Below are 72,089 nucleotides of genomic sequence, written 5' to 3'. Positions count from 1 at the left end.
TTATATATAATTTATGTATTTACTTCTTTATTTCCTATTAATCTACAATTTCATGAGTAAAATTATGTTCACCTGATTCCCTGCACCATCAAGTTTCACCCCAGATACCCCATTACAGTCAGTGTCTATCAGGGTAGAAAGATACTGCGGATTCACTACTTGTCTTCTCAGTTTTGTGCAGCCCTCCACATGCCATCCCTCCCACATTATACATACTATTCCTAATGTGCCCTTTCTTCTCCCCACCTGGTATCCCTACATTCCCACCCAAACACTTCATTCCCTTTCCCTTTAGTAACTGTTGGTTCATTGGTCAGTGCTGTGTGTCTGCTGCTGTTTTATTCCTTCAGTTTTTTCTTTGTTCTTATACTCCCTAGATGAGTGAAATTATTTCATACTTGTCTTTCACTGCCTTATTTCACTGAGCTTAACATGTTGTAGCTCCATCCATATTGCTGCAAATGTTAGGATTTGATTTCCACTTTTGGCTGAATCATGTTGCACTGTGTATATGCAACACATCTCCTTCATCCATTTATCTACTGATGGACACTTACCTTGGCTATTCTGATTAGTGCTGTGGTAAACATAGGGGTGTATATGTATATGTCTTTTTACAATGGAGTTTCTGCATTTTTTAACTTATTTATTTATTTTATTTTGATATCGTTAATCTATAATTAGATGAGTAACATTATGTTTACTAGACTCCCCCATCGTAAAGTTACCTGATATAGCCCATTGCAGTCATGTCCATCAGCGCAGAAAGATGCTGTAGAATCACTACTTGTCTTCTCTGTGTGTACAGAACACCCTTTGCCGACCCCACATTATATTTGCTAATCATAATACCCCCTTTATGTAGCCCACCTTTTCCCTCCATTCCCACCTGTCCATGCAAGACCCTTCCCCTTTGATAACTGTTAGTCCATTTTGGGTTCTGTGAGTCTGCTGCTGTTTTGCTTCTTCACTTTATTCATTGTTCTTCTTCTCCGCAGCTGAGTGAAGTCATTTGATACTTGTCTTTCTTTGACTGGCTTATTTCACTGTATATAATACCCACTATCTCCATCCATGTTGTTGCAAATTGTAGGTTTGTTTTCTTCTTATGGCTGAATAACATTTCATTGTGTATATGTACTGTACCACATCTGTATCCATTCGTCTCCTGATGGACACTTTGCTTGGCTATTGTGAATGGTGCTGTGATAAACATAGGGGTGCATATGTTTTATTTAAACTAGGCTGCAGCATTCTATGTGTATATATATTTATTTATATTTCCTTATTTTTTATTTATTTATCATTATCCACAATTACATATGTTACATTATGTTTACTAGACTCCACCCATCACGAAGTTCCCAACAAATAACCCATTGCATTCACTTTCCATCAGCGTAGTAACATACTGTGTAATCACTACTTGTCCTCTGTGTCTTACAGACCTCCTGGTGTCCCTCCTCCCACATTATACATGCTAATTGTAATGCACCCTTTCTTTTCCCCAATCCCTTATCCCTCCATTCCCACCCATCCACCCCACTCCCTTTCCCTGTCCATTCTTGCGTCCTGTGAATCTGCTGCTGATTGCTTGTTAAGATTTTTCATTGTTTTTTTACTTCATTATCATTAATCTACAATTACATGCTGAACATTAAGTTTTCTAGACTACTCCCATCAAAAAGTTCTCCCCACATATCCCATTGCAGTCACTTTACATCACCATGGTAAGATGCAGTGGAAATACTCCTTGTCTTCTCAGTTTTGTACAGCCTTACATGTGCCTCACGAAACATTATACATGCTAATCATAATGCCCTCTTTCTTTCCCGTGCTCCTTATCCCTCCAGTTCCAGGCATCCACCCCATTCTTTTTCCCTTTGGTAACTGTTAGTCCATTCTTGGGGTCTGTGAGTCTGCTACTGTTTTGCTCCTTCAGGTTTTCTTTGTTCTTATACTCCACTGATGATTGAAATCATTTACTATATATATATATATATATATATATATATATATATATATATATATATATATATATAGACCAGAACCAGTAATGTTTGCTAAGATGATGCAGCTACCGATGGCTGGGCCTTGACCGCAGACTGGGGGTGGACTTTGCAAGAGCAGCACTCTTGCCTACAGATTCCATGATGTCACAGTGGTGCTTCTTTCCTAGAGACACAATGTGTATGCTGGAGGAGCAGCTTGTCTCTTCAGACCCTGGTGTCCTAGATGGAGGTATGATTTCGATGAGGGGGTCACTGACCACCTTGATAGCATAGGGAAAATGGAAACCTGATCCAAGGTACTGTGTGTTTCTTTTTATTTTTATGTCCATACTAAACAGTCATATAAGCAACATTATGTTTTCTAGACTCCCCCATTATTAAGTACCCACCACCTACCACACAGGAGTCACCATCCATCAGCACAGTAATATTCTGTAGAAGCCATCCTGAACTTTGCTCTATTGTACAGCACTCCCCTTATCCCCCTTCCACATTATACATGCTCAGCATAATGCACCCTTTCTCCCCCGCCCTTAAACCTCCATTCCCACCCATCCTCCCCAGTCCCTTTCCCTTAGGTAAGTGTTAGACCATTATTGATTTCTCTAAATGTGCTAATGCTTTGCTCCTTCAGTTTTTTTCTTTGTTTTTACACTCTTTAGAAGACTGAAATCATTTCATACTTGTCTTTCTTTACCTGGCTTATTTCACTGTGTATAGTACCTTATAGCTCCATCCATTTTGCAAATGGTAGGATTTATTTTCCTGTTATGGCTGAATAATATTTCATTTTATACATGTACCACATTTTCTTCATCCATTCATCTACTGATGGACACTTAGCTTCGCTGTTGTGAATAGTGTATTGATAAACGTACGTGTGCACATCTTTTTTAAACTAGGCTGCTGCCTTCTATTTAGTTCGTTATATTTATTAATTTATTATTTATTTATCATTAATATGCTATTACATGAGTAAAATTATTTTTACTAGACTTATCCCATCACCAAGCTCCCCCTAACACCCCATTACAGTCACTTTCCATCAGTGTAGTAAGATACTGTCAAATCACTGCTTGTCTTCTCTGTATTGTCCAGTCCTCCCCGTGCACTCCGTCTGACATTATACATGCTAATTGTAATGTGCCCTTTCTTCCCACACAGCCTTTGTCCCTCCATTCCCACCCATCCACCCCAGGCTCTTTCACTTTGGTAACTCAGTCCATTCTCAGATTCTGTAAGTCTGCTGCTGTTTTACTCGTTCAATTTTTTCTTTGTTCTTATTTGACAATGATGAGTGAAATCATTTTATGTTTATATGTAGGCAAGAACTACTTATATTCCCTGAAATGATGCAGAACCTCATGGCTGGGCAGTGACCACCATGTTGGGGTGGAGTTTGAAAGAGCAGCACTGTTGCCTGGAGATTCCGTGACGTCACAGAGGTGCCTCTTTACCGGAGACACAATGCATATGCTGAGAGGTGCAGGTTCCCACTTCAAATCCCGATGCCCTAGATGGGGATGTGTTTTCGTTTAGGTGGGCAGTGCCCACCTTGACAGCATCATGGAAAATGGAAATCAGATCCAAGGTACTGTGTGTTTCTTTTTATTTTGGTGTCAGTACTAAACAGTTACATGAGCAACATTATGCTTACTAGAATACCCCCATTATCCAGTACCCTCCACATACCCCATAAGAGTCAGTGTCCATGAGCCCAATAATATGCTGTAGAAGTGCTACGCATGGTCGCTGTACTTTACTGCCTTCCCCGTGCCCGCCCCTGGCCACATTATGTATGCTACTCATAATGCCCCATTTTCCCTCACTTCCCTCCCTTCCAGCCCATCCTCCTCAGTCACTTTCCCTTTGGTAACCGTTAGTCAATTCTTGGATTCAGTGGGGATACTACTGTCTTATTCCTTCACTTTTTTTCTTTTTTCTAATAGTCCACAGGTGAATGAAATATTTGAGACATTTCTTTCTCTGCCTGGCTTATTTCACTTAGTATAATACCCTCTAGCTCCATCCATGTTGTTGTAAATAGTAGGATTTGCTTTCTTCATATGGCTAAATAATATTCCTCTTTGTATATATAACCACAACTTAATCCATTCATATCATGATGGACACTTAGCTTGGCTGTTGTGTATTATGCTGTGATAAACATAGGGGTGCAGATGTCTTTTTAAATCTAGGCTGCTGCACTCTATTATTTATTTATTATATATATTTATTTTTATTAATTCATTTATTTTTTATTTGTCATTAATCTAAAATTACATGTATAACATTACACTTACTAGACTCCCCCCATCACCAAGATGTCCCCAGATTCCCCATAGCAGTCAATGTCCATGAGCATAGTAAGATACTGTAGAATCACTTCTTGTCTCCTTTGTGATGTTAAGCCCTTCCCATAACCCCCTCACACATTATACACACTAATTGTAATGCATGCTTTCTTTCTCCCCCCTCCTTATCCCTCCATTGCTACTTATAGACCCCAGTCCCTTTCCCTTTGTTAACTGTTAGTCCATTCTTGGGTTCTATGAAACTGCTTCTGTTTTGCTCCTTCGGTTCTTTCTTGGTTCTCCTTCTCCACATGAGGGTGAAATTGTTTGATAGTTGTCTTTCTCCCCCTGGCTTATTTCACTGTGCACAATTGCCTCTAGCTTGAACCATGTTGTTGCAAATGGTAGTATTTGTACTCTTCTTATGGCTGAATAGTATTCCATTGTGTATATGTACCATGTCTGCTTTATCCATTCATCTACTGATGGACACTTAGCTTTCCTACTGTGAATATTGCTATGATAAACATAGGGGTGCACATGTAATTTTTACACTGGGCTGATACATCATTTCATCTATCTATTTATCTATCTATCTATCTATCTATCTATCTATCTATCTATCTATCTATCTATCTATCTATCTATCTATCTATCATTAATCTACAATTACATGCCTACCATTATGTTTACTAGACTCCACCAATGACCAAGTTTCCCCCAGATACCCACTGCAGACCCTTTCCATCAGCATAGTATGGTAAAGTAGAACCACTACTTCTCTTCTCTGTGTTGTTGAGCCCTCCCCATGCCCCCCCTTCCACATTATACATGCTAAACTTAATCCACATATTCTACTGCCCCCCTTGTCCCTCCTTTCCCAAACATCCACCCCAGTCCCTTATTAACTTTTAGTCCATTCTTCAGTCTGTGAGTTTGGTGCTGTTTTGCTACTACAGTTTTTTCTTTGTTCTTGTACTCCAATGATGAGTGAAATCATTTTATATATATATGTATGCCAGATCCACTGATGTTTGCTAAGATGATGCCACTCCCCACAGCTTCAGTCTGCTCCCTCTGGGCGTCCTGGACTGGGGCACGGATGTGATGCACTGGCCAAGGTCTGCGACTACTTCCCGGTGTAATTCTATCCTGTGGAGAATCGTGTTCCTTCATTTGCTAAACTTGACAGCCTGCAACTGCGTTTCCTATATGCGTTTCCACTAGGCAGGCGCAAGGCGGGTAGAGACAAGAATGGAATAACAATTCCATCCCGCCATCTTGGGGTGGAGTTTGCAAGAGCATCACGGTTGCCTGGAGATTCCATGATATCTGAGAGATGCAGCTAACCACTTTAGAGCTTGGTGCCCAAGACAGGGGTGTGATTTCAGTGAGGTGGGTGCTGACCACCTTGACAGCATCAGGGAAAATGGAAATAGATCCAAGGTACTGTGTGTTTCTTTTTATTTTGGTGTCAGTACTAAACAGTTACATAAGCAACCTTATGGTTACTGTAATACCCCCATTATCAAATCCCCACCACATAGCCCATAAGAGTCATAGTCCATCAGCGTAGTATGGTAAATGTATGTGCCCAGTAATATGGCCTAGAAGCACTACTGAACTTTGCTGTGTTTTACTGCCTTCATGCCCTCTCCTGGCCCACATTATGCATGCTACTCGTAATGCCCCATTTTCCCTCTCTTCCCTCCCTTCCAACCCATGCTCCTCAGTCACTTTCCCTTTGGTAACCGTTACTCCATTCTTGGATTTGGCGTGGGTGCTACTGTTTTGCTGCTTCATTTTTCTTCATTTTTCTAATACTCCACATGTGAAGGAAGTCATTTGACACTTTTCTCTCTCTGCGTGGTTTATTTCACTGAGCGTAATACCCTCTGGCTCCATCCATGTTGTTGCAAATGGTATGATTTGATTTCCTCATAAGGCTAAATAATATTCCACTGTATATATGTACCACATGTTCTTCATGCATTCATCTACTGATGGACATTTAGCTTGGCTATTGTGAATAGTTGTGTGATAAACATAGGGGCACACATATCTTTTTTAAACATGGCTGTGGCATTCTATTCATTTTTGAACTATTTATTTATTTGTTTCTTTATTGTTTATCATTAATCTACAATTACATGAGTCACTTTATTCACCAAGTTCCCCCTGAATACCCCATTGCAGTCAGTTTACATCAGCATAGTAAGGTAGTGTAAAATCACTACTTGACTTCTCTGTGCTGTTCAACCCTCCCCATGCCCCTATCCCACATTGTACATTTTAATCATAAATTCCATTTCTCCCCCACCCATTATACCTCTGTTCCATCCCATCCTCCCTAGTGCTTTTCCCTTTGTTAATTGTTATTCCATTCTTATCTTCTGTGAGTCTGCTCCTGTTTAGTTCCTGTTTTTTCTTTGTTCTTATACTCCAATGATGTGTGAAATCATTTTATATATATATAAGTAGGCAAGAACCACTGATGTTTGCTAAGATGATGCATATCCCCATGGCTGGGCTGACCCAGCCATCTGGGGGTGGAATTTGCAAGAGCAACACTGTTGCCTAGAAGTTCCATGACATCACAGTGGTGCCTCTTTCCTGGAGACACAATGTGTATGCTGAGAGCAGCAAGTTCCCACTTCAGAGCCTGGTGCCCTAAATGGGGGTGTGATATCACTGAGGTGGTTGCTGACCACCTTGACAGCATCAGGGATAATGGAAACCAGATCCATGGTACTATGTGTTTCTTTTTATATGGTTTCAGAATGAAACAGTTATGTGAGCAACATTATGGTAACTAGACACCCCCCATTATGAAGTTCCACTTACGTACCATGTAAGACTCAGTGACCATCAGTCCACTAATATTTGGTAGAAGCCCTACTGATTTTTGCTGTGTGACACTGCCTTCCCCGTGCCCACCCTGTGACATTATGTGTGCTACTCTTAATGCCCTATTGTCCCTCTCTTGCCTCCTTTCCAACCCATTCTCCTCAGTCACTTTCCCTTTGCTAACCATTGGTCCATTCTTGGGTTGGGCAAGGCTGCTACTGCCGTGTTCCTTCACTTGGTTTCTTTTTTCTAATACTCCACATGTGAGTGAAATAATTTGAGACTTTTCTCTCTCTGCCTGGCTTATTTCACTGATTATAATACCCTCTAGCTCCATCCATGTTGTTGTAAATGGTAGGATTTGATTTCTTCATATGGATGAAAAGTATCCCACTATTTATATGTACCACATGTTCTTCATCCATTCATCTACTGATGAACACTTAAATAATAGTGCTGCGATAATCATCGGGGAGCACATCTTTTTTAAACTCAGCTGCTGCATTCTATGTATTTCTTTATACATTTATGTATTTATGTTTATTTATCGTTTATAATTAATTTGCAGTTACAGGAGTAACATAATGTTTGCTAGACTTCCCCCATCACCAAGTTCCCCCCAAATACCCCATTATAGTCACTTTCCAACACTTCTCTGTGTTGTAGAGCCATCCCTGTGCCCCCATCCCACATTATACATGCTAATCATAATTCACAGTTTCCTTCCCCACCCCCTTTTCTGTCCATTCCCATCCATCCACCCCAGTCTGTTTCCCTTTAGGAACTGTTAGCCCATTCTTGGGTTAGGCGAGGCTGCTACTGTCTTGTTCCTTCACTTTTTTCTTTTTACAAATACTCCACAGGTGACTGAAATCATTTGGCACTTTTCTTTCTCTCCCAGCTTATTTCACTGAGCATAATATCCTCCAGCCCCATCCATGTTCTAGTAAATGGAAGGATTTATTTTCTTCTTATGGCTGAGTAATATTCCATTGTGTGCATGAACCACATCTTCTTTATCCATTTATCTACAGAAGGACATGTAGGTTGCTTCCATTTCTTTTGTATCCTGTATAGTGCTGTGTTAAATACAGCCATGTGTATGTCTTTTTTAAACTGTGCTGCAGCATTCTTTTTATTTATATGTTATCACTTATTTGTTTGTTTTTTTAGTTTTCATTTTTCATTAATCAACAATTGCATGAGTAACTTTATGTTTCCTAAACGGCCCCCATCACCAAGTACCCCATAAACCCCATTGCAGTCACAGTCGATATGTGTAGTAAGATACAGCAGAATCACTGCTTGTCTTCTCTTTGTTTTATAGCCATCCTCGTTCCCAACTCTCACATTATAAATGCTAACTACAATGCGTTCTTTCTTTCCCTTCACCCCTTTGTCACTGCATTCACACCCATCCTCCCCAGTCCCTTTCCTTTTAGTAACTGTTAGTCCATTCTTGGGTTGTGTGGATCTGCTGCTGTACTGCTCCTTCTGTTTTTTATTTCTTCTTATACTCCAATGATGAGCGAAATCATTTTATATATACATATAATAAGGGCTGAACCGCTGATGTTTGCTAAGATGATGCAGCTCCCCATGACTGGGCAGTGTCCGCCAACTGGGGGTGGAGTTTGTAGGGAGCACTGCTGCCTGCAGATTCCATGACATCACAGTGGTGCTTCTTTCATAGAGACAATTTGTATATGCTGAGAGGTGCAGGTTCCCACTTCTGAGGCTGGTGCCCTAGATGGGGATGTGACTTTGGTGAGTTGGATGCTGACCACTTTGACAGCATCAGGGAAAATGGAAACCAGGTCCAAAGTACTGTCTGTTTCTTTTTATTTTGGTGTCCATACTAAAGAGTTACATGAGCTACATTATGGTTACTAAACTATCCCTACTATCAAGTCTCAACACATACCCCATAAGAGTCACTGTCCACCAGCACAGTAATATTCTGTAGAAGCGCTACTGATCTTCACTGTGTTACACTCCCTTCCCCGTACTTGCCCCTGGCCACATTATGCACGCTACTCATAATGCCCCATTTTCCTACTCTTCCATCCCTTGCCACCCATCATCCTCAGTCACTTTCCTTTTGGTAACCATTATTCCATTCTTGGGTTCGGCGAGGCTGCTACTCTCTTGTTCCTTCACTTTGTTTCTTTTTTCTAATACTCCACAGATGAGTGAAATAATTTCAGACTTTTCATTCTCTGCCTGTCTTATTTCACTGAGCATAATACCCTCTAGCTCTATCCATGTTGTTGTAAATGGTAGGGTTTGTTTTCTTCATATGGCTGAATAATATTCCATTGTATATGTAACAGATCTTCTTCATCCATTCATCTACTGATGGACACTTAGCTTGGCAGTTGTGAATAGTGCTGTGATAAACTTAGGGCTGCACATGTCCTTTTAAAACTTGGCTGCTGCATTCCGTTTATTTATTTATTTATGTCTCTTTATTTTTTATTTATTATTAATCTACAATGTCATGAGTAACGTTATGTTTACTAGACTTTACCCATCACCGATATGCCCCAGATACCTCACTGCACTCACTCTCCATGAACCTCTAAAGATACTGAAGAATCACTACTTGTCTTTCCAGTGTTGCACAGCCCTCCCCTTGACCCTCCTCTGACATTATACATGCTAATCATAATGCACATTTTCATTCTCCACCAGCCCATTATCTGTCCTTTCAGACTTACTACCCAGTCCCTTTCCCTTTGGTAACTGTTAGTCCATTGTTAGGTTCTGTGAGTCTACTCTTGTTTGGTTCCTTCAGTTTTTTCTTGGCTCCCCTTCTCCACAGGTGAGTGAAATCATTTGATACCTGTCCTTTTCCACCTGGCTTATTTCACTGAGTATAATGCCCTTTGGCTTCATCCACGTTGTTGCAAGTGATAGGATTTGTATTCTTTTATGGCTGAATAAAATTCCGCTGTGTATATATACCACATCTTCTTTATCCATTCATCTACTGATGGACACGTATCTTGGCTGCTGTGAAAAACAGGGATGCATATGACTTTTTTACACTGGCTGCTCCATTCTATTTAGTTATTTATCTATTTGTCTATTTATTTATTTATTTATTCTTTATCATTAATCTACAATTACATGGGAGCATTATGTTTACTAGACTGTCTACATCATCAAGTTCCCCCCAAATACCACATTGCAGTCACTTTCCATCAGCATAGTAAGGTACTGTAGAAACACTATTTCTCTATGTTGTAGAGGCCCCCTCTTGCCCCCCATCCCACAGTACACATGCTCATCATAATGTGCAATTTCATTCCCCTCACCTTTGCCCCTCCATACCTACCCATCCACATCAGTCTGTTTCCATTTAGTAACTGTAGGTCCATTCTTTGTTTCTGTGAATCTGCTGCTGTGTTGCTGCTTCAGTTTTCTCTTTGTTCTTATACTCCAATGATGAGTCAAATCATTTTATGTATATATGTAGGCCAGAAACACTGATGTTTGCTAAAATGATGCAACTCCCCTCGGCTGGGAAGTGCCCACCATCTGGGGGTATAGTTTGCAAGAGCAGCACTGATGCCTGGATATTCCATGACGTCACAGTGGTGCTCCTTCCTTGAAACAGTATGTGTATGCTGAGAGGACCAGGTTTCTGTCCCCTACATGAGGGTGTGATCTTGGTGAGGTGAGAACTAACCACCTTGACACCATCAGGGAAAAAGGAAACCAGATCCAAGGTACTGTGTGTTTCTTTTTATTTTGGTGTCAGTACTAAAAAGTTTCATGAGCAACATTATGGTTACTAGAGTACCCCCATTATCAAGTCCCCAACACATACCCAATAAGAGTCATGCTCCATCACCCAGTAATATACTGCAGAAGCGCTACTGATCTTCGCTGCGTTACACTGTCTTCCCCGTGCCCACCCCCACCTGCATTATGTGTACTAGTCATAATGCCCCATTTTCCATCTCTTCCCTCCCTTACAATCCATCCTCCTCAGTCACTTTCCTTTTGGTAACCGTTAGTCAATTCTTGGGTTTAGCGAGGCTGCTACTGTCTTGTTCCTCCACTTTTTTCTTTTCTCTAATACTCCACAAGTGACTGAAATCATTTGACACTTCTGTTTCTGTGCATGGCTTATTTCACTGAGCATAATACTCTCTAGCTCCATCCATGTTGTTGACAATGATATGATTTGTTTTCTTCACATGGCTAATTAATATTCCACTGTGTATATATATATCACGTCTTCTTCATCCATTCATCTACTGATGGACACTTATGTTGGTTATTGTGAATAGTGGTGTGATAAACATAAGGGTTTACATGTCTTTTTTAACCTGGGCTGCTTCATTCCACTTATTTATTCATTTACCTTTTTATTAAGTCATTTATTCATTGTTTATCATTAATCTCCAATTACATGAGTAGCATTATGTTTACTGGACTCCACTCATAACCAAGTTCCCCCCAAATATCCCATTGCAGACACTTTCCATCAGTGGAGTATTGTATTGTAGAATCGCTACTTGTCTTCTCGATGTTGTACAGCCCTCCCTGTATCCCCCTCATTATACGTGTGAATCAAAAAGCCTCCTTTCTTCCCCCAGCACTTTTCCCTCCATTGCATCCTATCCTCTCCAGTGGCTTTCCCTTTGTTAACTGTTACTCCATGCTTAGCATCTGTGCATCTGCTTCTGCTCTGCTCCTTCAGTGTTTTCTTTGTTCTTACACTCCACAGACGGAAATCTTTTGATACTTGTCTTTCTCAGCCTCGATTTTTCCACTTAGCACAATACCTTCTACCTATATCCATGTTGCCGAAAGTGGTAGGATTTGTTTTCTTCTTATGGCTCAATAATATTCCATTGTCTATATGTACAACATTTTCTTTATCTGTTCATCTCCTGATGGACACTTAGCTTGGCTATCATGAATAGTGTTGTGATATAGAAATGGGTGCATATATCTTTTGAAACTGGGCTACTGTAGTGAAATATTTATTTATTTATTTTGGTCTCATTAATCTACAATTACATGAGGAACATTATGTTTACTAGACTGGCCACATCACCAAGTTCCCCACACACACCCCATTGCAGTCACTGTCCTTCAGTGTAGTAAGATTCTGTAGAATCACTTCTTGTCTTCTCTGTGTTGTACACCCCTCCTCATGGCCCCCACATTATAATACATGCTTATCATAATGCCCCCTTTTTTCCCCACCCTTATTCCTCCATTCCAACCCATCCACGCAGTCCCTATCCCTTTGGTAACTGTTAATCCTTTCTTGGTTAATGTGATTCTGCTGATGTTTGTTCCTTCAGTTTTATCTTTGTTCTTATACTCTAGGAATGAGTGAAATCATTTGATACTTGTCTTTCTCACCCTGGCTTATTTCACTGAGCATAATACCCTCTAGGTGATTGATACTGTTTGCAAAAGGTACGTTTTGTTTACTTCTTATGGATATACACCACCTCTTCTTTATCCATTCATCTACTGATGGACACTTATGTTGCTTCCATATCTTGGCTATTGTAAATAGTGCTGTGATAAACATAGGGGTGCATCTGTCTTTTTCAAACTGGGCTGCTGCATTCTTAGGGTAAATTACTAGAAGTGGAATTCCTGGGTCAAATGGTATTTCTATTTTTAGTTTTTTGAAGAACCTCCATACTGTTTTCCACAATGGTTGAACGAATTTACATTCCCACCAGCAGTGTAGGGGGACCCTCTTTCTCCACAACCTCACCAACATTTGTTGTTGTTCGTCTTTTGGAAGGTGGCCATCCTTACTGGTGTGAGATGATACCTCATTGTGGTTTTAATTTGCATTTCTCTGATGACTACTGATGTGGAGCATCTTTTCACTGTTTGCCATCTGAATTTCTTCTTTAGAGAACTGTCTAGTCACCTCCTCTGCCCATTTTTTAATTGGATTATTTGCTTTTTGTTTGTTGCGGTGCATGTGCTCTTTATATATTTTCAATGTCAACTCTTTATTGGATCTGTCATTTATCAATATATTCTCCAATACTGTAGGTACCTTTTTGTTCTATTGATGGTGGACTTTGCTCTACAGAAGCTTTTCAGCTTGATATAGTCCCACTTGTGCATTTTTTATTTTGTTTCCCTTGCCTGGGGAGATATGTTCATGAACTAGATGCCCATGTTTATGTCTAAGAGATTTTTGCCTATGTTTTTTCTAAGAGTTTTATGGTTTCATCACTTACATTCAGGTCTTTGATCCATTTTGAATTTACTTTTGTGTATGGGGTTAGACAATGATCCAGTTTCATTCTCTTACATGTAGCTGTCCAGTTTTGCCAGCACCATCTGCTGAAGAGACTGTCATTTCCCCATTGTATGTCCATGGCTACTTTATCATATATTAATTGAACATATATGTTCGGGTTAGTGTTTGGAGTCTCTGTTTTGTTCCACTGGTCTGTGGCTCTGTTCTTGTGCTAGTACGAAATTGTCTTGATTACTGTAGCTTTGTAATAGAACTTGAAGTTTTGGAGCAAGACCCCCCCCAACTTTATTCTACCTTCTCAGGATTGATTTGGCTATTTGGGGTCTTTGGTGGACCCATATGAATTTTTGAAATATTTGTTCCAGTTTGTTGAAGAATGCTGGTAGTAATTTGATAAGGATTGCATTGAATCTGTATATTGCTTTGGGATGGATGGCCATTTTGACGTTAATTTTTCCTATCCAGAAGCATTGGATGAGTTTTCATTTGTTGCTGTCCTTTTTAATTTCTCTTAAGAGTGTCTTACAGTTTTCATGCTATAGGACTTTCACTTCCTTAGTTAGGTTTATTCCTATGTATTTTATTCTTTCTGATGCAATTGTGAATGGAATTTTCCTAGTTTCTCTTTCTATTAGTTCATTTTTAGTGTATTGGAAAGCCACAGATTTCTGTGTGTTAATTTTATATCCTGCAACTTTGCTCTATTCCGATATTAGTTCTAGTAGTTTCGGAGTGGAGTCTTTGAGGATTTTTATCTACAACATCATGTCATCTGCAAATAGAGACAGTTTAACTTCTTCTTCACCAATCTGGATTATTTGTATTTCTTTGTTTTGTCTAATTGCCGTGGCTAGGACCTCCAGTACTATGTTGAATTACAGTGGGGAGAGTGGGCATCCCAGTTTTGTTCCCGATTTCAGAGGAAAAGCTTTCAGCTTCTCGCTGTTCAGTATGATGTTGGCTGTGGGTTTACCATATATGTCCTTTATTAAGTTGAGGTACTTGCCCTGTATACCCATTTTGCTGATGGTTTTTATCATGAATGGATGTTGAATTTTGTCAAATGCTTTTTCAGCATCTATGGGGATGATCATCTGTTTTTGTCTTTCTTTTTGTTTTTGTCGTGGATGATGAGGATGGATTTTTGAATGTTGTACCATCCTTGCATCCCTGGGATGAATCCCACTTGGTCATGGTGTATGATCCTTTTTGATATATTTTTGAATTCGGTTTGCTAATATTCTGTTGAGTATTTTTGCATCTACCTTCATCAGGGATATTGGTGTGTAATTTTCTGTTTTGGTGGGTTCTTTGCCTGGTTTTGGTATTAGGGTTACACTGGCTTCATAGAATGAGTTTGGGAGCATTCCCTCCTCTTCTGTTTTTTGGAAAACTTTAAGGAGAATGTGTATTATATCTTCTCTGTATGTCTGATAAAATTCCGAGGTAAATACATCTTGCCCGGGGTTTTATTTCTTGGGTAGTTTTTTGATTACCGCTTCAATTTCTTTGCTGGTAATTGGTTTGTTTAGATTTTGTGTTTCTTCCTTGGTCAGTCTTGGAAGGTTGTATTTTTCTAGGAAGTTGTCCATTTCTTCTAGATTTTTCAGCTTGTTAGCATACAGGTTTTCATAGTAGTCTCTAATAATTGTTTGTATTTCTGTTGGGTCCGTTGTGATGTTTTGTATCTCATTTCTGATTCTGTTGATGTGTGTTGATTCTCTTTTTCTCTTAGTAAGTCTGGCTAGAGGCTTATCTATTTTGTTTATTTTCTCAGAGAACCAGCTCTTGGTTTCATTGATTTTTTTCTATTGTTTTATTCTTCTCAGTTTTGTTTATTTCTTCTGTGATCTTTATTATGTCCCTCCTTCTACTGACTTTAGGCCTCATTTGCTCTTCTTTTTACACTTTTGATAATTGTGATGTTAGACTATTCATTTGGGATTGTTTTTCCTTCTTTAAATATGCCTGGATTGCTATATGCTTTCCTCTTAAAACTCTCTTCTCTATATTCCACAGAAGTTGGGACTTTGAGCTGTTGTTGTCATTTGTCTCCATATATTGCTTGATCTCTCTTTTAATTTGGTCATTGATCCATTGATTATTTAGGAGCATGTTGTTAAGCCTCCTTGTGTTTGTGAGCTTTTTTGTTTTCTTTGTACAATTTATTTCTAGTTTTATACCATTGTGTTCTGAGAAGTTGGTTGGTAGAATTTCAATATTTTTGAATTTACTGAGGCTCTTTTTGTGGCCGAGTATGTGGTCTATTCTGGAGAATGTTCCATGTGCACTTGAGAAGAATGTGTATCCTGCTGCTTTTGGGTGAAGTGTTCTGTTGATGTCAGTGGGTCCATCTGTTCTAGTGTGTTTTTCAGTGCCTCTGTGTCCTTACTTATTTTCTGTCTGGTGGATCTGTCCTTTGGAGTGAGTGGTGTGTTGAAGTCTCCTAGAATGAATGCATTGCAGTCTATTTCCCCCTTTAGTTCTGTTAGTATTTGTTTCACATATGCTGGTGCTCCTGTGTTGGGTGCATATCTATTCAGAATGGTTATATCCTCTTGTTTGACTGAGCCCTTTATCATTATGTAGTGTCCTTCTTTATCTCTTGTTACTTTCTTTGTTTTGAAGTCTACTTTGTCTGATACTAGTACTGCAACACCTGCTTTTTTCTCCCTATTGTTTGCATGAAATATCATTTTCCATTCCTTGACTTTTAGTCTGTGTATGTATTTGGGTTTGAGGTGGGTCTCTTGTAAGCAGCATATAGAGGGGTCTTGCTTTTTTATACATTCTCTTACCTTTTTTCTTTTGATTGGTGCAATCAGTCCATTTACATTCAGGGTGATTATTGAAAGATATGTACTTATTGCCATTGCAGGCTTTAGATTAGGGGATTCCAAACGTTCAAGGGTAGCTTCTTTACTATCTAACTGTCAAACTTAACTCATGTATTAAGCTATTATAAACATAAATTGATGATTCTTTATTTCTATCCCTTTTTATTCTTCCTCATCCGTTCTTTATATGTTAAGTGTTTTATTCTGTTCTCTTTTGTGTTTCCTTTGACTGCTTTGTGAGTAGTTGATTTTAATTTTTGCCTTTAGTTTGTATTTAGTTGTCCTACTTTCTTTGCTGTGATTTTATTTTCTCTGCTGACATCTATTATCCTTAGGAGTGATTCCATCTAGAGCCAGTTCCTTTATTAAAATTCCTTGTAGAGGTGGTTTCTGGGAGCAAAGTCCCTCAACTTTGGTTTTCTGGGAATTGTTTAATCCCTCCTTTGTATTTAATTGATAATTGTGCTGGATACAGTATTCTTGGTTCAAGGCCCTTCTGCTTCATTGCATTAAGTATATCATGCCATTCTCTTCTGGTCTGTAAGGTTTGTGTTGAGATGTCTGATGATAGCCTGATGGGTTTTCTCTCTCTGGCTGCCTTTAATACTCTGTCCTTGTCCTTGATCTTTGCCATTTTAATTATTACGTGTCTTGGGGTTGTCCTCCTTGAGTCCCTTGTATTGGGAGATCTGTCCCCATGGTCTGAGAGACTATTTCCTCCCTCAGTTTGGGGAAGTTTTCAGCAATTATTTCTTCAAAGACAGTTTCTATCCCTTTTTCTCTCTCTTCTTCTGGTAGCCCTATAATGCGATTATTGTTCTGTTTCGATTGGTCACACCGTTCTCTTAGTATTTTTTAATTCCTGGAGATCCTTGTATCTCTCTCTGCCTCAGCTTCTCTGTGTTCCTGTTGTCTGATTTCTATTCCATTAACAGCCTCTTGGAGCTCATCCAGTCTGCTCTGAAGTCCTTCCAGAGATTGTTTTTCCTCTCTATTCTCCCTCCTAACTTGATCCTTTAGCTTTTGCATATTTCTCTGCAGGTCCATCAGCATGGTTATGACCTTTATTTTGAATTCTTTTTCATGAAGATTGGTTAAATGTATCTGCTTAGGCTCCCTCTCAGGGGTTGTCTTGGTGATTCTGGACTGGATCAGATTCTTCTGCCTTTTTATGGCTATAGAGGTAGTTGTGGGCAGTTTGTGTGTGTGTTAGCTGCAAGAGCAAAGTCCCTTCATGCTTTCTGGTCGCCTTACCCTCCTCACTGCCTCTGCTGGTTACCCACCCACAGGTAGCAGCTTCCGGTTTTATTTCCTGAGCTGCCATGGGCAGGGCAGCCATCAGGGCATCCCAGGCTGTACAGGGAGTGGCAGGCATGCTGGGTACACTCTGATGCACGAACTGCGACCTTTAGTGCCTTGTCTTGGCTCCCTCTGTTTGTGTGTGCTGGCGGGGCCTCTGAGTCTGCCCCAGCTGGCTGCAGAGGATTCTCTGGGCAGTTGCTGTGGGCGCAGCTGCTCTCAGGCTGGTCACCTGCTATGGCAGGTCTGCCCCGGATGGGGGATGGGCGGGAGCCTGTTTGTTGCCATGAGGGGCCTCACAGCTGCGCTGCCTCCCAGGGGGCTGGAGCGCCTGAATTTCCCCTGGATTCCCAGCTGCTGGGCTTAGTGTGCTGGCATGCATCCTTCCAGCTGTGAGCCCCCTGTCCCTTTAAAACTTTCAAAAATCACTCGCTTTTCTTTTGTCCCAGGGGAGCTGGCTGCAGGGACCTGCTTGCAGCTTTTACTGTTCTGTTTCCCTAATATCCAGCATACCACGCAACGTGTGTCTGTGCTCCCGGTATGGATGACTAGGGCTGGGTGTTTAGCAGTCCTGGGCTTCCACTCCCTTCCCGCTCTGACTCCTCTCCTCCCGTGGGGGAGCTGGGGTCGGGGGTGGGATGCTTGGGTTCCGCCGGGCCGCGGTTTGTATCTTACCCCCTTCATGAGGCACTGAGTTCTTGCAGATGTAGATGTAGCCTGGCTGTTGTACTGTATCTTCTGGTCTTTCTTTTAGTAATAGTTGTATTATTTGTACTTTCAAAAATATATATGGTTTTGGGAGGAGATTTCCACTGCCCTACTCACCCCGCCGTCTTGGCTTCTATGTTATTTATTTTAAATTTAAATATAACAAAGTATTTTTCTTTTACAGTTCGGTAAGATTTTACAAATGCATAATCGTGTAACCACTACTATACTCAAGGTACATAGCTCCATATGTTCTTTCTGCCATCCCTTTTTATTCATCCCTTCCCTACAGTCCTAACTAGTGACAGCTGATCTGTTTACCCTTCTTATGGTTTTGTCTTTTCCAATATATCATAAAAATGTAGTCATAAAGTGTGTAGCCTTTTGAATCTGTTTTCTTTCACTTGCCACAATGCATTTGAGATTCATGCATGTTCTTGTCTATATCCATACCTAACTTTTTATTGCTAAGGAGTATTCTGTTGTATGAATGCCATGGTTTGTCCATTTACCAGCTGAAGTATGTTTGGATTGTTTCCAGTTTTAGGGGAATCATGGTTATGAATAAAGCTGCTATAAACACTGATGCATGGGTTTTTGTGTGGACTTAAGTTTTCTATTTCTCTTGAACAGATAGCCAGAAATGGGATTGCTGGGCCATATGGTAACTCTCTCCTTATAAGAATTGCCAAACTATTTTGCCAGAGTTCCTGTACTGATTTATAGTCTTAACAGCAACATATGAGAGTTCCAGTTGCACTGCATCCTTGGCAACACTTCAGTTGTTACTATCAGTTTTAGAAAAATGTGTTTTAGTCATTCTATGATGTATGTAGTGGTATCTCATTAAAGATATGCAGATGGCCAATAGGCACATGAAGTATGCTCGACCATATTAGCCATAGAGAAATGCAAAGCAAAACCACAAAGAGATACCACTTCATATCTACTAGGATGACTAAAGATATAACAGTAAGTGTTGGTAGGATGTGGAGAAACAGGAACCCTCAAAATGCTGGTAAGAATGTAAAATGGTGAAGCTGCTGTGGAAAAACAGTCTGATAGTTCCTTGAACAGTCAAATGTAGAGTTACGTGATTCAGCAACTCCATTCCTAGGTATTACCCAATAAAATGGAAACATGTCCAAACAATAACATGTCTATGACTTTATAATAGCATTAGTCATAATAGGCAAAAAGTAGAAGGAACCCAAATGTCTATCAACTCATAAATAGATAATTAAACATAGTTTATAGAAAGGGTTTAGATACTGGTAAATGCCACAGCATGGGTGAACCTTGAAACTTCATGCCAAGTGAAAGAATCTAGTTACACAGGACTAAGTACTGTGTGATTCTATTTGAAATACCCAGAATATGTATATAGAGACAAAGTAGATAGTGGTTGCCTGGAATTGGTAGGGATAGGGGGATTAAAGGTTGATGGTAATGGGTGTGTGGGTTTCCTTTTGGGGTAATGAGAATGTTCTAAAATTTGGGTGGTGAATGCACAACTCTTAAGTATCCAATACATGCTTCGAATTGTATGTTTTGTGAATTTCAAAGCTGTTAAAATTACTAGTTTTAAATGTACAATTCAATTTTTAGTAAATATATATAGAATTGTGCAAACATTACCACAAAACAGTTTTCAAATATTTCTATCACCCCAAAAGATCCTTTGTTCCTGTTTGTAGTTAATAACTATTTCCATCCCACATCAGGCAACCAGTGATTTTCTGTCTCTTCAGATTGGTCTGTTTGGTGTATTTCATATGAATGGAATAATGTATCTTTTGGAATCATACTCCTTTTGCCTCTGGCCTCTTTTAATAAGGTTCCAGTTTCTGCATGTCCGTGCTAACACTTGTACTGTTTGTATTTATTATAGCCATCCTAGTGGGTGTGTAGTGATGTCTCATTGTGGTTTTAATTTGAATTTTCTTACTGACTAATGTTGAATATATTTTTACATGCTTATTAGCCACTCCTGCATCTTTGGTAAAATGTGTGGTAAAAGTGCCCATTTAAAAAATTGTTATTGTTGACTTTTGAGAGTTCCTTATATATTTTGACACAAACTTTTTTTTGTCAGATATGTGATACACAAATGTTTTCTTCCAGATGTGGCTTGTATTTTCATTCTAACAATGTAATTTGCAGAGCAGTTTTTAATTTTGACAAAGTCCAATCAATTTTTTATTACATTGTATTGAAGAAATCTGCCTAACTCAAGGTCCACAAGATTTTCTCCTATGTTTGTGTGTCAAAGTTTCAAAGTTCTACAGTTAGTTCTTTGATCCATGTGGAGTTAATTATTGTACAGGACATGAAGTGCAGGTTAAAGATCACTTTTTCTTTTGCATATAGATGTCAATTATTCTAGCACATTTGATGAAACTACTATCATCTCTTATTAAACTGCTCTTGCACCTTTGTTAAAAATAAATTGACAGTATTTGTGTGGGTCTCTTTGTGCTTTCTCTGTTTTCCTCTCTTTTTGTCTGCTTGTCTTTTTCTTCTCTTTATTCCCTTCTCTCCTATTAGACTCTCTCTCCCTCTCCCAGTATTCCCTATTATCCTCCTCATGGTGAACTATATTAATTAGTATTAATTGAAATTTTATATATACAGCTATAAATATGCAGAATTGTATTTTTCTCTTTAGGTAAAAAAATGCCAGAAATGATTAACTTTTTATTATAACCCTTAGTTTTTCTCTGTGAATTTGTGGCCTTAAAGAAAGATGGTGATTCCCCTTCCCAAACCATGTTTCAGAACTTTTGCCGAAGGAGTCATTTCCCCAGTGTTACAGTTCCTTTAAAAAAGAAATTAGTTACGGTAATTTCAAATTGGTATGCTGAAGGGAGTCAAGAATTCACTCTTTTTTCTAAAATGCCTTTAGTTCATCCCTTAATTATAAGGTTGATTACTGACACTTCTCCCCTAGGCGGCAGTCATGATTACTACTGGATCCACAGATACGAGAAAAAGTTTTCAAAAAGCAGCTTAATTTTGTAACTTCTCCAAAGCCAGCTTTGATCTACATTTTTTAACACTTAAACCAATAAAGGAATTAGAATTTTGTATTTAAGTAAAAACGAGAGACTTGACAATGAAATAAAGTAATACAAGTGACCACTCCTGGCTGTGAACCCTACAAAGCACAGTCATATTTTATTTTGGTTTTCTCAGAATCTAGTTTTTCTGAAAAGTGCCCTGATACATTGAAACATGTCTCTTACGTAGTTTCTTAGAAAGTTTATGGGCAAGATGTTTCTTTCATGCTGCTTCAGTTGAAGTTTCCATTGTTTCCATTTGTTTGGAAACACCCTTTTTTGTATTTACTTTTTTTGTTAATGCTGTACAATAGTTTGGAGATACTAGTTCAGAATTCTATCAGCATTTCCTAGCATAATTAAGGAATTTAGTTTCTGTGATGCTAGCAGAGGGTTATTATTAACTGGGAGAATGAAATGAGATTACATAAACCCCATACCTGAAATCTCCAGCTGCTTGCTTTTGGCACTTTGCCTGAACTGTGATTTCTGCCCCTTCAGGTTAAGAGAGCCTTTCCCCCAACCACAGTCAGTTTCTCTGTTTTTAAAGATGTTCTTAATATTAAAGCTTACTAGCTCATTAGTTTCAGATTTTTTTTTCTCATCTCCATGAAACTATGGATAGAGCAGGGAACTTGGCAGAGACTGTTGTGGAAAACTTGGGCAGAGATATTAAAGCAACGTAATGTGGGCCAGGCTGCGTCCTAACACACCTGAGCCTTATTGCAGACCTTTTCTGCCTCCTGCAGCAGTTGTCTTGAGATAAGAAGCAAACTCGGCTTCTTTTTGGTCCACGCTCAGCTGTTTATGCATATTTCTCAACCTTGGGCTGATTGGATTAATTCTGCCCTTCCCCTAAAAGGTAGCTCTGCAAGTACCTTCCCCCTCCCACATCTTCTCAAGTCTAATTCTCTATACCTAGGAGCTTTGGCTCTTCCTCTTCTTTTCACAGGGTCGGGACTTGTCCTGGGCAAGCCAGCCCTTTGCTTCTCCTTCTCCTGAGAAATGCCAAGATTCTACAGCGCTGACTCCCAACTGCCTTCTCATACCTAGACTTTGGGCTGCTTTCCAGATACCTGCATAAGAAAGCCCTTGTCACTGCTACCCATTCCTACCTGCACCCTTTTTCCTCTTTGCCACCCTGTTCCTTTATCCTTCCCTCCCACCTCCACCCTCTCGTGCACAATGTATAAAGGATGGGAAAAGTACTACGGCCAGAAGTCTCTGAGAGAGGCATCAATGGATGAATATTTAGGCAGCTTAGGGCTGTTTCGGAAGCTGACTGCCAAGGATGCCTCTTGCCTCTTTCGGGCTATTTCGGAGCAGGTAAAAGGAAAACAAATGTGTCTTCCCTATACTGAGTTTTCAGAGTTTGAGACATGGCATGGTACTGTAGCTAGAAGACCTGTAGCCCACCAAAGCAAAACTCCCTTATCCCTTCCCTAGTAAAAACATCAGGTCTATAAGCCAATTATTACCTTGCTGTGTGCCTTTACTCGTTAGTCCAAATCTATTGCTTCCTTTTGCTATCTTAACTTTTCTACGTGCCACTTTGGAATGTAAGGCAGATAATGGGGTTAAACAATATTTTGAAGTGTATCTTGATCCTTTTCAGCAACGATCCACTTCTTTGAAATTTTATGCCTAAAGAAAAATTTATAGGCTGTTCCCCAACAGAGTAGAAAAGCAGGGCAGGGGGCATTGACAGAATCATCTCCCCTCATTCTCACTAAAGGGATCACAGATTTTAGTGAGGACTTAATTTCCTAATTTCCTACATATGTTCTGATTAAGGGATAATGAAGTGTCCAGTTCGCAGTCTTAATTTAAAAGCTACTGTGTCAAATTACTGCTGACAGTGAGCTGGTCTTTCTCTTTTTTTAGTTGTTTTGCAGCCAGGTCCATCATCTGGAAATCAGGAAGGCTTGTGTTTCATATATGAGAGAAAATCCACAACCTTTTGAGTCTGTAAGTAGAATACATACCCAAGGGAGAGTTGTGGATAGAGTATATAGCAGGTGGGAAATGAATTTTGAGCTTCTATGTATGAAAATTATATCATTCTCTCAATAGCAAATATTTAATTTCCAGCTGGCTTCCTTCCCCCTGGCTAGCCATGCTTCTGGACCTCCTTCTGTAATTAGACTGCTTTGTACTCCAGTTAAAAATTGAGAAGAAACAGTTAATCTGTATACTTCCAACTACTTTCTCCCCCACACCAAAAATTCCCCAAAAGTTAACATTTTGACTGCTGTTTTTTATTATCCATACCACTGTCTTCTTGCACAATTAATCTTAGTTCACAGAGGTTTGGCTATGTAAGTGTATATTTAAAAATATGTACAAATACAAACCTCCTGTGCTGTAATTCTGTGCACAATGCTCTTCAGCCAGCCAACTTAATCTTATAAAACTTAATTGTAAGGAAACAAATTAGGTAACCTATTTTCATGTGACAAATCGGTAATTGAAGCAGTGTCGCTAATGATTGACTTTAAAACAACTTAGAAGACATCTCTGTGTATGTTGAAGCGTTTGAATTCTTGGAACAAAATAAGGTTTTATCAAGGTGTTTTTTGAATTGTGTCTTTTGTGTGTCTGTTGGGTGTTGTGTTTGTTTTTTTTTTTTTTTTACTGCGTTTAGCTTTTCCAGTACTATTTGTTTTCTTCTGACTATATTTTGGGTATTTGCCTGCTATTCGAGGTTTACTCTTAATTTTCTCAACAGGTTTTGGTGAATTTTAACACTACATAAAGGCTTTTTTACTTTAAAGCTTATTACCTTGAAATTAATTACAATCTTCACCCCACCTGGGGAAGGATTATTCGTGAAATTACTTGAAGTGCAAGACGATGGTGTAAAGCAGTGCATCTCAAGTACTTTTGTGCCTACAAATCACCTGGGGATTTTGTTAAAATACAGATTATGATTCAGTAGGTCTGAGCAGGGCCCATAATTTCTGCATAGTTAAACTCCCAAGTGATGTTTGCTGTTGTTTGTGCATGGCATTTTGAGTAAAAGAGATGTGTGTAAAATTTTAAAACTATGAGGATGAATCTCCAAATAATTATGCCAAGTGCAAGAAGCCAGAACCACCCTCCCACCAAAGTACATACCATACAATTTCCTTTATATAAAACTCTAGAAAATGCAAACCAATCTATTGTGACAGAAAGCAGATCAGTGATTCCTTGTGGGTCAGTGGGTCTAAAGAGGGTCACAAGGAAACTTGATACTCACTATCAAGATAATCATGGAGGTTTCATGACTGCGTACATATGTCAAAACTTAACTGCATTTAAATATTTGCAGTTTATATGTCAGTTGTACTTCAAAAGTTGTTAAAAGGGTTTGAGGAAAAATTAAAATTTGATTTCACATCTTGTGATATATTTTCATGGAACTAGTCATATAGTCCTTGAATTTTTATTTTTATTTAGGTACTTTACATACAGTAAAATTGGCCATTTTAAGTTGAGTGTTACTGGTTTTGGCAATAATATGCAGTCATATTACTGCCACTGTAATCAAGATACTGAACAATTCCATCACCCCAGAAAGTTGCCTTGTGCCCTGGGCTTTTTTGAAATAAATTTCCTTTAAGATTCCTCAGTTTAACTTGGTAAATGCATGTCTCCTGTCAAGTATGAAATTATTCTAATTATTGGGCTTGCTTGATTCATGAAAATTGTTAGGTTACTTAAATACGAATTTCAAAACTGAAAGGCATACTAGTGGATGAAATGCACAGGTAGGTGAATAAGCCAGGATCAGTTCCGAAGATAATTGTATAGTCCATCTTTTCTCCACTCAAAACTTTGTGTATGTGCAAATCTTCTTGAGATGCTGTGCAAAGTCATAATTTAATACTGAGATTGTTGATTTGAACAAAAATCCACTGGGGGATAATATTGCAGAATATGATCAGATTTCGGTAATAATATGTAATTGGTTAAGTCAAGATTTTTTTTATTTTTGAAGTACGTAGAGGGATCTTTTGAGAAATACCTGGAACGGTTGGGAGATCCCAAGGTAAGATCAAATATGGGTGTTTACACTTTTCAGAGTATTTGGAATAGTAACCTAAGTATTCATTCAGCTGTGTCACTTTAGCTAGACTCAACCTGTTTTCTTAAGTAGCTAGCTGATTTGAATCAAATAGTTCTTGCAAAAGTTTGGAGGCTGGCTACAGACCTATTGTTTTGTGTCGAATAATGAGAATTGTGTGTTAAGAATTTTATCATCCATAGACTAGTAAAAGAGTACACACTGGGAACAGGACAAGCCTAAGCCTTTTCACTCTAATCGGGGAGGGGGAATGGTAATGAATGTTACTAGGAGGTTGTTACTTAGAACTCTTCTGATTTGTAGTTATCTTTTTTGTGTGGGAGTAAGATCTATAAACACATTTATTTAAAAATAATTTATGTGATTAGTTCCATAGTTGTGGACTTAAAACACTTGGACTAAATACCCTGCTGACTTCATATTCATACACTAATTCCATTTTTATTGTGCCTTTTAAATCTTCCATATTAATTGTCCTTGGTAATAACTAACTAAGGTTGTCTTTAGGTCTACTTTTTCAGACTAAGTTTATGTTAATGATTAACTATCACAATATCCCAAGCCTCAAAGCAAGTTATAGAAGTTCTTCGTCTAAAGTAGTGCTAAGTATCTAGAAAAACAATTGTTAAACTTGGAAAAACTACCTCCTAGCTGCAGAACATTTTTAAAACTTCATGCACTATTTATGTTTAGGAAAGTGCAGGCCAGCTGGAAATAAGGGCTCTTTCTCTAATTTATAAGTAAGTTGAACCTCCTTTTTTCAAAAGTGTGTGTATGCGTGTGTAAGATTTTTATTAAAGTCCCCTTAGTATTGGGAAAATTTGAGATTTGATGTATCAATATATAGAATGAAGAGACCTAAGGAAAGTCAGTTGGTACAATTTTGGGGTGGAGAACCTCTAGCATTTGTGTACATTTGAATGGAAGAATAAAGGACTTTAAGAACTGCTGGTATTATTCCTGTTGAAAATCAGAATATTTATCTTAAGAGTTTTTATGTGTTTAACTTTGTGCCTCTTTTGCTTGCATCCTCAATGGAACAGTATCACTTCTAAAATAAATTGGTTCTTAAGGACAAAAACATTAGATATTACAATGATGGTTTGTGGTTCTTCAAAGAATTACAATACATAAGTGTACAGTGTATCTGGTATTAAAATTTCATAGGGAAATTAAGAAAAGCCTAAAAAGGCTTTTTAGGGAGGTGATAATGGGAAATTTGAGAAACACTGCCCTACTGCTTTTGCAAGTTCTATTTTGGTCTTTAGAACTGTAAAAGCATTTTTGAAAGCTGTGCAATTTTGAAAAATAGCTACATAATATAGGTGAGAGGTGTGGAAATCTTGTTCATTTGAGAAGTTTAATCTGTTTTGACTCCTTAAAAATTTTTAAGATGGTGAGATGGCATAAACTTTGGTAGGGTTAGAACCCTCTTTTGGGGAGTTGTTCAAGTTGGTATTTTGCAATCTGCTCCTTTCTTAGTAAGTCTGGCAATAAGTAGTATTGAAGAGGCATTGGGCAGGCTGATGTCAGTTGTTGGCTTTTAACTCACTGGCACCCGGCTTGTAAATTGGCTTGCTTCTGTTTTTGTGTGACCCTCAGGCTAAGAATGTTTAAAAAATTTTTTTAAATGGTTAAGAAATCAGAAGACTATTTCATGGCATGTTAAAATTACATGAAATTCAAATTTCAGTCTGCATAAAAGAAGTTTTATTGGACACAGTTATCTGCATTTGTTTGTGCATTGTCTCTGGCTGCTTTCAGAGCTACAATGTCAAAGTTAAACCATATGGCATGCAAAAACTGAAATGCTTAGTGTCTGGTCTTTACCAAGAAAAAATTTGTCGACCCCTACCTTAAATAAATGGGAGCCCCCAAAGTCGAAAACATACATACACTTGTTAATCTATCTTTGCTCTTTCTCCCATGTTAAGATACATACATTAAGCAATCCACTGGACTTGACCTACCTTAATTTAGCATTATTTAGTCTTTTAAACATTTGGATTATTTTATATAAATGAAATATGCAGTTTAAAAGCACAAATACTTGTTCTTACAAGTTTCTCATTTATATACGAAGTTACCTGTTCTCGCCCAACATTGTTTTCTATTCATGTAGACGGGATTTCATTCTTTATCGCTATCCCAGAAAGCCTCCAATTTATGTCACAGATAACGGCCATGAAGACAAGGTAAGAAGATGAGTGAGTGTTTACTAAAACAAACTGAATGATACAGCTGGCTTACCAGGGCATAGGAAATCCTTTTTTTTTTTACCTAATTAATGGAAAAAATAAGCATAGTCTAAATGAGAATTTTCTCTGCTACCAGCCTTTTCCTCTCCAGTCAATCCTCCAACCTTAGTATACCATGCTTCCAGATAGTTTTCCTTTGTATCTCAAATGTCAATTCTTTTAAACTTTCCCAGCTCCCCTGGAGTTATTTCCTCCCTTTGATTTTCTCTAACATGACCTGAAGTAATTATAATATTTATCACATTGTATTGTTTTCATTTCTACGTTCTCATTAGTCTGAAGAGTGTGCTACTACTGACCAGTAGGTTGCTTGGAAAATAGTAGGTTGTTTTGTTGGTTGAGAACTCTCAACAGGTAAACAAATTGCTCTTCAGCATACAATTTTTATTTCAAGAAGATTTTAAGAAAAGCCTTTTATCCTGATTACAGATTTTAAGAAAAGCCTTTTATCCAGATTATTTGATTAGTAAATATAGACTGCACAGTATTTGAGTTTTGTAAGTTGTTTCGTTCCATGGAGCAAAATTCAGGCAACATTTTTATTATGGTGAGAGAAGACTAGACACTGAGAGAACTGTTAAGATGTTTAAGTTACCTAGATAAAAGATGTGAACTACACAAATGGCATTAGGAATAGGGGAAGACCAAGTGGGCTGCAAGAGATAATTTGGAAAATAAGTATAAATTGGGGCGCATTGTTTTACTAATGGTACTTCCATCTGTTTTACTCAGCAAACATTAATCCTCTTAGTGTACCATACACTTTACTGGGCTTTGGGGATACCAAAGAAAATACAACAAAATCCTTGCCAGGGGTCTTAAGGGGTTATCAAGACAGACATGTAATTGTTAACTACAAGAAAGTAATACATTTTATAAAGAAGTATGTACAAAGAGCATAGGGAAAAAAGCCCTTCACTCTGCTTGAGTTTAGAAAGTTTCATGGTGGTAGTGACATTTATGGGGAATACCAAAAAATGAGTCCAACAAGTATGAAGGCAATCTATTTAGAGGAAACATATGCAAAGGGATGGAAGCAAGAGATCTTTTGGGACTCAAATAATTGGGTGGGGAGAGGTCAATGCTGAAAAGACAGGCTAGAGTTACATGAGGGATGTTAGAGAAGAATTTGGCTTTTTATTGTACAGAATAGTCAATTGAAGTTTTCTTCTACTATTTTATTATTGACCTTTTAAAACATACAGAAAACCTAAAAGTATTTTACAGTGAGCATCCATATACTCACCACCTAGTCTGCTGTCAGTATTTGGTGTCCTTGTTTTATCATATATCTATCCCATCTCTGTTTACCAGTCCATCTTAATTTTTGGTGTCTGAAGTGTACTTTGAAATACATGAGTACAAGTGCCCCTGAACAGTTTTTAAACAAAGGTGTGACATAGTCTGAATTGTTTGAAGAAGAGGAGTGTTAGCTTTTTTATTTCAGCAATTTTACACAGCATTGCCTGAGGAGATTTAGACATTTAGATCTTTATTAGGACGCTTTAGACCTGCAATTCGTTTGTTTTCCTGGACATTTTATTCTGAAAATTTTCATATAGAGGAAAGTTTTGAAAGAGTTGAGTAGTGAATATCCATATACCCAGCCCTTAGTTCCTACAGTTACACAGCTCCATTTTCAAATGAGTCCTATACATCTTAGAGATATTATTGAACTAATTAAGGCGAAAGCATCATACATTGGGAGCCATGATACTACAAAAATGCAAGGTCTTTTGAGTGTGCAGCCATGAGAATAGCATGTATAAATCTCATCCTTGAGCTGATGAGACTCTTATTAGCTTATAGAGAGAGAGCTAATACTTATCAGCATTTGTGTATTTACATGCAAAGGATTGTGTATATATGTCTAATTTGGGAGTGTATAAGTGTGTTTGTTCATACTGAAACTTAAGAATGGAAAAGCCAGGTGGCAGCAGAGTATTTTTGTTAGGTGACACCTTGATTTGCCTTAAACTTGTACTGTATCTCATTTTAGGCTCTTAAGATTTGTGTTTGAATTGTTTGGGTTTTCAAAAATGACTGTCAAAGACAGTGAGCATTATCAGTGAGTCTTCCATATTCTAGAGCAAATTCTCAAATAAATGCCTAATGGTCACCTTGGTTCCTTTCATCGTCTATATTGACTTAAGTCTGTATTTCACATAGTTATCCAGTATCAGAGAAAATGCTACTGGAAACTAGCCATCTTCACTCAGCCTATTGGTTTATCTAGAAAGAATAGAAATAAATTAATATATTAAAAACAAAATAAAACTTAAACCTGGGCATGTAGAGTAAAAAATCAAGTCCCCATTCATGCTCTTAAATCTCATGCTTTAAACTAGTTTGGGTGGATATCCCTCTGTATCATTCTCTTTGCATTTATTTTCTAAATGTAGATTGGCTCAACTTAACATTCTGTTACTTGTTCTTTTCAAATATCTATCCTCATCAATAATGCAGATCTACGTAATTTTTTCACTACTTTATTGCCATTACATCCCACCCGCCTACCCCCAACGGACAGACCACCCACAAGTTTATATGAAAGAATTATTTTATGTTGGGATACCACCAAGAACATGAAAGCCATCATGCCTAGTTTTGCCTCTTCTGTCAAAATTGAACTCATTGCTACTTGAATAGAGAAATTGTACAGTCATCTTTCTTCTTTCCTGCTTGTTCATCAGTTTTGGATCTGGCAACGTTTTTATTATGTTTTATTACTTTATTATGTTTAGTTTTATTGTAACTACTCCTTAACAACTACCTTCATTTATTAACCTTTCTTAGTTTGAGTTCCCAGTTCTAGTCCAAAATACAGAGGCTTCTCTGCGCAAATTTGCTTACTATTCCTTGTGGATTAAAAAACTCCTCTTAAATGTAAATATCCCTGGGGGTGGGTAAAACTTAAAAAGTTAAACTTTTCTGTGAGTAACTTTAGCTTGACACTTGCCCTCAGTTCTCTGAATTGGATTATACTGTTGGGATTAAAGTTGTGATCTCAAACAAAAGGCTAGGGAAGAATAAAAAATCTAGATTCAGAGAATTTTATTATTGGGAGAAGTTTGCCCAGGGTAGTGTAAGAAGGTAGAAAAAAAGTAAAAAATAAAAATAATAAAATAATAAAAGAGTAAAAAACTAAAAAGATAATTTTCTGCCAAGGAACTTTGGTGGCAACATCTTCCAATAGAATCACCTTTGGTACTTCAGGTTGCTGATAACCAGAGATATCTTCAAATTAGGCTAAATCACTAAGGATTACATCTCTTACACAAGACACAGGGTTTTGAACAAAAATTCAAAAAGGTTTTGGAGCAGTTTATAAACATATTTCCTCACATGGAACTAGGGAGCATTTTTACTGAAATAATTTGGTTAGGGAACATGGCCTTTGAATTGGTGTTTGAAAAACTAGGAGACAAAGGAATCTACTAAGAAATTAACTCATTCTTTAGCCATCTCAGTGCCTTAATTCATTAAGGAAGTCTCTTTAGTAGTATTGATAGCTTGGTGTATTGATATTTGGTACAGTGGAAAACATATTTAATAAAACTGAAGTCTATTCCCAATCCCCCATACTCTGGTTTTGGGGTATTTGAGTATTTGACCTAATTTTTCCAGTCATTTTTACAAGTTAAGCTAAGTCTTTTAACTTCTGGTAGGCTTTCTGTTTTATTTACCCAATTTGTAGAAGGTCCCATGTTTTGCAAATCTGTACATCAATACTTGTTTCTTGTATTTACAAGAATGTGATCGAGGCTTACAGTGAAGTCTGAGCAGGGGTTTTAATTTTAACCTCGGCATTTAAAAGTCACTGTCAAGAAAATCTCTGAGGTATAGCTTGCATTTATCTATATGTAAATTTTAAAAATCACTTTTCTTTCAGCTTTATTGAGATACAATTGGCACATTATGCAAGATGAAATAAGAGACAAACACTGTATGATATCACAAATATGTATAATTTAGAAATCACTGTTTTTAAAATGACATCAGTTTCTGATTAGCAACTTAATTTCAAGTAGTTCATGGTTGTAAGATGTGTAACATTCACTTAATTTTTCTGTGTGTGATTTTTTTCTTCAGATTCTACTCTGCTCTTCAAGTAATGGGCATTATGATTCACTATACTCAAAACAGTTTCAGTCAAGTGCTGCTGTTTGTCAAGGTACTTGAAGACTTTATAAATGTTTTGGTGTGATTTCAGGTGATTTGTTGGCCATCTTTAAATTGAAGGACCCACCATGAATAGCTCTTTTAAAACCCTGTTGATACCTATTGAATTTGTATACTGGTTAATAGCTGTTTACATTGTTATAAAACCACCTTATTTTGATAATTTGCATTTTGGTCATTTCTTCCTTTAGCTATATTGTATGAAATTCTCTATAAAGACGTGTTTGTTGTGGATGAAGAAGAGTTGAAGACTGCAGTTCAGTTGTTTCGAAGTAGTACCAAAAAGAACAGAAACAATGTGACTGGCAGTGAGGATGACCTTATTGACTACAAGAGTTCAACTCAGGATAGGTAATAAGGGGAAAGGGGAAGTCAATCACAAGATCATTAATATTCATGTTTCTATGCATCATCATTTGAAAGTGGAAGGGACCTGGAAGCTTATGACTCAGACTACACATATGAATGTATGTATATGTATATTTATAAGGATACACATTTTTTTAATGGGGAAAGAGAAGTTTTACCAAAAAAAGATAGCCTGTACTGTGAGTTGCTCAGGCTTTGGGGGGTTCGGTACAAGTTGGGATCTAATTTTTTCATTGCCAGAAGAGACTTTAGAACTATCAAATCCCATGATTCTCAAACTTCAGTTGTATACAAATTGTTTAGGGTGCTTGTTAGAAAGGCAGATTCTTGGACCTACCTTCACAAAATTTAATGTCAGAGTGAAGTTAAGAATCTGCTTTAACAAGTACACCCAAGTATTCAGATGTAGGTAAGCTGTGGACCACATATTGACAAAAAACTGATTCAGAACCGGCACCATCATTCTTTAGAAGGTGACTGAGGTTCAGAGTGGTTACTTGACACACATCCATCTAGTAAAGAATCTCTCAGGCTAAGACTAGTTTTAGAAGCTTTTGAGTGTCTGCTTTTGGTACCCCTAAGTATGTAGATTGTGGCAGCTATTAAACAGATTTAGTCAAAAACTTACATTTAAAATTGTAGTTTCCTATTCTAGATTCCTAGTTCTGTCTGGAAATTCAGATAGGTTTGGTTCCAGTAAGGTATCACATTGTCTTTTTTTCATGCAGTTCTATTTCTTGGATCTTTAATGCTTGCGATTATTTACTTTTTTTGGTAGAAGAGGGTTTCTTTGGGTGTTTTTTTTTCTAAAGCTTATATGGGAATTCAGGAGGTAGCTGCCATATATCAGGGTAAAAGTTTCTTTTCACTGATTTTGTCTTAAGGGCTTCAGGCTTACAGAAACTACAGTAGTAGGAAGTCAAGGTATATTAGTTATCTGTTGCATAGCAATATTACCACAAACTCAGCAGCTTAGAATAACATACTTATCTCTCAATTTATGTGGGTTAGGAGTCTGGGTATAGCTTAGCTGGGTTTTCTGCTTAGGGTCTCACTCTAGTATGCAATGAGGATGTTAGTATTGAGTTCTTACCTGGAGTTTTGACTGGGGAAGGATCCACTTCCCTACTCACATGGTTCTTGGCAGCATTCCGTTCCTTTCAGCTGTAGGACTAAGATTTTTTTTTCTGGCTGTCAGCTAGAGGAAACCCTCAGCTCTTTACTACATGGGGCTGGAGAACATGACTACTTGTTTACTTAGAGTCATAGAGTTACCAGCAACATAGTCATTACATTCTTATGTTAATGTAATGATACACATCCTATTGGTTAGAAGCAAACTTAGGGAGAGGGGAATCACACAAGGGCATGATTATAGGGGCCATCTTTAGAGTGTTTCCCCACAGGAGGTATGAAATATAGGAGGTATTCTGCTGAGTATACTTTCAGAAAGGAAGCATAAAGGTAAATGTTGGGATGAAAAAGTATTTGCCTCATTTTTAGAACTTAGCTACTTTAGCCACTAGGTGGTGCTGCAGATGTCAGGCTTAAGACTTCTTAGCTTCTGCATTTATATAAAGCTCTTTGTTCTAAATCTTTTTAATTAGGACTGAAGAGTTAGGTGCCTGCTGTGATGCTGAAAATATACCAGAGGAGTACAGTGAAGGAACAGATGAAGCAAAGGTTTGAGATTTTCTAGGGCAAAGAAATTTCATATTCTTGGCATATGGCATCATAACTTAAACTAGTTAAGGTCAAATAAGTCCATTCTAGTTAAATGGGGTGGTGGAGGAGTTGATGTTTTCCTTTGTGGAGGTCTTAATCTGAAAATGTAAAATACATGCTTAATGTTCTCTCTATTTCTATTCTTCAGGAATTGTAGATTTTTTTTCAAAGTAAACCAAACCCCTGATAAATTTCAGCTCTTTTCAAGTTATATTACAAACCCAGTAGATAATTAGTTTGTAATCAGTCTTCTGATGCTAAGGTTTCTTTTTGTCATTAAAAAATATAATAACCCTGTTCTGCAAAGAAAATAGTTGATAACCATGGTTGAAGAAACAGGAGAAATGTTACCATGTGTATAGGCATAAAGTCAAGCAAACCTTCCATTTGAAGCTAGCTATGTAGGACATTATTACAGTAATCACTGTGTGTGCTTCAAGTGCTGATAATTTGGGGAAAGAATTGAACATAGTAAAATTCTCAGAAGTAGAGGAGTAGAAGAAGTTAATTCCTTTGGATATCATAACAAATTTTGATGAAAGCAAACTTTTCAGATTTTTTCCCAGTGATTTTAGGGTATAGAAACACTTGCACCTCTGTGTGCATATCAAGATGAGACTCGTTGAATATTTGTGACTGAATCTTTAATGGTGGTCTGTATTGCATTGATTTATATATGTCATGTCTTGAGTTGTTGGCTGCTTTAGACAAAATTTCCCTTCTGCCATCTTTTTAGATCATTTGCATAATTGCTTCTTTACTCTCCTCACCTTTCAGATGCAATAAATAAAATTTATTGTGGCATACATTTATTCTTTTAATAAAGAAGGAAAGGAAGCCATATGTACATAATTTTTTAAAAAAAAGGAAAGGAAGAAAAAGAACCTAATTCTTTCTTCTTCATAGAAGGAAGACTTAAGCTAAGGATGGGGAGTTTGTAGCATGATTATTTTTATTTTAGTCTCCAGGAAACCAGTCAAAGATGCCCTTCCCCTACAAGGTGCTCAAAGCCCTGAATCTGGAAATCTATCATAATGTAGAATTTGATGTTTGGTTGGACAGCAGAAAAGGTAATGACATGTCAACAGAATACTTTTGAATCCTGACAGATCCAGGAGAATAATTTTGCAGATTGTTTCTAACAAGAGATGTTATTAGATGTCAATGTACTGTTATGTTAAAAAAAACCCAGCCTGGTACTTTTTAGCTTAATACATGGTTTAAATCTAAAGAAGGAAACAGATAGACTTAGAAGTGAGGATGGATCTTAGAATCTGATGTTTATCTGGGTCATCAACTTTGCAAAGATTGTGTGGTGATAGTGTGTAGATAGCTAGGGCTACCAGACACTTAAAACTGGAAATAAGCTTATTTAAATTGTTAAGACTTCACTCATTGATCATACATCAGGTGTCTGAAAACCATGGCCTGTGGACCAAATATGACCTGCCACCTGTTTTTATGTGTTCCATGAGATAAGAATGGTCTCTATATTTTTAAGTGGCAGAAAAACTTGAAAGAACAGTGTATTGTGACACATGAAAATTAAATGAAATTTAGATTTCAGTATCCAAATTTCAGTGACAGAGTTGAGTAGCTGGAACAGTCTTTGTAGCCTACAAAGGTTAAAACATTTACTATGTGGCTCTTTACAGAGAAAGGTTACCAACCCTTAAAATAGGTCATTGTTTTCTCCTTTTTAGGTAACTAAGTTGATCAAAGTAAGCCTTAATTTCTGCCTTCAAGGTAGCCCTTAATGTTTAATATTCAACAACTTGAACTTTGCTGAACCTAGCTATAGTTAACAATATAGAATGAGGTTATGACCTCATGGAACACAAAATGTTGTTAACAATAAGAGACCACTTGAGGAAGCTGTGTAGTGATACTTTTTTTACCTTTTTTTTTAAATTGAGGTGTGTTACTTTTAAATGGTACCTTATTGGTGTTTGACCAATTCTAAGATTACAACCTCCAGTTTCCACCTATTTGTGTTTTGTAGAACAAAAATATTCTGGCAGGTCTCCTTAAATTGATTTAGATAAAAACCCATGAAGAGGAATAGAATGACTCATTAAAACTTTTTTAAAAGAAACTTAGCTTATAGTGGTAGCATTATCAAAGACCCTGATAAAATTTACAAAATCAAATGATGTAGAGCACTTGAGCTTGAATCTTCATTTTCTGTTAATAGAACTTCAAAAACCGAATTACATGGAGTATGCTGGGAGACTGTACTATTTGGGAGACAAGTGTCAGGTTAGTTCTTTCTTTAAAGAATTAGTAATATGTTTTTCCAAATAATTTGTGGCTTTAGTTATTAATATAAAGTTTAGAAAACTAATTTACAAAGTGCTAGAAAAATGTGCCTTCTAATGTTTGTGTTAAATTTTAATTACAAATGTTTGTAATTACATATAAGTCTCTTTCAGCATGTGCTGCCTCCATTGAACCAGACTGCCAGTGTTGATTATCAACTGGTTTAATAAGTACACGTCTGAACTCCATTTGGGAGAACTGATCTTTTTATTTGGCAGAAGCCAGATAATGTCTGTCAACCTGAGACTAGATATATTCTTACTGTCTCTTCCCATTTCAGGTTCACTTGGATTCAGGTGGAAGATACTATAATGCTTACATTCAGGAAGTTGGAAATGAGAACAATTCAGTAACAGTCTTCATTGAAGAATTGGCAGAAAAGTGAGAATATAAAAAGTTGTTGAATTACCAAAATCTTTGGCTCTTGATGCTTTTTTGTTGAGAATTACCAGCATGCTAGTAAAAGAACCAGAGTTATATCTGGTAGAAACTTAAGATAACTTACTTCAAATTGTAAAAGCATATGCTGAAGTATGATGTTTCAGTATACGTACTTGTATAAAAGTTTCCAAATCCTAGGCATTAGCAAACTTATTAGGAATATTAATACAAAAGAATTCTGGTATAAAACTGTTCAGATGAATTAGAAAGCTGCTTTGCTAACTGAGCCTCTGCAAGTTGAGAACATTAAACTAGGTTATGCTGTCCTAACAACCAAAGAAATCTCAGGCTTAAACCAATAATGTTCATTTCTTGTTTAGCATGTTTACAGTCTGTCAGCAATGAGGACCCAGTCCGGTAAAGTCTCTGTTTAGGCATATATTTCCATGATCACACTTAGGGAATGAGACCATGACAAATCATTTGCATCTTCTTCAGGTATCTGCTCACATTTTATAGGCCAAAGTGGGTTACACAGATGAGCCTGAAGTCAGTGGGGGTGGGAAAATAAAATCCTCTTCCAAGGAGAGGGAACAAGTATTTGTAAACTTGTCTATCACAATCTCTCCTCTGGAACAGGATACATGCTATAAATAGCTATGAAATTGTACAAACTATTGTTAGAGTTTCTAGTCTGAATAGAAAACCTTAACAGATAGCTAGTGTCAATGGTTGAAGAGGAATACACTTGAAAATGAAGCAGGAGGGGTTGGGGTATGTGTAACTACTGAGAATCGAGTCTTGTTGTAATGGCTTCATGGTGACATCTTTAAAATTTTAAGGCATGTTGTTCCACTGGCTAACTTAAAACCAGTTACCCAAGTGTCACCTGTTCCCGTCTGGAATCTTGTGCTTGTTCAGAAAGGAAGAGGTTACCAGAAAACGTCGGGGATCTATGGCCCAGAAATGGGTTTGTATGCTGAAGGTTTTATTATTTTCCCCTTCTTGTACTTGTCTATATTGTATTTTTTTAAAGGTATAACGTAAGTCTTGTTCTAAGATAGGGTTTCTCAACTTTAGCACTGCTGACATTTTGGGACAGATAATACTTTGTTTTGGGACGTGGTCCTATGCATTGTAGGGCGTTTGCCTGCATCTCTGGCCTCTGTCCATTGAATACTGGTGGCATCCTCTCCCCCGTTGTGCCAATGAAAAATGCTTCCAGACATTGCCAAATGGGCCCCAAGTAGCAAATTTATCCCTGGTTGAAAATCAGGTTCCTAGGGGATTTTGTATAAAGTTAAGCTGAAATAGATTTTAGAGACAAGATTTCTCAAAAGAATGAGGAAAAACACCTTACAGAAGCAGCCAGGGATATTAATAGGCATAATTCTTGGGTAATAGTAATGTAAGCAATGAGAATAACTTTTTTGAGGACCAAAGTTGCCTACACAAAAGATAGAGTTGAGATGTCTATTGATAGAGATGACCTGCTCATTTTGCTCTTCCAAATACAAAATTTCCCTCCCTGTATTTATTTGGTTTGTTAAAAAAAAAATCCGAGAGTCTTAGGCATTTGTGAGAGTTGGGAGGAGACACTACATCTTTTGGTTTGGTTATGAAGTTTATTTGCTGCCTCTTGGTTTGCCTGAAAGCTACGTCAGATGTGAACATGAAGCAACGGAAGAAGATGTTCAAGAAAGTTAGAGGAAAGGAGATTTATATGACTATGGCTTACAGCAAGGGAGACACTTCGTTCCCGCCAAGATTTCAGCAGAGTACACGTTACGGGCATAACCAGTCACAGGAAGCTGGCAGTACTACGTCTAGTGAATATTCTCATCCTCAACATTCATCTCAAAGAGACCCAGTTGGATATATGGGATGCCCAGGTAAGGCTTTACTGACTTTAACGATAATGTACATCTCTATTTACATACTGTAAATCATTCCTGGACAGAATTACTGTAGAATTTAGAAATATCTTAATAGTTTAGATTTCTCTTATATCTGCCTAAAGGGAGCATAGAGGATAGAAGTTATGTATACTTAAATTCTCGTCTAATAGATGTATTGGAAGATAAGTATTCTCAGAGTCTAGGGAAATGCGGAGCAGTTGGAAGAGATGCTAGGTGATAGAATGCTATCAAGGTGAGCGCCATAAGTGTGGCATTATATTCTTGAATGATGGATAGACCTAATACCAGTGTTGAGGAGAGCAAGGCTGTATTTGGATGATTTTAGAAAGATGTTGTTTATTCTGTTTAACTTGAAGAACTGACTTCTCAAGCACTACTAAATAAAGAATTATATTTTCCCTGCCCTCTGTTCTTAGGAATTCATCTTGCTTTATAAATAGGCACAATGTGGAGGGCCCTAAAGTTGGTTTTTACCCTGGCCCAGGTAAAAGGTGCTGCCAGAGCTATGATAACTTCTCCTATAGATCTTGGTAAGTGAATATTCAGTGTTGAAAGAGAAAATGGGTAAGTTTGGCTTCATTGCTAAGTAACAAATATGTGATCTAAATTTTTTTAAAGTTTCAACATTGAGATGTTTGAATTGTTACTTAGAAATTAGAAACAAGTTACTACCATGTTCTGTCATTTTTTTCTCCTTCTCATACTCTGAAATACTTAAGTTCCTTTAGGCGTAGTCAGCACCAAATGCATTGTGTGAATAAGAAGAGTGAGAATAGCTTTGCTCCCGAGAATGGACAGATGCCCAGGGGCTTGGAAGAAACCATTACTGTTTGTGAAGTTGAAGAAGAGAGTGAGACTGCTTATCCAACTATACCTGTAAGTAGGTCAAAGCTTCACTCAAAAGCTGTTTACCTTTCCCTTTTCCTTTTTTTAAAAATAAAGGCTATGTGGATAAATTTTAGCTTTTTACACAAACAGCCAAATAAAGCCCTTCTGATAAACATGAGTTTTGCATCTTAGAGCTTTTAAAGGTGAAAAACTTTTTTTTTAAGCTGTTCTTAGAGATTTGTTGATAGAGGTGGACAAATAATTTGGGCAGTATTTTCTGTTTTCTTGATTATTATTTCTTCATTTTTCTAATGTCCAATACATTTAAAATATTTATAGCTCTTTTCTTCTGACTACCGAGGGAGAGAACTGCATGTGTATGTTTATGTGTGTGTGTGTCTTTGGTACAGAATCATGGAGGACCCTCTACAATGGTGCCTGTTCCTTCGAGACACTATGTTGCAAGGCAAGGACATAGCTCAGGCACACAGACTTTGAATTCAGAGGAGGGCAGTGACCAGAATGACAATGGTGAGTCAGTTACAATTAAATAAATGTTTTTTTTTTGAAGATGATTCTGTGGCATTGTAGATTCAAAGTTTTGTGGGTATACATTCTGGTTTTTGAAAGTTACCAGTTCTTGTTTTAGAGCTTAGGTTTTTGAAGATGTTTTGGAATGTTTTAGAAGAACAGACTTCTATTTCTGTAGGCCACTAAATCGTTATAACTTATTTTTAGGTCTCTGCATATGTCTTTAGTGAATTTGATTTGGTGGGACTCCAGTATCGAAAACAACTACTCCTTATTAGTAAAACACTATTCATGTTCTCACAAATTGTAAAACTACTTTAGGCTTTTCACATGACTAGCTATTATTTTACGAGACTTCTATTAGATAACTCTTTCATCCGAAGTAATCTGCTTTGTTTATGAACATTACTATTCACTGAATCCTATTGACCATCCACTGTACTAAATAATTATATTTGATAATTTAGTAAAATACTTTATCCCTCTGATGGATGTGGTGTCCTTATTTTGTATATAAGGAAACTGAGATAGAAAGGGTAAGTGACATGGCCAAAGTCATACCCTTGGTAAGTGACAGATTTATATTTTTAATAATTGCTCCATTTAGATATCTGCATACCACACAATTCACCTATTTAAAGCATACCATTCAGTGGTGTTTAGTATAGTCAGTGTTGCATACCTATCATCAGCACAATCAATTTTAGAACATTTTAATCATCCCAAAATGAAACCCTGTACTCATTAGCAGCTACTCCCCATTTTCCGCCCATCTGCCTCCACCCAGCCCTAGGAAACCACAAGTCCGATGTCTGTCTGAATGGATTTGTGTATTCTGGACATTTTGTGTAAATGGAATCATGTAATATGTGATTCTTTGTGACTGGCAGAGATAATTTTGAATTTAGGTTTGTCTGGCTCTAAAATGTATACATATATGCCCTTAACAGTTGTTACAGTGCCTCTCACCACAAGTGTGCTCATTTTTACCATTTTATTGTAAGGTGGCATGCCAACTGAAGCATTTCTGGAGGAATTGGGTGATTAAAGAGGTGCAAAGTAGTCTGAATGACTTAACAGTCAGGTTGCTTATTTTCTTGTGATGCTCCTCTTTCTGTTACTTATGTAGAAGGAAACAGATATTTCTAGAAATTTAATAAGAAAACATGTAGCACAGGATCAATCTGTGAAGACTTTGTAGGTGCATGTGCTTAAGGATGTGTACTCCCTGCTCTTTTACTCAGCATGGTCCTTTTGTCTTCACCCTTTAGCCTGGTGGGTTACTTCAGATGTACTGCTCAGTTGTAGTGGCATAATCACAGTCTTTGTTTCTCACCTTAAATCCTGATGTTTGGAGTGGTTGCATGCATGTGTGTTTGATAAGTGATGTGTTTAAGAATCAAATCCAGTTTTGACCTGTAGGGTTTTGCTTGGTGGAAAACTGTCCAGTTGAAGATTGACTTTCTCTGCATTTCAATGGCATAGCAATCGTAAAGCAAAGTACCTGAGTCCACTAAGCCATCCTTTGAGAACAAACCAATTTTAAATGTATTATTTACCTGAAACAGGTGGAAAAAACAGATGAGGCATGACATATCTGTAATGTTTAACCTTTGCAAACTATGGATTATACTCAGATTACTTTGTACACCATTTACTCTTACGTCAAGCACCGTGTCCTTTTCCCCCATCCCCACCTATTGATGAGCTAGGTTCTGTTATCCATGTCTTACGGTGAAGAAATTGAGATACAAACTAAATAACCTGCCTAAAGTAATACAGTTCATCAGGATTCAAATATAGACAGTCCTAACTCTAGAGCAATGAATTTAATCACTGGAAAAATCGGACATAGCTGTTTTTCTTTTTTTAACCTCTGCCTGACCTCTAAGAACTAAGGGAATTTTCAGAGGAGAGATTTGTATTGTTTACAGCCAATTTCTGGCTGTAATATCTCCAATCACTTGTTTCAAGGATGTATACATTTTGGCTTTGAACGCATATCAATAAAACTTGAGAAAAAGCAAGTTTTATTTGGCCATTTGGCTCTGCTGAGCTAAAAAGCCCTACACGAACATCCTTCTTCTGTCTTATAAATACAAAAATATATGTATCCTTCAGGTCAGTGAGATCTAGATGTAATCTGACATTAATCATTATTTTATAAAATTTCAGACTCTAAAATAATGCTCACTTTTTACTTTACTTTGGCTGTATTCTCTAGAACTGGTCTACAAAACTTCAGATGTTCATAGCACAACTGAATCTACAGCAAACTTGGTAGGTATTTAACAATAATGGCCAGCACTTATAGCTCCTACTGTGTACTAGGGCACTGTTCTAACAGCTATACATATAAATATATTTTAATCGTAACAATCCTATAAGGTATTTAGGGTATCATTCCCATCCTATGGATGAAGACACTGAGATCCAGAAATTAAGTAACTCATTCAAGATCACACCCCTTTTCTGAAATTAATCTGTTTAGAGATATTCCTAATACACATCAATACAAGAGGAAATTAAAACATCAGTCATGATATTTTAGAGGATTTTATCACGCTTTTTGTATTAGTAGGAATGGTCCATAATCTCACTTAATATAACAAAAGTTTGCCTCTTGGTCATGCTGCATGTCCAGTGGAGGTCTACAGGAGGGCTCTGCTCAGGGACTCAGGCTGATGGAAGCTCCAACCATGATTTCCAAGGCAGGAACCAAAAGGTAGTGAATGGTGCACTGCCTCTTACAGCTTCCACCTGGAGATGCTATGAGTCACTTTCTTTGCACTTCTTTTTCATCAGCCAGAGTATATCCTACCGAAGAATCTAACTTCTCTGTGCCTGGAAGTCAAAAAGCTGGAAATATTTTAAAAGCACTTAAGGACTAAAACAGTTCAGCTCAAACTCCCTCCTATAGGCAGAATGCTTGATTTCACCTCAAGGGTGTCAACCCCAAAATCATGTTCAGTGTAATTAAACTCAGTCCAAGGTTTCTGGGAAATGTGTAGTGCTTTCTGTATTGTGTCCAGATGTGGCTCCTCTTGATCTGGAAGCCTAAAATTAAAGAGACAAAATAATTTACCTCCTACACACCCAGGTTATGACAGGGGAGTGGGGACTGAAAAACTGCAGTAAAAATTCCCACTTGGGGAAAATGGGAGAAACATTACCTGCTTGTAACAAGTGTGTTATGATAGACAGACATTGTGAGGACCCTCAGCTGAGGCCTGGGGACTGCTCCCCAGAGGGGCTCCCTCGTTCACTGTTTTCCAGAACTCTTGGGTACTTAACCTACTTTTTACTTATAGGAAATTGGGGCCCAAGGGACATTTTATCTCAGTTGCACGGTTTTAGTTGTTATAGTTTCTTCGACTGATTTACTATGCTGCTGCTTTGGTTCCTGTTAGTTTCAAGTGCCAATAGCCATACTGCCAGTTCTTATTTTTTTAAATAGATATGCTACTTAGATTTGCTATAATTCTTTGCTTTCTTATTCCTATGTCTCTCTCTTACCTAACTGCAGATACCTTGAGCTTATCAGGAATTGATGGAAGATCCATCTTTGGATGCTTTTTCATGAGCCATTTTGGTAAAGTTCAAGATTCATTAGGTGCTATATCCTTAGTTTGGATTCTTGCTTTGAAGCCAAGTTTTAACTGTTCTTTGTTGTTCAGAGCATTTATCAATTTTATCTGTATAGTTGTGTGTTGAAGCAGTTGCTTCCACCCTACAAGTTTCTGTATTCAAGGACTCTATTCCCTTCATTTTTGCCTGCAAACTACTTTTATATACATGTCTGTCTTAGGATACCTTATTAAACTCGTCTACTAGTAATCACAATATGAAACTTACATTGTTTTCTAAATCTCTTCCCCCAATGGCTTCAAGTTCATAATCTTCTCAAGTTAGGTTTTTGTTACAGGAGCACCCTACTTCTAGTTACCAACTACTGTTTAGGCAGGTTAGCTGTAGTATCAACCTCTGAAAATGTCAGCAGCATCACACAGGACAGTTTTCTTGCTGATATTGTATGTCCAGTGCAGGTTAGTTGCAGGCCTTTGTTCATCATAGTCACTCAGGGACGCAGACTGTTGGACTTGGGCTTTCACAGTCACCTAGGCAGGGCTAAAGATAGGAAATTGAACACTGGTTCTTAGTATTTCTGCTTGTATTTCATTGGCCAAGCAAGTCACATGGCCATACCTCACTTTAGATGAGGCCAGAAGAGCAACCTACCATGTACCCAGGAGAACTGGAATATTTGTGAAGAACTTGAATAACTACCTTCCGTTCTCTAACTTTGATTGATTTTAACTTTGATAGCTTCAGGTACAAGATTTTTGATTTTACTGTTTAGGCCATCTTAGGAAGGTGAAAACTATGATGTGTAATTCTTTCCCCCCTTTCCTTTCTTTGCCGCATCTAGAGAAATAGGTTTTTCCCCGTCCATCATTAGTAGTCTCATATCACATGTCTCTTAAAATAGCCTTTCACTTAAAACAGCGACTTGCACAAAAAAATGAAGAAAACAAGTAAAAAATCTTAATATCAGGGATAATAAGAGTAGACATTTCTTTCTGTTCACTTATTTTCACTTGCCACATGTTCTCTTTTGTTCTGAATTTACTTTATCATACATCACCAGTAGCTTTCAATCTCTTCATAATATGCTCCACTTCTACCCTCTAGTCACCAAATCCATAGCAAGTTCCTATGTAGTTTTTTCACAGCATTCTGAGGGGAGAGGACCAATGCAGAACTTAGAGATTTCTGGGCACAGGACTTCTGAAAAACTGTGAACATTTATTCTTACATCTTATTTCCTTGCCCAGTTCTCAACTAAATATTTTCCTAGAGTTTAACATTGATACTGGATCTTCAGAGCCAGGGCCAAAGATTGCTTTTTGGCAGGTGCTCTGGCTGTAGTTGAACAGACTTTAGAAACATGCAATCTTACGTCCATATAAGTTAGGCTCACCTTTGTCACAGTGTGATTCCTCTTGTTTCCTGTGATTACTTCCCTTGATACCCTCTGCGTTATCATTATTACCAATTTCCACTGCTAGTTTTTCTTTCTGTCATGACAATTTGCCATGCATAACTCTGAGCATTTTAAAATCATTTTACTTTGACAAAGACAAGGTCTTGAACCAGAGGGGAGCAGTGTTTGCACTATACTACATCCTTCTTGGATAGGATGTGGCTGAACAACCAGACACCTACCTTTGTCTTAAGTTACATCTTCGAATGGCATGCTTTCTTTTAGCAAAACTGCTGCTGGTCCTACTGATGTTGAAGCTTCTGAGGCAAGGAAGGCCACAAAGAAAGTGTTTACATTACAGTCCTCCATTTTATTTTAGTATCTACATTGGGACTAGAGTTGCATATGATCAGGATCTCTGTAGATCAGAAATAGAGCAGTCACCTCAGTCAGGCAGCAGATTGATACCTTCTGGAATATTACATTAGTAGTCACTTCCAAATTTGAATACTTTGAGGCTATACCATATTCGCTTAATTTTAGGAGATGTTGAAACACAGCAGATTTTTTTATTAATGTGTTGAGTTATTTGGTTTCTTGATTTCCCTTCATTTAACTATATTTCTGTATTCATTAAAGTCTCTTCAGGACAGAGGACCATGTTCTATGTCTCCTCAGGACACAGTTACCTCATACAACTACCCCCAGAAGGTAATCTTCATTGTGTTATCAAGCAGTTGCAATGGTCTGAACAGAGGAGAATGATTTTTTTCCTCTTGTTCACTTTGCCCTTCATCATACTTTCAAGAAGCTGCTTATATTTCTATATTAAGTATTATTGTACTTTGTGGTGCCTGGCACAATGAGTAGTAAATTCATTCAACAAATTGAGCATCTATTGTGATCAAGACACGGTTCTGTGTGCTGGCATTAGACTACTCATATTCTACTCTGGATCTCTTGTATGATGAGTAAGCTAATACAAATTACCTGTCAAGTCTATGTCATTTTCTAAAACTTCCCAAAACTTCCTTCCCATACAGGGTTTACATAAAGATTGACTTCTCGATGTTTTAGTAGTCAGAATACTAATTCATGAAATTTAGGATCAGGTAAGAGACCAATATTGTTTGAAAAATTGAACTTAGAGTTTTAAACTTTCTTCCACACTTACAGGTGCTGGTAAATTCTGCAGCAGTTGCAGCTTCCTGTGCCAGTAATGTTCCAGCTTCAGTCTTATCAAACTGTGCAGCAGCTAATCAAGTTGGTAATACCACTTCAGTTCCCTCAGAGAATGTTATGCAGCCTCTATTTGTATCTCCACCTACACAAGGCAGGCCAGGTAGGTTATCAGTGGTTGCTACTTTGGAAACCTCTTTTGCTATTCACGAACATGCACATACAACAATTCTAGTGATTAGATAGGGTTACTTTAATAACCAGTATTAAATTTAAGCTAGTTAATAAAGTATGTTCTATAGTTGAGAAATCCGTGATATTTAAGAGCCAGAGTTTCAGTTTTTTTCTTGCAGATTTGGCTTTGATATGATTTTGTAGCAATTCTGCTACTCCACTGAGACTTTAGAGGACTTCACAAGTTTCTTAAACTTTGAGTCAAGTTTTATTGTACAGGAATTAGAGATGTTTTGCCCTTCACAGATAATTTGTAAAAAGTTTGCTATAAAATTCTTGCCATATAATGAATCATTTTCCCCTGAATGTTGTAGTAAAGAATTATGGGTTCCAGAATTTAAGAAATCCAGGCTTGAATCTTGGTTTAACAACTTAGTAGCTGTGTAATTTTGGGTAAGTTTTTGAACCTTTCTGATCTGATAGTAACAACTTACAAATGTAGAATTCCAGTGAGTCAATTAATTTAAAGTTCTCAGAATTCTGGAAAGGTGATGTCAACAGCATAGGTTTACAATCTGAGTCCCCAGATAAAAATGGAAATAGCAAAACCAAACCATGGACAATATTTACAACAAAACTAGGTGACCAAGGCATCATCCTGAACCCCCCAGATTTAAAGAGGTCGGGACAAACCACCAGTCACAAGACTTGCATGCTATCAGGTCTGTGTGGGTGCAAGAAAACAGAAGCATTGGGGCTGTTGTCTGATGGACCTGAGAACAGAAGAACTACAAAAGAGCTAATAATTCATGGGAAAGTGAGTCAGCCAATTTGGAAGGAGCAGCTAAGACTGGGAAGGGATTTGACCTCTCCAATATTGGGTGAGTGCTTTGGGTACATGGTAAAGGAATTGAAGGGCTTGGAACAATTTAGCCCCTAAGAACACTCAAAACTGACATTCCAAGGAGAAACTGCTGTGAGTGCAATCAAAATTGATCAGTATAGTCAAAAGAGCAGGTCCTGATTAAAGTTGAGAACAGAGTCAAGGCATCCTAGAAAGCATTCATGGTTTTTAATACTGCACAAGAAAATAAAGTCCTATGAAGTTAGAAAAGCTTTCCTGTACTCATTCTAAAGTTCATGAAAAATAATTTCACTTAAAAATGAATGGAAGAAAAGTGCAAAATAAAATATTCTGTACAAAGATATTTTGAGGGGAAAAAAAGAATAATATCCCTAAAGGCATGAGGTATGTCAGAAATATGCCTACTTAATTAACTATTTCAGAATGAGCTAAAGACATTAATAAAATGGTATAAAAATAGCAAATGAGTTAGAAAAACTCATATGTGACAGACCTCAGGAAAGCATTAGAAATGTAAGAAAGTAATTTCAGTAATGAAGGCAAAACTATAACAAACATGACCAAAAATATACAACAGATAATGCTTTCAGAGAAAGATGTAAGAAAGAAGGGAAATCTAAAATGAAGAAAAGGAAGATTTAAAAAATGAAAAGTGATGTATTAAAGATAGACAGAGGAGACTAAACACTGTAGAAGTCCTCCCTGAGGAAGAAAACCAAAGTAAGGAGAAAGAACAAATGGTAACACCTCTAATTCAGAAAACTTTTATGAAATTGAAAAAGCTTTAAAACTGTGTACTGAAATAGCACTCTGCTTACCTGAGAATATTGACCCAGAGCAAGCAACAGCAGAACATTCTAGTAAAATGTCTGGACATTAAAGAAAAAGTCCTTTTGTAATCTAAATGAAAGAGCCTATGGGACATAAAAAAATGAAATGCTATTCATCAAACTTGATAGCTTCTGCCAGAAGAAAATGGAGTAACATTTGAGATAATAAATAAGAATGTAAACCAAAGATTTTATATCTAATTAAACTGATTATCAAGCCTAAAGGCAGATGTAAGAATTGAGAGGATCTTAGTTGCATGAGCCCTTCCTGAAGAATCTACTAAAGCCATGCCATCAAGCAGGGTAATCACTAGCCACATGTGACAATTTAAATTTCAGTTAATTATAGTTGAATAAGCTTTCAGTTGCTTAGTGAGCAGCCACATGTCAACTGCTCAAAGTCACATAGAGATAGAGGCAACTATATTGGACAGCCCAGAAGTGTTATTTCTCCCATCACAGAAAGTTGTATTGAATGGACATCAGTGTACTAGAGAATGAGCTTTGACTTTAAGACTACTAAAACAATTAGAAACATCAGCATAAGATCTGATGGTATTAAATACATAATTACTGGAAGAATTAATGCAAACAGGTTAGAGGTTGAGAATTTACTGTGTAATAGCAACAGCCTTATACTTAGACATTGTAGATACAGCATAGCTATTTTTAAAAATGGGAGAGTTGAGAGACCATGTGGTAAGCATTTTTTAATGCTTTCATGAATCATATCAAGTTCACTCAGATTGTTTTGAAACGAATCTTGGCTAAAACAAGAGTGAGTATGGGATATTCTAATTTTATCCCCTCATGTCCTAGCAAACCAGGAGTCTCAATATGGAAGAAAGGTAATACAGATGTGATAAAGAGGCTGAGTAAAAGCTTCTGTGGTCCTAAATTTGAAAGTATCGATATAAACTTAAGGTATTTTATCTTTAAATATATGTGTATTTTTCTTAGCTTTGTCCACAGAAAAGGCCTAGAAATGATGAATAACCTTAGCACTCAATTTGTAGTCTTGAAATACTATTTCTCACTTAAAAAAAAGGTGGGGGCTTTGTGGAGAAATGGCTGCAGGACATGTTCAAGATGAGCCTGGATCATTTTGTCATGGCAGATAGCTAGGAAGAGTTACTAGATTAATGTCAAAAGAACTTAGGAGCTGTCTTGAACAGGTTCCCACTGGCAAAAAATTTGATAATTTAAGCCTCAGCAATGATAATTACAGTAGGTTAGAACACATAAAATGTGTTAAATTTTAAGGTACTTAATGTCTTTAAATTCGTTACCTTAAGAGGATGATAGGAAACCAGTTCATTTTCTTGAACACTGCAAAATTAAGTGAAAGAAGCATTTATCTTGCTTGCCTTATATGAACTGAACCAATGTGTAACCAAATAGTAGTTGAGGGCAAGTGTGTGTGTGTGTGTGTGTGTGTGTGTGTGTGTTATATGTATAGATACATAGAATACTAATATACATGCATATATATATATATATATATGATCAGTGAATAAAAGGGGCAGAACATAATCATTTTGCAGTCCTTACTGAATGGATGGTTATTAAGCAGAAATAGCTGCTGAGATTGCAGAGGCAGTCACATGTTACTTACAGAAGCGCCAAGGGATTTAATCCTAGTCTGATCCAGCCTCCTGGATCCAACTGCCCAATTGCAGGAAATGTGGAAGAACATGTTGAAATGCACCAAGCGTATGTGATCAGCAAAATCCAGACTGGGAAATTTAACAGGTCCAAGGGCCCAGATTCTTAAAAAAAAAAACTGAAAGGAAATGACAGAGGTGGAGAAAGGACCAACAGACTTAAAAGAGATTCAAGACATAAACTTAAAAAAACTATCTAGGGATACATATTTGGGTAACAAAACCCTTAAGACCATAAGGAAAGGATATTATGAAAGGATAACAGTTAATTATGGTGGGAAAGTGAGGGTTATGATTGGAATGGAGCACATGGAATTTTTCTTGAATGGCTGGCAAAGTTTTACTTGACCTTCATAGTGTCCACTTTAAAATAATTCATTTGAAGTGTTTTCTTTGATGTAGAACTTAAAAATTAACTGTTTAGCACAGTGCCTAGAACAAAACCATGCAGTATATGTTAATTACCATAGAAAATTTTCACTGCAAATGTTAATGTAGACCCTGTTTTACTACTTTGTGCTAATTGTAAGGAAAAACCGCTCTGTTTCTAGCAGATGCATGAGCTTATAAAAAAATGAAGTAACAGCTGAATTAAACATAATAATGCCTCACTTACAGTCATCAAACGCTTACTTTTTAAATGCCAAATTGTGTTCTATGTAGATATTTCTAAAAATGTATACTGCCTTCATTTATTTTACTTTTTGTTTTTTGAGTCACTTAGGAACCTCAGCTGTAAGTCTACTAGTTCATGGCTGCTTTTTAGTTATTCTTTATCATTCCCGTCAGTCCTCTAGATGAAACAAATCATATTTCGCATTGTGTTATTCACGTGTTTCTCTGGCACCCCATTTCATCCTGCTTTAAGCCACTTCTTACTTACTAGATGCTATGATTGCATTTAACATGAGTCTCCTCATAAGCATTAAATGCTGTCAACTGAGTTTTGGTAACTTCGAAGGTGCTTGTCAGAGCTGTGACTAGTGACTCATTTGCCTTCGATGCAAGATTTAAAGAAGTGCCAAAAACCCACAATCAACAAGTAGTACTTTAATGCACTATTTAAAAAAATAAAGGTTAATGCAGAAAATATCCATGATAAAGTATTGAAACTTTAAATATAAAATCTGTGTGCCAGGCTTAGGGTGAGTTGAATGAGACATTCATTCTTGGGGGTCATGCAGGTGCAGGCTTGGATCCTGTCTTAATTTAGAATTTTTATATTTTACTTGCCATGGGTTATTTTGAGTGTTAACTTGGTGGCCCCTTCAGTTTTGCACCTCACTACACCTAGGTCCAGGCCTGATCTGTAAGAAGCCGAATCTTACTATGAATATTCATATTCTCCCCTGAAATGTCCTGAAGCACACTGCACCTACAAAGACAAGGGAGAATAAGCATTTTTAGGACATTACATTGGTTTCCACTAATACTTTAGAAAAGTTCCATTGTCCTGGAGTTACCTCTTGAATTATATACCCTTTAAGCCTATAGAGCCCTATTAAAACTGTGCATGAGAATGCTCATGTATCTCTAGAGAGTAGCTAGAAATTATGAAAGCTTTTTCTTAGGGGGTTTATTACATTATGTACTTAGAAGTACGGTGATTTCAGATAAAGTTAACCTCCATATCTCTTCTGCCCTTGATCCTCTCAGGCCCATGAGAACTTACTTAGCTACGTCTGTGTCTAATACTTGGTTTTTATTTAGTGGTCATCACCACATTCTGTCTTCAACTGAGTGAATTTACTCCATTTGCTTTTTTAAAAAGGTGTGATTTGAGTGCTAGTTTAAGAGGAATAAGAGTAAACAAATCCATGAGGTCTTCAAAGCATTTGGAGATGTTCTAAAAATTAGATTCCTTTTCCAAAACTGTACAAGTGGATATTTCTATATGCAAGACAAAACTCCAAAACAGTTGAGCAAGTTTTTAAAGTTTAACTTAGATACAATAAAATTTGTCTTTTGGTGCCCAGTTGTTTAAGTTTTCACAATGCATAGAGTTGTATAACACCACGACCAAAAAAGAAATTTCATCACCCCTAAAGAGCTGTTTATCAAGTTTTATATTACCCTAAGACACAAATTTCCTATTACTATTAGCCTGTAACTGAATAAAGAGTATAGATAAGTGTGTTATTAATATTTATGTCAGTGAATGAAAACAGTGTGGGTTCCTTCTAATACTTGGCCTTATTCCTCATTAAATTACTAGGATAACAAATTCAGCTTGTGTGGACTGTTAGTTGAATTAAGTGTTCTAAAACTGAATTTAAACCTTTATTGAAGAACAAGACTAAATTTTCTATACTCAGGATTAAAATTAAAGTGCAGGTAACAATGATAAAATTTAGTACTTGACTTTCTAAGTCTGTTAAAATGATTCAGTTAAACTTGAAAGGTTCTATCACTCCCCTTTTGTCAAATATGTAACACATTTTCTGGCATACTATGTATATATAGGGATATTTTTACTAGGTTGGAACTGCATTGTTTCCTTTATCATCATAGAGAAATGTATTCATATTTGAACATATTTGTATTTTAATTGTCAAAAACTGACTCCTATATGAATGTTGTTTTTAAAACGTAGTAACAGGTACAGAAATTTTAAAGGGATAAGGTATTTCAGCTAGCCTGTTTTAGATTCTGTACATGCTTAGAAATGGAAATATCATGATTTAGAGTTCCTTATGTTACTCCAATGCTACAAGTAGAAACCTTCAAGGATTACTTCATCTGTAATCTGTGCAATTTAGTCTCTCTTACTAGCTTCTTAATGATCTAAGAGTGGCAGATGTCTGAAAACATCCTTAATTTTGTATTAAGCTAAGTAAAAATTGTGCTTTAATGGTATTATATTTATGTACCTGTTAGCTGATGTTTAAAGTCTTTGGTAGTCAAAGTTCTTCTGTTTCAGATTTTTTTCCTCTTAATTTCAAGTAATTTACATAACTAAAACTAACCTGTAATAAATCCTAGTTTTTAACTGGCTTGTGTAAGAGAATATGGGCAACTTAGCTTCCAAGTTTTTTATTTTAAGTCAAAACATAAGAATTAGAGTTGTTCGACATATTGGGGGTGGAGGAGGAGTAGACAATGAGCTATTGCTTGTAAGGTATTAAGGTTGTGCATTGCTACTTTTTGTTTCTTTTTTAGTGATCACCTCACCATCCTGTCCATACCTCTCTGCTCCTATTCCTGCTGCCTATCTACCAACACCACCTGTTTCTCCTCTTCCTCCTCCTTTTCCTCCTCATCCTTCTTATCCTTCCTATCCTTCCTATTCTCTTTATCCTCTTGAGGACGGAGAGGCTTCAAATTTACCACCTCCACCTCTTCCACCTCCACCTCCACCTTATTCCTGTGATCCAAGTGGCAATGATCTGCCTCAAGGTAAGTAGATTTTGAGACTTGGGTGAGGGTTATTTAGGTCTGAGATGTTTCTCCCTGAAGAACATTCTCAACTGGATATCTTTGCTTTCTCAACTGTTTTTCTTGAAAAGCAGGAGTCGATAACAAATTTTTCTTCATTTCTTAAATTCCTACCGTAAGTGTATGAAGCTGTTGTAATCTTTGGTATTTAGGATTACATACCTAAATGTAATTCCAACTTAATTTCAAAGATTTGGAGAATGTTTTTTTTTTGGAGGAATTGGGGGTCTGATTTGTCGTGGATTTCAGCCATGTGTTGTTTCCTCCATCAAAGTAAAGAGCAGTTTCCCATAGGAAATTCTTTGTTTTACACCTCTGTTTGGCAGTGTTTTTCAAAAGAGATTTGTAGTTGAAAATTGTAGCTTCTTTATACTTTCTTTACTTTAACGTTACCTTGATTTTTTAGCTGGTTCTCTGTTCTGTTTTTTTTCTTCCTAGCCCCTATGGTAGTTACCAAGATCATCTTCACCTCCATTCTTTCCTTTTTCTTTACCTTAAAGCTTCATTATCACCTTTATATAGATGGTTCCTAAATCTGTCTAGCCCTGGCCTCTGAATTTTCAGGTACTTGTGTCTAGCCACTTGCTACATTTGGCTTTCTTACTTTCAAACTCAGTCTGTCTATAATGAAATTCATTGTTATCCCCCTTTTTCTTCTCTCCAGGCTATGTAAAACATGGACTCTTCTTGGTTTCCTGTTTTGTTAATAATGTGTCATTTCTACCTAATTTACCCAGTATCTAAACCCTTACTCCTTCCCTTCACTTACGTACCCCTGCCCAGGATCTACTCAGTTGGCACATAATGCTAATTATACATATTCCAGCATTTTATGAAAATGTTCAAACATACATGAAAGTTGAATTTTAAAATAAATATTGATATATCCACAACCTGGATTTTATCATTAACATTTAACTGTATTTCATGTATCTATCTTTCCCTTCAATCCATCTTATTTTTGGTACATTTCAAAGTAAATTGTAGACTTCAACGTTCTATTGCATAAAAAGTTCAGCATACATATCTTTAACTAGAGTTTGATATTTATTTTTTCTTCTGATGTAAAGTTTACATATAATGAAATGCACAAATCTTAAATGTACACTTGCTGAGTTTTGACAAATAGATACTTGCACCTCTGTAACCTAAATCCTGGTCAAGATAGAAAATACTACCATTATCCCACAAAGTTCCCTTGTGCCCCTTTCTAGTCATTCCCCACCCCTAGCTCCACTTCCTTTAAGAGGCAATCACTGTTCTCTTTTTTCTGCCAGTTTTACCTGCTTTAGAACTTCATGTAAATATAATCATACAGTATGTGCCCTTTGTGGAAGGCTTCTTAAACTCAGCATTATGCTTTTGAGGTTTTTCCATGTTGCTGCATATGTACCAATGGTTGTCCATTGCTTACCAATATAATTTAATTGTATGGATATTCCACAGGTTGTCCATTCTATTAATGGACATCCGGGCTATTTCCAGTTTGGGGTTCTTATGAATAAACCTTCCATGAACATTCTCATAAAAGTCTTTGTGAGCATGTTTTCATTTCCTTTGGGTAAATACCTAGGAGTGGAATTGATGGCTCATAGGTAGGTGTTTGTTTTGTTTTGTGTAAAATAGTTGAACCTTATCTCCTCCTACTTTTTTTTCCCCAAACTTGAACCTTAGCACCTACTTTACAAGAACTCTATTCACCTGGTTTTCTGCTTCTGAGATGGTGATTCCACTGAAATTCTCTCCATCCACTCAATCATTTTCATGATAATCCCCCATTGCATTTCAAAATGATTTTTTTGAATTTTTATGGTCCTTACTGTGCCACTTGTTTTTAACAGCTTGAGCTATAATTCACATACCATATAAGTTTCCCAGTTAAAGTTTACAACTCAGTGGTCTTTAACACATTCACAAATATGTGCAACTATCACTAATTCCGGAATTATTTTATCACCCCAAAAAGAAACCCTATCCGCATTATTAGTCACTCCTCATTCTCGTCCCTGGCAGCCACTATTCTACTTCCTGTCTCCATAGATTTGCCTGTTTTGGACATCTCATATAAGTAGAATCATACAATATGGGGTCTCTTGAAGTTGGCTTTTTTGACTTAGTACAGTGTTTTCAAAAGTCATCCATGATTGTAGCATGTATCTATTCTTCATTCTTTTCTGTGGCTGAATGATCCATTGTATGGATATGCTGCATTTTTCTCTGTTGGTTTATTGACATTTGGGTTTCCACTTTTTTGCTATTGTGAATAATACTGCTCATGATATTTTTTTGAAGAATCATAGATACACCATCTTATGAAGGTTCCACATGAACAACATGTGGTTTCAACATTCACCTGTATTATCAAGTCCACACCACCCCCCACCATTGCAGTCACTGTCTATCAGTGTAGTAAGATGCTATAGAGTCATTGCTTGTCTTTTCCATGCTGTATTGCCTTCCCCATGACCTACCTATACTGTGACTGTGAATTATAGTGCCCCTTAATTCCCTTCTCCCTCTCCACCCACTCTCCACAACCCCTCCCTTTTGGTAACCCCTAGTCCTTTATCAGAGTCTGTGAGTCTGCTGCTGTTTTGTTCCTTCAGTTTTGCTTTGTTGTTAGATTCCACAAATAAGGGAAATCATTTGATACTTGTCTTTCTCTGCTTGGCTTATTTCACTGAGCATAATACTCTCCAGCTCCATCCATGTTGTTGCAAATGGTAGGATTCCTTTTCTTCTTATGGCTGAAAAATATTCCATTGTGTATATGCCACATCTTCTTTATCCATTCTTCTACTGATGGACACTTAGGTTGTTTCCATATCTTGGCTATTGTAAATAGTGCTGTGATACACATAGGGATGCATATGTCTTTTTGAATCAGGGATGTTGTTTTCTTCGGGTAAATTCCTGAGGTGGAATTACTGGGTTCAGTGGTATTTCTATTTTTAGTGTTTTGAGGAACATCCATACTGCTTTCCACAATGGTTGGATTAGTTTATATTCCCACCAGCAGTGTAGGAGGGCTCCCCTTCCCCTCATCCTTACCAGTGTTTGTTGTTTCTTGTCTTTTGGATGTTGGCTCTCCTAACTGGTGTGAGGTGATTCCTCATTGTGGTTTTAAGTTGCATTTCCCTGATAATTAGCGATGTGGGGCATGTTTTCGTGTGCCTGTTGGCCATCTGAATTTCATCTTTGGAGAAGTGTCTGTTCAGATCCTCGGCCCATTTTTTAATCGGGTTATTTATTATTTGGGTGTTGAGGCATGCTAGCTCTTCATATATTTTGGATGTTAACCCCTTGTCGGATAAATCACTTACAAATATATTCTCCCACACTGTAGGATGCCTTTTTGTTCTGCTGATGGTGTCCTTTGCCATACAGAAGCTTTTTAGTTTGATGTAGTCCCGCTTGTTCATTTTTTATTTTGTTTCTGCTAAGGATATTTGTATACAAGTTCTGTGTGGCTGTATATATATATATGCTGAGGAGTAGAATCTCATGCCATTTGTGAATTTCCTGCTATTATCTTTTCATATTTTTTTAGCTAGAGCCTTAGGCTTTATACTATACTCCCACAAAATAGTCAAAATACAAGCTGATTCTTCAAAGTGGTGTTATGTATGTTTTTAGAGTTTCCAACTTAAGAAAGCTGTTTTCTGAGAGTTCATTTGTTAGTGGAGCACGTTACCTTATTTATGAGAATGTATATGTATTCCAGGTCAGTCAGTGAAGATAAATACAGAGAGAGAACGGGAATGCTGTGACTGTTTCCCCTCCTACCATACCATCTAGTTTTTGTTCACTTGTGAAATATTTTAAGTTCTGTGTCTGGAAAAATTTTATCACCTTAGGATATAACTTCTTTTGAGTTACCTTCTTAATTGCCTCCTCTTTTTGGAGTTCTAGGGGTTGCAAATTGGTCATGTTAAATAAAAGCAAGATGAATTGTTTCATACACTTATCTCAAAAGGCATCACTAATCCTAGCATTGGGAGAGCATTCATTTGTACAGTGTGGAGCTCCATTAATAGAGGACCAATATGATTGCTTATGTAGTAGATTTGTATTAAAGTAAAATTTTAGCCTTGAGACAAGCATGAAAATACCTCTACTGCATTTTTTCTAAATATTAGCCAACGTGGCATTCCTGTAATGTCTGCCTAATACTAAGAATAGAATTAAAATACGTATTTGGTAAATTAAACTTTGGATCAGAAAATGGTCTCTATAGTGATAGGTAAGTAGTCATTTACATTTACTAAGGGAGACTTGAGGGTGATGTTAATGTGTTGATAAGGTATCTACCTAATACTCAAAGAAAAGCTTCTAAGTGTTCTAATTGCTTATGTCTTGTAATCACTAAAATTCAAATTTTTAATTTTAGATATGAAAGTTCTGCAGTACTATTTCAATCTGGGATTGCAGGTAAGAGTCATGTTAAAATTGCTTTGATAAAGTCTGTTGTATTAAAAATGAAGCTGTTTTGATAAGCAGACTCTTGAACTTTAATAGCCAAGAATACTGACAGGGGCCTAAAAGTTTAATTCCTGTCTTTCATAATGTATCTCTGAAGGTGATGCAGGTCAGTTTTCTACTTTAGCCTCATAGTGCTTCAGTTTCTCTTAAAAATAGTTGTTAAATTATGGTGAGTAGGGGCTCTAAGCACCCCAGCTTTGGCATATATTGGCCTCCACATTTAATATACGCCAATCCTTCATTATGTTGTTCTGTCTCAAAATAACAAATGGATTATTTTTCCATACTTAAAACATTTTTATGAATATTTCTGCATTTCATTGGAAAAGTAATCAGACTAATTCAAAGACATTTAGAGAGCTCTATTATTTTTAAAGTGTTCATATACATACGTAATTGCCAAACGCTGATTTCACTACCCTGAATCGTTGAAGGGGTTTACTGACAGATATGTTAATGTCACTGACAGGTGTTTCTGATTTCAGGAAAGACCTCTTTTATCATTTCAGCCATCATTTTCTCCCTGAAATACACTTGACTTCTGATACAACAAGATGGCATATTTCCTGAAAAGAAATAATACATCTTAAGGTCTGGTGAATGATCCAGTCTACTGGATAATGTTCAGAATAGTTCATATTCCCAAACATGGATTTCTCTAAAACCTTGGACATACCATTTCAGAAAACTATATTCTCTGACTGTCACACATTTTTAAATTGAGTAGTGTGTGTTTGGTTCTTCAAGACTATATTTCTTAAATGCAGTTTCAGGAATTGAAAAATAAACTATTTTCCCCTTCAGTTATGTTAGTTTATTATAGTCACATATGGAAATGTAACTCATTCCACAAGGTATGGCATTTTAAAATATTCTGCATTTTACATCATGGGAATGCAAATAAATGCAGAATAGATATTTTAATGATTTTTCATATTAAAAGTAATAGCATTCATTGTCATTAATTTCAGAAATGCTAAAACAGCCAAATTATAACCACTGTACACTGATGTGTTTCCTTACAGCTTATATACTTTTTTACAAAATATGCACTGCTATATAATTTTATAAATTTTTAAGTTAACAATGTGAGCACTTTTTTTCTATTACAGCATTTTCATATTGCCTCTATTTGAATTCATCATTCCGTTTCCTGTTGTCAAATAGTTGGGTTGTTCATTCTTTTTTTGCTTTTAAAAATAATGCTATGAAAGACATCTTTGTATACAGGTCATTGTGTGTATCTCTAATTAGGATGCTTTCTTAAAAGAATTTCTAGGTCCAACTATGAGATTGGGATGCTGGAAAATATCCTAAAAGTTATAATAGAGAATAGATTTATTAAATGTCATATCTTTTAGGTCAAAAAGTCATTGCTACCCCACCTAAAAATCATGGCCCAACTTTTTTTTAAGTGAGTAACCATACTATTTTAAGAAAAGGTAACCGTAAAGTATGTGTGTTTTCCCTCTCTTATCTAAGTGCTATCACCACAACTACTGGCACTCCTTGGTCTATGTGCCATATATGCACCAGCAGCGGCAGCTTCATGTACAGAATTATCCAGGCTATACTGAGACACCTTCTCTGGCAGACCAAACCAGTTCTCAGTTGTACAGTGAGGTGGAGAGCCAAGATGGCACACAGGCAGAAGCATCAGCAAGTGGTGAGTATATAGTAAGATTGCCTGCAAGAAAGACAATTAGATTTTATTGTAAATAATAGTCTTCAGGTATTTCATTAGGTCTATATACCAGAGCAGTGTTTCTCAAAGCATGCTATGCGTGTCCTTTAGGGTCTGTGAGACCCTTTTAAGGGATCCATGAGGCCCAAAGTATTCATCATCATACACAGATTTTAGTGGTCTCTTTCACTGTGTTATATTTGCACTGAGGGTGCAAAAATCAGTGGTGGGTAAAACTTCTTGTGCCTAAGCCCCAAATCAAGGCAGGAGCAATGAAACTGTGTGCTAGTAATCAGTATCTTGTTCATTCCCACACACATAATACAAAAAAATGCCAGTTTTAATTTTTGTTTCATCAAAGATACTCTTACTTCTATTAAATCTTTATCATTGAATAATTGTACCTATTCTGTGTAACAAAATGGTAAGTAGTAATAAGCACTCTGCATATTGATGACCACCTTAAAAGGATTTGTGAGGTTGAGTTCTGATCTGAACTAGCTTTTTTCATATAACACTATTTTTACTTGAAAAAATGATGGACTGACTATGGTTATTCAGACTTGGGGATCTGGCAGACATTTTCTCAAATGAACAATGTGAGCCTGTCATTACAGGTAAAACTACTGGTAGTATTTGTGGTCCAAGGTAACAATTACAGTTTTTGAATAAAAATTAAAGTTTTTGAAAACTTGTCTTCCACTATGAGTTTGACAGCTTCCTAGTACTTAACTCTCGTAATAAGATAGATGGGTCTATTAATGAATGTCGTTTTTTTACACTGTATAATGAAGTGTGTCAACATTTGGAAGATCTGCATATCTCAGTGAAATAATATTTTCTCTTTTACCAATGTATAATGTCACCTGTGCATGATTTTGTAACATCTCTCAAAAGTACAAGATAAAACTGTATTTTAATACTGACAGAGTACAAAAAGTCCACATTGCTACCGACCTTTAAAAAACTACCACTTACCTAGTTTGGGTGTAGTGTCAGAAGTTATCTACAATTACCTGGAAAGGCTAGTTATTTGAAGACTTCCCTTCCTTCCAACTACAAATCTGTATGAGGCCAGATTTTCTTCATATACTCCAACCAAAACAACATTATCATGATCGATTAAATGCAGAAGCAGATAAGAGAATCCAGCTGTCTATATTCAGCCATACATTAGAGATTTGCACAAGTGTAAAACAATGCCACTTGTCTCAATTTTTGTTTTGGAAAATCATTTTCTGTAAAAATTTTGTGTTACCAGTAGTGGGCTTATTTTTACATGAATTAAATATTCTTAACTTTCTTAGTTTATTTCCTAATACAGTAAATATTGATAGTTATAACCCACATAAGCAAAAGCTATTTCAGATCCTAAATTTTTAAGTATGTAAAGGAATCCTCAGACTGTTGTACCACACCATAAAGATGGTTGCTCTGTCTATGAGTTCACAGTATAACGTGAGGAGGCAATATGAAGGATTGAGAACAGGATCTTTGGACTGCCCTTGGAAAGAGTCAGCAGGAGGTGGAAGAAAGGATGTAGACTAACCTAACCAAATCTGTTTCCCATCCAGCACTGCTCGCTTGATGGTGGCGATCTTGGCTGAGTTACTTAACCTCCCTAACTATCTGTAAAATGGGAAATACTTGATTTGCCAGGATTGTTCTAAGAACTAAATGAGAGAGATACCCTGTATCTATATACTAAACACATAAGTATACTGTGTCGGGGTCATGTGAGGAATATGAATATTCTTCCTTCCCTTTTTATTTTAAAACATACTAATGGTTTTGGAACTTTAGCCTTATGGAATCTTAATCCTAGTCTGGTGTTGTGATGTGGCCTGTGGTAATAAAAATTAAAAAGTTTCAACCTTTAATGTATTTTTGTACCATGTACCATTTATAAATTTTCAATTGTAGTAAACCATGAGACCTTGGCAGTCTTAATTTCACAGAATGAGCTAATCTATGTTATCCCAAGTAATGAACGACTCCTTTTTGTTACTATTTATATAGTCACTATAGCAGGGTCAGAACAGCGTCTGTGTCCACTAAAACTGACTTAAGGTAGCTAAAGTGCTGTAAAACTAAACTTAGGCTAATATCTTTATGACATTCAAGACATGACACTTAAATTGTTGGTCTTTTAGGGTGCTCTTTAGACCTTTACCTTAAAGTGTAGGCTAGATGGTATAGACACCCAAGTTTTCTTTATTAAGGTATCATTAATACATACTCTTATGAAGTTTTAATGTGAAAAACAATGTCATAACTACATTCACGCATTTATCAAGTCCCCCCAATACCCCATTGCAGTCACTGTCCATTAGTGAAGTAAGATGCAGATGCCACAGAGTCACTACTTTAGACATCTGAATTTTTAATTGCTTAAGAAATACAGAATAGTTATTTGGATGATATGCATTACACTGAAAGCTATTGAATAACTTAATTGCAACTGACTGTTAAAAGAATTTAATTGACTAGAAGGACTCTAGAGAAAGTAGCATCTAGTCTGTTTTGGTACTTATATGATCCCAGAGAGAGAGTTGTCTCTAGGCAGAATATATTTGACACATTATATACACAAAACACACACTTTTTTAAGGAAATTTTCATACAATCTTCTGATAACCTCTCTTAAATTACCAACGCTGATATCTAAAGTGCTCCCACCATAATTGTTGTGATCTTTCCTATATTTAGTGATAAATTTTATTTTTACCTGTAAGATCATCCATTTATGTTGGTGTTTTGTGTATCTTTGTATATAAAGCATACTGTTCATGTTCTTTATTTCAGATACTTTTCCAGATGCTGACCCTGCACCTGTGCCTCATGGAGCAGTCCAGTATCCAGTGATGTCAGATCCCTTTGGGCAGCCTTCTTTGCTTGGTTTTGAATCCTGCCTTCCTGTTGTGCCTTATTATCCTTATGGTTTCCCTTGGCATCCAGTTGGTGCAGCATGTGGTGGTTCTTGTCATATTCATGGTACTATGAGACCTGGGCCAGTTGGCTATATCGCTTCACCTCCATTAGCTTCTCATCATGTACCTCAGAATATGTAAGATTCAGCAGTATGAAGCATTAACACTGCTATTTTTCTTGCTGTTCTGGTTTTTAAAAATTGTTTTATGTTAGTGTTTGAGTTAGGTGGTTAGAGTGGTTACTATTATATTTGTCTTTAAAATTATTTTATCTTCTGGTTTAAAATAGTACTTTAAAATAAAGGAGTATTACTCTGCGTTGTGGTTAAGGAAATTGAGGTGGATGTGCAGCTAGCCACATACTGAGCATACTTCATTGTATTCAACTGTTTTCCTTTCAGCAGGCTTGTCAACTGTATTAGCTGATGGTACCAACTGATAAAAAGAATAAATCACATGAACTATATCCTTGGTTCAGATATTAAATACCATATTAAACCATGAAAAGTGCAACAACTGCTTTTTTATGAAACCAAGAGCATTTGCTTCTGGGTAACTAGCAGTATTGAATTCTTTCTTAATTTTCTGAACTGAGTTGTATTCTGCGATAACCATTTCAAAGGCACATGGTGCTGTGCTTTAGATTTATCCCATATGCTCTGTTTAATACTGGATTTATGTAAGTGTTCTACTGCACACTACTGAATTGGTGTTCTTTGCAGTTAGCAGTGAATAAAATTTGCATTTAAAATTGCTCAAATTAGTGTGATTTTCTTTTCACTTTTTCCTGGCAGCAAAGAGTAACAGACATTTGATTGTTCCAGTATGTTTTCTTCCACTAGTACTTTGGTTGCAAAACAACAAATTTATGGCAAGAATTGATGGGACCAGTTGAAAAGTTATTTGATTGTAAGATACTGCAGTGCTTGTACTACCATATCTGGTTGTTTTCCCTTGAGAATGTTTCTTTTTAGGTTGCATTTTTTTAAGTCTGTTTACTTCCTTCTGGAACTTTGATCCAGACTTACTTTCTCATTATCCTGTACTTCCAGTTGTTATTTCTTTCAGTTTTTGTTTTTAGACTTGTATCTCTCCAGGCCTGCCTTGTCTCTGACTTCGTGAGATGTATTTCATTAGCCTTTCTGCCTTCTCCCTTTCATCTACCTAAAGACCAGAAGATTCTTCTGAGTCAGTTCTCTGAGGACTAATTGATCATGAATGCTTTGCAGTTTCTCACCTGACAAACATCTATTTAAAGTCTATTCTTTGGTTGCCACAAAAGTTATTTATATTGTCTTAATATTTATAAAGTCTTTATATTAAGATCATTAATGCTTGTCCTTTCCAACCTTGAGTTACACCCCAGGCAAAAAATATTGAGACTTTGGGACTTGAGCTGCTGTAACAGCTGAAAGAACTGGACTGGAATCCATTTCAAAAAAGGTATCATATCTTCAATGTGCTGTTCTCGAGACGAATGATATTAATGAGTTCCAAATCAGTGACCTAGTTAAGGCTTGTGCTTCATAAGACACGGAACTGGTTTTGTTTTGTTTTTGCATCCTTGATCTTAAATCCTTTTGTACAAGTATGTGACAACTTTAGTAAAGAGAGATGGAAGGCAGTGCGTGTACTGGCTTCATAACAATTTGTCTATTAGTGTTTTAGCTTCTCTGCTAATCTCCTGTTTTATACAGGTACAAATTGTTTTATGTTTCAAGGGAAGATTTGCTTTGTCAAGCTTAAAACATGGAGCAGTCTCTGTCTAACATTTTTCTATGCTAATGTTTCTGAAACACACATGATTCTCAACAAATGAATTGTCCTGTACCTTCAACTGTCAGTGATTCACTAAATTAGCTTCTAAGGGGTGTTTTAGATTATTGCAGTCTTGAGAACGTGGGCCTGGAAACTGGTTTTAAGACAGGCACACTTGTCTTAGGCTTCCACTTGGTTTGCTTTTAATTTTAAACTTGTAGGTTGCTGTGGTCTGTTACTAATTAATGCAATTTGATGAGATGCTTGTTAAATTACAAACCAGGGATCAGTGGTGTCTACTAGATCAGCTTAATTGTTACTGTCACCTGTGTTAAAGTCACCAGCATTTATGGTCTGTTTAAATCATCCAAGTATAGTCTACACTTGTTTATGTATTACAGTCTTCTCAGAGAAATAATCAAGGAGTATACACTGATCCTTTTATTGTCTTGGGGGTAGGGAAGATGGAGGTAACCTGTTGTCTTGCCAGTGGGTTTCATCCCTGGGCAAGTTCGCTGTGGATTCAGTGTGACCAAAGAAACTGACAGCAAAACGTTCTCTGGGGTGGAAGGGTTTATTACCCGGCTTGTTCTCTGGTGGTAGGTCGAGCACTAGCGTCTCTGCCTCCACCCAGAGCACTGGGCCAAGTTCTCTATGTAACGCAATGATAGCTTACTGTCTAAAGGTATGGAAGCAGCAGCCCAGCAACAGGCCAGTTACATCATCAGGTGGTTTGAATACTAAAAATTAAACATAAGATTTTAGAGAGGGTGACATGAAATGTCTATAGGTAGGTACCTTGTTAATATATCTGGGGGTTAAGGCAACCCTATACTGTAGGCAGCTATTGGTAAATTCTGTAATTCTCAAGAATATTCACTAGCTACATGTAGCTACATGGATTTTTTTTAATCCATGACATTTATTTGTAGTTAAAATTAATTGAAGTGAGCAAACCATTTTAGGTTTTACTGCTTCATTGTGTTTTCTAATCACCACCACTCTGAGTTCACTTTTCTCCTAATGTTGCCAGACTAGAGCTTGAAAACCAAGCAATCCTTTACTATTGAACAGCTTTTTGTTTTTTTAATTTTAACTCTTTCCTGTTAGGTGGCTCTTGCCACTGGCTAAACCTTTTGTGAAAATGGAGTGAGTTCAACAATATTAAAGTTAAAGTGAATAAATTCTTATGAATTTAGGCCAGTCAATAAAAATGTTAAGATCTATTTTAGCCAGATATTACTGATTAACAATATTGATTTATTGGTGTTAAGTGAGTGTTCAGCCCTTGTACCTAATCAACAGGCAGATCTTTTCTTGGGGACCTTTTGGCTTTTTCAAACTATGTAATACAGGCTTTTCACATTGTTTACAGAATTATAGAAAAGTTTCTGTCCTAGTAATCTGGTAGTAAAGTTTTAGACTTAAAAAGAAAACTAATGTGTTTTGCAACACCATGGATGAATATAGAGGGTATTATGCTCAGTTAAATAAGCCAGGTAGAGGAAGACAAATACCACAGGATTTCTCTTACTTGTGGAGTATAACAACAAAGCAAAACAGAAGAAACAAAATACCAGGAGGCTCATGGACACCAAGAAGGGACTAATGATTACCAAAGGGGAGGTGTTGGGGAGCATGGGGGTGTGGTTGGAGGAAGGGGACTAAGGGGCACAATAGTTCACAATCATACTATAGGTTGGTCACAGGAACAGTAGTACAGCATGGAGAATACAATGAATGATTCTGTAATGTTTTCCAGTGTTTACGAATAGCGATTGCACTAGAGGGGATGAGGACTAGATAACATGGATAAATGTTGAACCACTGTATTTGAAACTAACATAAGATTGTATGTCAGTGATACTTTAGTAAACAAAATAACGAATGTTTTGTTTCCTTGTTGGTATATTAGCCTGATCAAAGTGACGATTTTTATCCTGACAAATTTCAGTTATGTAAGATGAATAAGTTCTAGAGATCTGCTGTACAACTTTGTTTCTATAGATAACAATACTGTATTACACTTCAAAATATGTTAAGAGGGTAGCTCTCATGGTAAGTGTTCTTAGCACAATAGAAATAAAATGTTCTATCACATGTATAGCCCTACCAAAAAGAACTCCACCGTTTTATATTCAGTTGTTTCGCTTACTTCTGCAGTTGAACTTTGTTTCAATTTTCTTTCATTCCTTAGCTCTGCTGAAATAGTTTCAGCTACCCAAAAAGTTTTCCTCCTAGTTGTTTTGAAGCATAATGTAGATCTGGCTTTTGTTAACCGAGTTCTTTTCCTTTGCTCACTGCATATTTTCCAGTGTTTTATTTTGAAAAAATTTAAACGTAATAGGAAGTTGAAATAATTGTGCAATGAGCATCTGTATATCCACCACCTAGTTTCTACAATTAACATTTACTCTACCTGCCTTATAAATCCTTATTTTTGATGCATTACAAAGAAAATTGCAAACTTAAGTACAGTTCACCCTTAAATATTTCAGCATGCGTCTTGTTAACTAGAAGTCAGTGTTAAAAGGTTTTTCTCTTTTTTCTCTTGTAAAGTTTCCATGCACTGCAATGCATGAATAGGTGTTTGATGCAGTAAATTTTGACAAATGACACATCTGTGAAACTCAAGCTCTTATCAAGGTAACATTTCCATAACTCAAGAAAATTCCCCCATGCTCCTTCCCAATTCCTGCTTCCCTGATCCCCACCCCTATTCAACCACTGTTCTTCTGATATATCCCCCATCATAGATTAGTTTCTATTTTTCACAGTGTATGTATATGAATCAGAGTATGTGTTCATTTGCATAAGGCTTCTTTCAGCATAATGTATTTGGAATTCCATCAATGTTGTGTCAGTATTTCCCTTTTATTACTGAGCAGCATTCATTGTAAAGAAATGCCATTGTTTGTCCATTCTGTTGATGGACACCGGGGACATTTCCAGCTTTTAGATATGAATAAAACTAAACCTTTTTGTACAAGTCTTTATTAGCATTTGTTTTCATTCCTCTTGGAATGGAACTGCTTGGTCTTTAAGTTAGGTGTATATTTAGTTTTTTAAGGAACTGCAGAACATTCTTCTAAAGTAGTGCCAGTTTACACTCCCACCAGCAATGTATGACAGTTCCACTTTTCATCCTGGTTAAGATTTGGTGGTGTCAGTTTTTTTGCTTGTAGCCATTCCGGTGGGTGTGTAGTAAGTGATATCTTGTTATGGTTTTAATTTGCATTTCCCTGATTGTGTTTAGCATTTCTTCACTTGTTTATTTGCTAGTTGTATATATTCCCTTTTGAAGTATATTCAAATTGTGTTCTATTATTGAGTTATAGGAGTTCATTGTGTATGTTGGTTGCAGAGCTTTTTCAGATATTAATTTTTAATTGTCCTGAATTATCTAACCAATATATAAATGTTACATACCCAATCATGCTTAAAAGAAATTAGGCCAGGACTTGGAAGTGAGTTTTTTGACTGAAAGGGAAATAAGCTATTCTGGTATGCTAACCAGTGCTCTGGTGGCCTAAAAGTTAATATTGATTAGTAAAAATAAAAGGCAGTAAAACTTAAGGAATCTAAATTAATGAGGGGAAAGCTAATTGCTGAAAAGTCTATTACTACAAAATCTTAAAAAGAAATATCAACTGATACTTGAGGAAATATTGCCCAAATGTACCCAGATTATACTAGTTTAATAATGATCCGCTTGATCCAGTTTACGTGTATTCTCACCCACAGATTCAAACTGTTCTGTATAACATGTGTCATATTTGGGGTACTCTTTTAAGAAATTTCCAGGAGAAGGCCTGTAAGTTTTCTCAGTGTTGTAAGCTATAGCTTTATAGCTGTATTGGTCCTGTCATATCATCATCTCCAACTTCTTTATAAATGCTTATTCAATTCTTAAATATTCAATAGTCACAGCTTGGTTTAATGGGAAACACAAGTTAGAATGATACTTATTTTCAATCATCTATTTTTTCAAATATATTGGAATGGGGAGGTCTCCTTTAAGTGTTTCTGCTGTTTCAATGATAGTGTAAAATGCATTGTTTATAAGTGTTTATTAATAATAGGTGGCTATGATTACATTGGAAAAGGAACAAAACACCTTAATCTGAGCAGCCGTACATTTCAGGGAAAAAATGGAATGCTCTATTTTTGTTTATACTGAAGATAAAAATACACAAAATCATTTTATTGAACAAGATTTTTTTGAACACATTTAAGGATGACACTGAATTTGCACTTCTTACAGAAAGTATTTAAAGTTATAGTTACTCAAGGAGGTTTTAGTTTTCAAAATGGTATTCTGCAAAGCCAAAGTGTGATTTACACAACTACATTTGAAATTTTCCATGTTCATGGTTAAGCTCAGGAGATACAATTTTAGCCTTAAGTTTGATGCAAACATTTTCTGTATGGTGATTTGTGATTGAGGTCTCCAGCTAGGCTAAGAAAGTGAATGAAACACCACTGGTTTTCTACTGTTCTTTTTCGTCTATCAAATGTTACCTCCAAACTACATTGTTTGTTTCAAATGGGAAGAAACTCTTCATCCTCAATTTCAACCCTGTGGAGAAATATTTGAAACAATCCTGTGAAAAGTTTAAATACTGATATTTTCTTGAATACTGCCGCTGGTGCACACTCTTATAAGAAGGACAAAATTCTTTCACTTGAGAAGGGTGTGTCTGTTTATCCTTGTCTGAATTAAAATTTCCTTGAAAAAGTCTTTGTGTTTAGGTTGAAATAAGAGAACATACAGCTTTACTTTTACTATCCTAAAAGAGTAATTTGAACAGTTAAAGTTTTTAAAACGATTTGTCAAGTTGGATTGCCTTTAACATTAAAACCACAGACTAACTAATGTGTTAACCCTTTGGGTTTCGAGGTTTCCTCATGAACTGACACAGCATTCATTTTAAGTGCCATTGGTTCCATTGGTCCTATCGGACACTTGAGAATTCTGCCTCTCTTGACCAAGTATACTAAACACAGTTACCACTCTGCTTGTTGGACAACAGGCTACATTGCTTTAGCTATTTAAATTGATCACTTAATACATGTTGTAAAAGGAAATCCTACAAGGTGTGACCACAGAGTGATCAAGCTGTACTTTCATGTGACTAGATCGTATACAGGAAATACCTAGTCCAGACATGTGATTTTCAAATGACCTGAAAATTCAGCTGCTGCTGTCCTCCTACTAGAGTAGCAGCCTACTTCTGCTACCAAAGATTCCGGAGCCCAAAACTCTCCCTTCCATTTTTCTTTGACAGCTGGGCTTTTCTTCCTGCTGGAGTCTAGTTACACAGTGTCATTCCTTATGGATCAAATAAGCTTTGGGTTGCCAATTCTGGGTTTGTTTACAACATAAGCCTTCGAAACTGGGAATGTGTTTTACTGTTAAACACAGATGTTTCAAGGGTTCACTCAGGGTCTTTCCCAAAGCAGTGGAGGTTCTATTCCTAAATACCATATTTTCTCATGTCTCCTCCTTGGGAGACTATAAACTTACTCTGGTAAGGCTCCCACATTTCAAGCATGTTTGATAGTAGCTAGATTCCAGACTGCAAAGAGGAACAAGGACTCTTAGGGGTGTTGGAAATTTTTGTATTGTGATTTTTGTGGTGATCCCAGGGATATATATAACTGAAAATTCACTGAATTATACGCTTTTAAATGGGTAAAGGTAATTGTAACCAGTAAAGTTAAATAAGTTGATTTCTCAATATTAAGTTGAGAAAAAAAGGACTGGATGTCTCACTGTTTTATAGTGGTGCCTATCAAAATGCCTTTTGTGTATTATCACTTGAGCCAGAAAAAGTAGAACTCATTTTGATCACCCAATTTTTTACCTAATATGGATCTAAAATTACTTTTGAACATTTCTAGAAATTTAATCATATAAGATGATGATTTTCTACCATGGAGGATATTCAGAGGTTGTATTGTGGATTTTGAAAGTCCTCCCAAAAGCAGAAGTCCATGGTGATTTGACTAACGCCAGAATTTGAATATGGGTACAGCTTCAGGTAAACTGCTCTAAATAACAACGTTCATTTGGGTGTGTAAATTCTGGCATGTTTATGAAAATACCAGTCTCATTTATACCCTCACTTCATGTGTTTATTTCAAATATGTGATTCTAAAATATGACACCAGATGTAGAATCTAGATTTCTCTCATGCCAACCAATTTTCCCTTTTGTTTCCTCTCATAGAGTTTTGGCAAATTCATTTATTAGATAAAACTTGGAGAAATCAATCCTTCCAGTAATTGCTCAAATGTGCATATTTAGAGAAGCCAGTCAATATTTCATAGTTTAAAATGTAATCGTATTTTGTGTCTGATGTGTTCAACTAAGGAACATGTGATCACTAGGGGAGAACTTGCTATGATATGAAATTCAACCTAAATATTTACAATTCATAGCTAGTTTTAATATACTGTTACACTTCTGGGTTTTGTTGAGGGGGAAAATGATGTTGATAATGTTTTAATCCAGAAACATTTTTTCCCCATGGGAAGCACCATGTCATTTTGGTCAGCTAAAATGTTTGACAGTTTGGTGGCCTTATGTTTTAAAGTGCCTATCCGTGCTTGTCCTTACTTTGAAAACTTTTCTGTTTCTTTGCTACCACCATGTAAGTACCTCAAGTTCATCCCACAAACATCCAAAGCCTCTTTTTTATCTTGTCTTCCAAAGGTTAGTTTTAAAGGTTGAATAAGACCAGAGAACTGCCAAGAGGGTTTCTAGGTTGGAAAGCAACCAGCGGCAGTGAGTATTTTGGGAATATAATGAACTTTGTGGGAAAAGACATAAAATGGCCCAGCCTTTCTTAAATGTATGTGCAAGTGGTTGGCCACTTCATGCTAAAATAAAAGTCACACTGCCATACAGTCATTCAAGTGCCACTAAGGGTGATGCCTTTGTATGTGTGTGTGTGCATGTGCTGAGGTACAGCTCCTGGGATGTTAGGTTGCCCTGAAAACTGCTCATAGATAAAGTCAAAGGGGAAAATATGCTGCAAATTGGTGAAAATGACCTTCACACTGCAGGCCATTGTTACCTCTTCATTTCATCTTTTTTGGCGCTGCAAGGTTGTTTGGAATTGTAAAGTCTTTTTGACCGTAAGTGATGAGGGTAAAGCAGATGTGCAACAATCATGGATTTATGAAGGTTGATTATAATGGTCAAAAGTTGCAGGCACATTCTGTTATTACATAAATTGTTTGCCTTTCGTTTGTGTAATAACAGGAAGCTTCTACAGAGCTTTCACAACTTTTCACAGGTAAGAAAACTACCTTTTGATATAAGGGCATTTCACTTAACTTTATATTTAAACATAATTATTAATATGTTCATGTCTCAAGTACCATAAGCACTGATGGTATAGCTTCAGAAAAAGACCACAACTTACAGACAATAAATGAAAACATATAAATCCACTCTAGAGTGGGAATAAAACAAATATAATGAGCTTGAAAATCCTAGAACATGGAGGAGCCAAGATGGCGACATGAGTAGGGCAGTGGAAATCTCCTCCCAAAACCATATATATTTTTGAAAATACAACAAATACAACTATTCCTAAAAGTGGCACCAGAGGATACAGTACAACAGCCAGGCTACATCTACATCTGTGAGGACTTGGCATCTCAGGAAGCGGGTAAGATACAAGCTGCGGCCTGCGGGACCCAAGCGCTTCCCCAACCCCAGCTCCCTGGCGGGAGGGGAGGAGTCAGAGCGGGAAGGGAGTGGAAGCCCAGGACTGCTCAATAACCAGGCCTAGTAATCCACACCGGGAGCACAGACACACATTGCATGGTGCGCTGGATACTGGGGAAACGGGATAGTAAAATCTGCGAGCAGGTCCCTGCAGCCGGCTCCCCTGGGACAAAAGAAAAGCAAGTGATTTTTGAAAGTCTTAAAGGGACAGAGGCCTCACAGCCGGATGGAAATGTCACGGCACACTTGGCCCAGCAGGCTGGGAATCCTGAGGAACTCCAGGCACCCCAGCCCCCTGGGAGGCAACGCAGCCCTGAAGCCCCTCACGGCAAAAGCAGCCTGCTGTTCATTCCCCCTCTGGCATGGCCCCACCACAGCGGCTGAGCAGCCTGAGAGCAGCCGTGCCCACAGCAGCTGCCCAGGCCAGTCCCAGGGCTGTCAGTAGCGAGCAGCTTCTCGGCACAGAG

The 72,089-nt window shown here is 37.0% G+C and overlaps 1 pseudogene; it reads left to right on the top strand.

Annotated features, from left to right (window-relative positions):
- Nucleotides 1-21,932: 21,932 nt before the first annotated feature.
- On the top strand, nt 21,933-62,264 carry LOC130682209 (putative bifunctional UDP-N-acetylglucosamine transferase and deubiquitinase ALG13; annotated as a pseudogene).
- The last annotated feature ends 9,825 nt before the right edge of the window (nt 62,265-72,089 follow it).

The sequence above is a fragment of the Manis pentadactyla genome, chromosome Y (assembly GCF_030020395.1).
Source record: "Manis pentadactyla isolate mManPen7 chromosome Y, mManPen7.hap1, whole genome shotgun sequence".
Classification (NCBI taxonomy): Eukaryota; Metazoa; Chordata; class Mammalia; order Pholidota; family Manidae; genus Manis; species Manis pentadactyla.
Note: the sequence above shows the minus strand (reverse complement) of the source record. Positions and strands in the feature narration are given on the sequence as shown.